Here is a 72,089-nt window from a genome sequence, read left to right on the forward strand (position 1 = left end):
AATCAACCCGATTTGCATGAGGCTCACGATCACGACCCCGACAACATGCGTACCGAACAAGGATAAGCTTTCTACGCTTGGTACAAGGCTCACGCCTCAGACCCTTCCGACTTTCAGGAAGAAATGTTAAAGTATTGTCGTTCCGACGTGGACATTTTACGGCGTTGCTGTGGACAATTTTGAGAACTGTTCGTGGAACACGGAGGGGTCGATCCTTTGAAAGAAGCTTGCACCATTGCCAAAGCGTGTTCCTTAGTGTACAGACAACGATTCATTCCTGAAAACACCCTGGCTGTCACCAGTCCTCAAACGACCAACTTTGTCAAACGTCAATACTCGGTCAAAGCCCTACGCTGGTTACATTACTTGTGCGACAAGGAAGACAAATGGATTCAGCATGCCCGCAACGGAGGCGGAGAAAAGACCCTCAGAACGTATTCGGTGGATGGCTGCGACTTAGAAAACCCCAAGATCGTGTACGAGTTTAACGGTTGCTTATTTCACAGATGTCCCGTCTGCTACCATGAACGTGGCACTAACATCAGTTTTTTACAATGAACCATGGAAGACTTGTACCAGGCCACTTGTCAGCGACGCTTGAAGTTAGAACAGCAAGGATACCAATTGGTGGAAATGTGGGAACACGAGTACGATCACCGTTTGAAAACCGATCCCGAGTTTAAACGCATCGTAGAAAGTTAGAAGTTGATGGACCCCCTGAATCCGACGGTCAGTTTGTACGGATGAAGGACAAATGCCACCTGTTTGTTGTACCTAGCCGACGAGGAGAACGGTGAAGAAATCAAATACTTGGACGGGTGCTCACTGTATCCTTACGTGTGCAAATATTGTCGCTTTCCTGCAGGGTACTCGCAATTGTTGACGGAGCACATTGACCTGGGCCACATTCGACAATACGAAGGCTTCATCAAGTGCAAAGTTTTGCCTCTCACGACTTGTACAATCCCGTGTTACCTCACCATTGCGAAGGCAAGCTGATGTTTCCTTTGTGTCGTACTTGTGCCGAAACGTGCAATCAAGATCGGCCTTGTCAACACACCCAGGAAGAACGCGCCTTGACGGGGACGTGGGTTAGCGTGGAATTGTTCAAAGCTCTAGACCTGGGATACCAACTGTTAGAAGCATACAAAATTTACCACTTTCACAAGACACAACAATACCACAAGGGTGACCCAACTCAGAAAGGTATATTCGCAGACTAGGTGGATGCCTTTTTGAAACTGAAACAAGAAACCAGTGGCTATCATTCCTGGTGTCACACTCCCGAAGATGAAAAGACATTCAAAGAGAAATATTGGGAACAAGAAGGCATTACTTTAGACCACATCGATAAAAACGAAGGCAGGCGATCGTTTGCCAAAGTGATGTTAAATTGCTTGTGGGGTAAAATGGCACAACGACCGTGTTTACCCAAGACGGAATATTTGACAGAACCTTCCCGCTACTTCCAGATGATTCACGACAAAACCAAATGCATGAAACACGTGGACCTCGTTCGTGAGGATTTGATCTTAGTCAATTACGAAGAAGATCTGGACTTTGTACAAGCCGACGAATTTGGAAATGTCATCATTGCGGCTTACGTGACAGCCCATGCTCGCTTAAAATTGTACGAAGCTTTAGATCCGTTAGGGGATAGCGTCCTGTACTTTGACACAGACAGTTGCATATACATCGATAGCCCTGGTCAACATCACCCTGACATCGAAGAAGATCGTTTAGGAGCCTGGACAGACGAGCACGCCGACGAGAAGATTTTAAGTCTCTTTAGTGGCAGTCCTAAAAATTACGGCTACGTATACCGAGACAAACAAGAAGTGCACACCAAGTGTAAAGTGAAAGGATTGGCTCGCAGTTGTCGCACCAGTCGAGTGGTGAACTTTGGGGTATTGAAAGAAGCTTTGCAGTCTGGAGAGGATGGGAACCTTAAAGTGACCATCTAAACACCGCACAAGATTGTACGTTTACCCACTCACCAAACTGTCAGTCGACTCTTGGAAAAAGTCTATCGAATTGTGTACCAGAAGCTAGTGCGACTTCTCAACCACTTCACTTTGCCGTACGGTCAGATTGATATTGGTCAGCATATAAAAAGGGACAATATGCAAGATTGATAGTTCGTTGTGACTACCAAGACCAAGCGAATAAGATGAATACTTTCAGAGAAACACAAAATAAGTTCAGACAGGCACAATTCAAGTTTGGGGTCTCTGAAGTGGAGTGCGATGCTGAGCCTTGCGATGTGAGCGATGCAGTAAAGCATCATGGGAACTTTGTTCTCACTACTACTACCACTACACCTATCATGGAAAGTGATGCTGTACGTGTCAAACCTGACGGATGCGAAAGCGATGCCGCTCGTCATCGTGGACACTTTACTGGGTTTCATTGTGATTGTGGATGTCAACCTTCACGTCTACCACGCTACGGATGTTATCCAACCCTGAGCAAACTCCTGTCGATGTCACCCTACACTCATCGAAAAGAACCTATGAAAGACGAATATTCGTTCTCTGTGCGTTTGCCTGAATAATGCAACTTTGAAAATCGTTTTCAGTCGTTCAAAGGAAAATGGCCTAAGTATCTGGGAGGACCGACCCCCAAAGAATTATCCAGAGCCGGATTTTTCTACTTGGGCGAAAGGGATAAAGTGAAGTGCTTCATTTGCGGTGTGTCACTACACCAGTGTGTACAACAAGATGCGGCCTACTTGGAACATGCTCGATGGTCTCCGAATTGTCACTACCTACCCTTAGTGGGACCGAGTCATTGAAGTGATCTACCATGTCGTTGAAGAAACCAGATTGTTTTGGAGTCAAACGTTGGACACCACCGAGACCAGTAGTTAAACCCCATTTTAAAAATCTTATTGAATCATTACCAAACGAACTGCAAGAGTAGATCTAGAAGGAAGTTTGGCAGGGACTAGCTAAAGCAAAATCTCAATGGGTGACTGTGGAACTTTTGTGTCGAGAAATTCACAACGGGAAAGTGAAAGAAGTCAACAAATGTGTTAGATTTCTCTGGATCAAGGGTGCATTCATCCTATTATTCCGCTTTAGACCGTTTACATTAGAAGATTTCATTGACATTCTTGGACGTTACCCTGAATGGCAGTGGCCAGAAATTACTTACTGTTTATTACTTTCTCTCTAGGAGAAGATTGTAAATTCAATAATACTGACTAATATGATCATGGATAGTTTACATGAGAACATTCGTGGCTTGCCTGTGTAGTTGAGAGAAAGGATTTACCGAGAACTGGTCAAAATACAAGTGAAACGTAAAGAACTATTGCATCCGTTACGTCACCGATGTTTAAACCACTGGTACCTGAATGCAATAAGAGGACTGATTCATGAGAAAGTGTTCCAGTGGTCAGACCTTGTTAAACACTTCGAGAACGAGAAGGATCGGTATGTTCATGATTTTCGTTACTTCGAGATACACCTACTGCAACGAATTGAGGAAGAAGAGTTGGAGGATTACCGAAATCTTTTACGCAACGTCAACTTAGTGGAAGAGGAAACTTCTGAACGAACTGTGATCTGTAGGTTAGTGCTTGGAGCATTTAGATTCGCTACTGGAGTAAAATCATCTCTGGGCAGAAAGTACATTTAGTGCTTCCGAAAACAAGAGAGTATAAAAACAGGCTGCCATGCCAAGGCTTTTATCAAAAGTGATTCAACAGATACCGTGGAAGGAACTCAATGACACTATTTAAACCGTGGAAGATTACCAACACTTAGTACAACAACTGTATCCGTTGAATCTGGGTCGACGTGTGGTGTGTGTCTAAGTGACTTGTTTTCTGGGAATTCGTTTACCAGCCGATTCCTTGTGGACTCTTTACGAACAATACTTACCACCCAATCAAATATGAAAGCGGTACCTTTAAATGGTCACGAGAGACTAATTTTGCTGAAAGCTTTGCGTTTTCATCTAGATACTTCTCAACCTCGACAGGAAAAAAAGATTCGTCAAATTTTATGTACCGAAGACGTGTATAACGATGTGTGTGTAGCTTGTGACTTACACCCCCATTGGACAGATGTACATGACTGGAAAAAATGGGGTTTTGAGGCTTGGACCCAAGAAGTGGCCCAGTATGCTCAAGAGTTGTGATCCTTCCTTCCAACGTCCCAGGAAAAAAAATCACATTTCAACTTGTGTTAGTGACAGTACCAGAAGAACCCGTCACTGAAGACAGGACGCTCATGGACATTCCTGAGGACACTTGTGTGACATCACCCCCTGTAGAACCTGTCAGAACATTACACCCTGTCCCTAGGACATCTTGGTTATCCAAAACATGTTGTACAGAGACTTGTTTCTATTCCACTTTGATCGTTTTGATGTGCATTTTATTGTTGTACTTAAGCCTTTGGCTTTTATGTATTTTAGTCTTTCGTGTTTATTTTTGAAACATCAATAAACGTGTCCTGAAAAAGTATAAAAACTCTTGTCTTGTCTGTTTTTCGTGTCACAAGTGACATTCCTTGCACTATGGCTATCTCTGCTGTCTCTGCTCCCTCTTCCTCCACTTTCAAAGTCATCGACGAACACTTAGATCGTGCCAGTTGGGAGGCTTTGTATCTTCGTCATCCGTTTAACATGCTCATTGCTGGACCTAGCGGTTCAGGCAAAACCGAATTTGTCAAACGTTTGATCGAACATAAACATCATTTGATCGATCGTCCACCTCAACGAATCGTGTGGTGTTACAAAGAGTGGCAATCGGCGTACAGCCTCTTGCGAGAAAGTCAAGGCGATTCCATTGTTTTGTGGAAGGCATTCCTAACGAAAACGACGGAATCGTGTCTGACCCCCGTCAAACCCATTTGGTCATTTTTCGTCGACATGTTAAGAGAAGACGAAGAAGAAATTAAACTGTGGTTTACGCGCAAAGGGCATCACCGTAATGCCAGTGTCATTTACATCACTCAAAATTTGTTTCAACAAAGTAAAGCCCATCGCACCATCAGTCTCAATGCTCATTACTTGGTCTTCTTTAAAAGCCCTCGAGATAAATCGCAAGTACAAGTCTTAGCCGAACAGTTAGGAACGCCTTGGCTAACTCAGGCGTTCGACGATCTCACTCAAACTCCACACGCCTATTTACTCGTCGATTTGAAACCTACGACCCCCCGATGATTTGCGATTTCGTACCCACTTGTTTCACCACTGGTGCCAAGACGGAGGGCCTGTCCTGTACACGTCTCCGTCCTCGACTTAATTTCACTCCACAAAAAAAATCTATAAAAACCTCAGACCCTTTTCGTCTGTCTCACACACATTGTGAACATGACGTCCCTTCAGTCGCATCTTCCCATCAAATTGATTCGTTCCTTGTATGGCATCAGTCGCGAGAAAAATCCACAAATACGTGCTCGTTTTCTTAGAAGCCAGTCTCAAAGAAGTCTTAATATGGTTTACGGTGACAGCACGTCAATTACTGCAAGGTATCATTCAGATTCCTCATCAAACCAAAAGCTGTTTTGATAGAAACAAAGTAGCTTTGACCCAACTGGCCAATCCCCGCATCGACACTCAAACCAAAGAGCAAATCATTTTGAAACCTGGAGGGAGCGGTACTCTATGAGGTGTCATAATTCGCTGCCTCTTAAGATGGGATCCTAATGCTCCTAAAGTTCTCCCCAAGAAAAAAGCCACTCCCAAAAAAGCCAAACGAAACCCCAAGAAGAAAAAGAGCAACGGTGTCAAGACCAGGTCACAACCCCAGAAAAAGAAAAGCCACAGAAAACAGCTTCTACTCGCAAGAGAGGCACTTCGGCCAGGACGCAACCTTACATTCGGAATCCACGACCTGCAACGACGGTGACCGCATCTCCGGTAGCCTCAGGTTCATCCACTTCTCCGTTGCTGACGATGCCTGCCCATTTCACACCCGTTCGTCCTCAGTTGATGACACCATGGAAACCCGTGTCTCCAAGAACGTCTCCTCCAGCGGTGACACCCTCCTCCTCTTTAACTGCAGTGGCACCTGCTCACAAAGTACCTGCTCCCAAAATCAATGTCCAAGAGAGATCAGGCATGTTACATAGTTTACTGGATTTGTCCAAGCAAGAACTGGCTCGATTTAGTCCGTTGAGAACCCCTTCACGACGTGTGATGCCTGTCCTCAAGTTGATAAGACGTAAAGACAATCAGTGGCGACGCATTCCAGTATAAAAAAGGCCTCAGACAAAATATGGGTATCAGTGTTTTTGTGCTCCTGAAGACCCAAAGATGTCACCCCCCAGAAAACATACCTTTTCTAAACCGAAAGGAAAGAAAAGGAAAGGACTGCCTCCTCGTTTAGTCAAACATGGGGACATGTTGTCTGTCCTGTCCAAAGCTTCTCCACCCATGAGAAAAAAACTCATTTAAACGGCCTCCAAAGAGGTCATCGATACCGTGTGCGAATGTTGTTTGAACGTCTTGAAAGGCACGATCCCTTTGTCGAAACACCAGAAACAATGCTTAGGCAAACATCGTCACGTTCTTCGCCAAATGGTTCAAAAGAAAATTCCCATTCGTCAAAAGAAGAAGATGTTGGTCCAACGTGGAGGAATTTTGCCACTATTGTTAGGACCTTTGCTGAAAGGAGTCTTGGGAACCATGTTGGGAGGACTCGTGGGAGCCAGATAAAAAGGACCTCTGGAGTCCCAAAATCTCAGACGTGACCCTTGACATCGAATGGAAGGACGAAAACTAGCTTTAGTGCCTTACAAACGATGGATGGAATATCATCGTTGGCAATAACAACGAACCCCGCATTTGCCTCCCAATCCCAATTTGAGCGAGATGTCCCAGTTACAACAAGAAATGCAGTCGTTGATGGATCGCCAAGATTTGTCCGAAACAGAAAAATCGCAAAAGTACGGTCAACTCTTGCAACGACTGCAACTCTTTCACGAGAAAGCGTTAGACGAAGCAGCTCTACCCACATTGAAAGATTTTGAGACCTTGATGAAAAGTCCATCCCCCACACCGCCACCACTACCATCCCCAGGGGTCATGAGAGACGCTACCCCACGAAAGCCCGAGGAAGAAGAGATACGAGAAATTTTTAAAACACCGTCAGCAACTCCCATTTCTAGTAAGATTGCAGCGTCCTTGTTGACCCTTCCCCCACGCCCCAACGAGAAGAAATGAAAGCTTGGGTAAAAACGATGATGTCCACTAATCCTTCGACATAAGTGAAAAAGAAAGAAGGGAAGCCAGAAGTGAAAAAAGAAAAGAAGACCAAAGCCATTCCATTACCACCTTCACCACTAGCTTCGACTTCTACTCCCGTGGCCCATCGGACACGTAAATCCGTTTCCAAACCACCCTTTCGCCCCGTCCAATGTAGCATCAGGAAAGAGTGGGTAACTTATTAACAAACAAAAAAATGGAGAAGGTGTTAGCCACGATTTATTACGATCCATCCCATCCTGCAGGTTACGGAGGAGTTCAAAAATTGTATCGTGCTGCCAAAACCCGACTGAAAAGTCTCCGTTTACCTCAAGTGCAACGATGGTTACAAGAACAAGCTACCTACACTTTACACAAACCTATTCGACGCAAGTTTTCCAGAAGTCGCACCCGAGTGGAAGGCATCAATCATCAATGGCAAGCCGATTTAGCCGATGTCTCTCATTTGGCCACCTACGATCGCGGCTACAAATATTTGTTTTGTGTCATCGACGTCTTTTCCAAATTTGCCTGGGTCGTACCCTTGACTTCCAAATCGAGCAGTGAGTTAGTGCGAGCCCTGCAACGAGTGTTGAAACAAAGTGGTCGTCACCCTCTTCGATGGCAAACGGACAAAGGTACCGAATTTCTGAACCAATCTATCCAAAAAGAATTAAAGAAACGTGACATTCATTTTTTTCACCACCAAGAACCTGAAACCAAGGCCACCATCGTGGAACGTTTTCAACGCACTTTGAAAGAACGCATGTGGAAATATTTTACGCATCACCACACTCTCAAGTCCATCGACATCTTACAGTACCTGGTTCAAGCGTACAACCAATCTTACCATCGAAGCATTGGACGTTCCCCGCAAGATGTGACTCCCGACAACTAAGTGCTGGTTTGTGATCGCCAGTTTGGTACGTCCCCGACGGTGGCTGTCCCCAAGAAAGGTGAAGTGTTGGCCGTAGGAGATTGGGTGCGCATTGGCAAAACCAATCGCACTTTCGACAAAGGTTACTTACCTAACTGGACCACCGAATTGTTTCGCCTCACTGGACGAGTGAATGGTCGTCATCCTGCCATGTATAAATTGGAAGACATGAACGGAGAAGTGTTAAAAGGAACGTTTTACTTGCCTGAGTTACAACGTGTCACCAAGAAAGAAGACGACGTGTACGACATCGAAAGCATTCTCGAACGCAGAACCCGTAAAGTGGTTAAACGACGTGTCAAAGAAGTCAAAGTACGTTGGAAAGGATATCCACCCAGTTTTTATTCTTGGATCGACGCTTCGCAAGTCATCGACTATAAAAAGAAGTGACCATCATGCCCTTTCACACAGACTCAGCCACTGTTGCCACTACAGTGATCACTCCTTCCCCCAGTTCTTTTCTGCAAGATCTACAAAAACAACCCTTGTTGATCTGGTGTGGAGAACGTGTGCCTAAAACGGAAATCGTCTTTTTCTGCCAAATCTTTTTGGTATATTGTGTCACCGGTGCAGCTATTGCCAATCTGAGTTTGCAACAAGGAGACAAACAATTGTGGACCATTTTATTGAGCAGTTGCATCGGTTACCTTCTTCCCAATCCATCCCTGAAATTCTCCTCGAACGGGAACAACGGGAATCTTGTGTCCAGTAGCAGTAACCACTCCAACAACAACAACCCCATTTTGGGCGGAGACACTCATCTGACTTCCAGTAACCCCTCGGACAGCCATAGAACTCTGGAATTATGAGTCACCATAACCACTTTTAGTTAACCTTACCCAGTGACAGTTCCATGGAGGTGTTTCCCAACAACACTTTGTGCTGTTTTCAGTCAAATTACCTCAGGCCATTGAATTAGATCACAAAGCCTATTGGGAAGTGGCTTTGGTGGAAATCATTCACCCGACCCAAGTCCTCAATGTCATTCCAAATCAATTTTTTTTTACGGTCGAAGTTCATGATGAGCAAATGCAAAAGTACTTGAATAATTTAAAATATGACAATAAAACATATAATGAACAAACTCAGAAGTGGACCTATCACTTGATCATTACCCCAGGCTATTATTTTAGTGTTCAGCATTTAGTGAGCACCATTGCCTCCAGGTTTAATGTCGTGTTTCTTAAAGCTTTGGAGAGTGTCAGAAAAAGTGTCACCCTTGAGTACCACAAAGTAGCTCGACTCTTCCAGATGAAATATGAGGGGGGTAAAATAATGTTCATTTTATTTTGTCCTGAATTGTTTGACATCTTGGGCGGGGACATGGAGATGAGAAAGAAAGTAGAGGAAAAAGGCGAATTAGCAGTAATTTCCGACAACGATTCTTTTACCAAGTTATTTCGTTCCCCAGTAGAAATGAACCAAGGACTGAATTTGATCTTTGTGTACTCCGATGTGGTGGAGTACAATGTGGTGGGACACACCTCCGTACCGTTACTGCGTGTCATTCCTTTCAAAGTGGATTCTGCCACGGTCACTGACGAGGAAGGTGGAAACACCTATCACGTTCACCGCAAATTTGTACATCCTCATTATTTGCTCGTCAGTAAATCGTAATTTTGACACTGTCAACATTGCTATAAAAGGAGATCTTGGACAAAATATTGCATTCACCAAAGGAAAAGTCACTGTGAAACTCCATTTTCGAAAACGGTTCTCTAACGAGTTGTAAGTCATGTATCCAGTGTACCGAGGTGTCGAGGACATGGTTTAGGAGATATGTTAAATTCGGCCTTTCGTTCGGTGGCTCCAGTGTTGAAACCAATGGTGACAGAGCATTGCACGCCTTGAAAGATGCCGCACTGACGCAAGGCAAAGAATTTCTCCAAAATGTCATCATCGACAAACAAAACCCTAAAGAAGCTTTCTTGAGAGCAGGCGAAAATGTCTTGTTGCAAACGGCTAGAGACATTTTGGGCCGAGGAGAAACAGAAAGAGACGAAGAAGAAAACACCCTTTCACAAGACTTCACACTTCTAAAGCTAAAAAGACAAAGAAAAGAAGAACTGCTCGAGACTTAGACGTTTTCGATTATTAAATTATTGAGAAACAGAAAAATGATGCACTGAGAGTCTTGCGCCTGTTCCAAGACGGAACTGGATCTGTTTGCCATGCCACCCACCATAATGACGATGCAAGAATCCCAATGGGTCTAATTTTAATCTCGTCTTCTCTTTGACAGATTCAGCTCCCATTGAGTTTGATATCAAAGGTCAGCCCGAAGATTACATTGATCTGGATAGCAGTTACCTGTACTTGAAAGTGAAAGTGATCAAAACGGACAACACTGCTCCAGGAGCAGACGCTAGAGTAGCTCCTGTCATCAATTTCATGCATTCCTTGTTGAGCGAAGTGGACTTGTACTTGAATAACAAACTGGTCAGCAGCAGCATGGATACTTACCCTTATCGAGCGTACCTGGAAAATCTCTTGACGTACGGAAAAGAAGCCAAGAATACTCATCTGGATGCTTGCGTGGTATGGAAACCTGACACCATGGGTGAGAACACGTTTAACGACACAGTCCTGACAGCCGATGACGATCCTCACAATGTGGGGTTTAATGACCGTCGTAAGAAAATTCTGCAAGGGCGTAGTTTAGAACTGTTTGACCGTTTGCATTTGGACATGTGGTTACAAGAAAAGTATTTGCTGAACGGAGTGGATATCCGCCTGAGACTGAATCGTAGCAGTGCCGCTTTCCATTTGATGGCATTACCAACGAATACAAAACTATCATCCAAGAAGCCAGGCTCTACTTGCGTCGTGTGGAAGTGTTACCTAAAGTGGGAAATGACATCAGTCACACCTTGAGCAGAACGACCGCCAAGTATCTGATACGAAGAGTGGAAGTGAAAAAGTTCACTATTCCTCCTGGACAGCGATCCATGATCGAAGATCATCTATTCCAAGGACAATTACCCAAACGTTTGATCACTGACATCGTCAAGAATTCAGCCTTCAATGGACTTCACAACGAACCCCTTTCCAGTTTCAACATTACAACGTAGCCAAAATCGAAGTCAGTCGCGATGGCAAAACACTGTGTACCAGACCCTTCGAGCCTATGTTTGGTGACAGGAATTATTTGAGATCGTACTTGTCCCTGTACGAAGCCACCAGACAGTTAGGAGCACCAGTCACGGTATTTCGTACGACGATTACGCAGGAGGCTATGCTTTGTGGGCTTTTGATTTCACTCCTGACCAAGGCAGCGACGAGGTGAAGAAACGGTTACTTGTCAGACATTTTCAAGCAAAAAGTCAGGATTGAATTGATCACTTATTATCACCTGTGAAGAAAAACAAGAAAAAGAAAAACAACACAAACATGTATACCTGGGAACTTTATTACCTTTTGAACCACTGTTCGTACACTGCTTCGTGGAATCCTGTCGTATGTGCTAAAGATGAACTACCTCATCGCAAACTTCAAGACCATCAAGTTTATGTGATCAACGCGGACGACAGTCATCTCCCAGGAACCCACTGGATAGCCGTCTACTTTCTTCAAGAAGGATGTGTGGAATATTTCGATTCGTATGGATTGCCCCCTTGGAAGACGATATCATTGACTTTATGAGAAGAAATGCTCAGACCACCCGATTCAATAATGTGAAATTACAAAGCACAGATTCATTGGTGTGTGGACAAATATTGTATGTATTTTCTACATCAACGCAGTCTGGGACATTCTTTAGAACATTTAGTAACTTATTTTGATCGTCATTCTTCTAGAAACGATGAGAAAGTAGATCGATGGTTTTGTGACCATTATGGTTATCATTTGTCTCTAGCTAGGAAACGTAGTGTACATCAATGGCCCAATGACTTCCAACAGTGGAAATCTCAATTTCATTCACAACGTTGTCAACCTTGTCCAAAATAGATAGTTTGTTGAAAAAAATGTTTATTGTTGAATTGAATGGTTAATTTTTTAAAAATTGTTAATTGTTAGTTGTAAGTTATTTGAATAAAATGTTGTGTTTTGAAAAAAAATGCGTTTGTCGTTTGTTTTACCATGGATATCATGAACCATGCTCTTTGACTTCTCTCTATCCCTCACATCACACTATTTTAGCGTTCAGACTCGAAACCGTGTAGGGATGTTTTTCTTCGCCACCGCGCTTTTACCATAAAAGCAGGCTAGTCTCCAGTCTTACCACCCATTGTTGACTTATCCTCCTACGAAGATGTGCTCAAGATTAGCCAAACTGAACGAAGCCTATGTGAATTTGCATCGTGACACCAAAGAGTTCTCCTTATCTTTCCGAAGAAGCAGACCTTATCCTGTGAGAAAGTCTGTCACCAGAGGAGGTCGCAATCTTAGACCATAAAAGATTGCCGTAGCTCCTCGTTCACACAAAAAACATCCCTTTTCAGGGCTACCCTACATTCTAGAAAAGAAATAATCATTCCATTGCCTATGATATGTTAGTCAGTTAGAAAAAATTAGAAGTGCGTCTATAAGCACATGAATTCTTTATCTTGATTAGAATGTGCGTGCATAAGCATTTTCTTTAAGCTGCTTGTCAAACATTTTAAAATATGTATTGTCAGTAGAAAAAAGTGAATGAGAGTTTCTTTTAGGTCCGCGCGTTTTTGGTGATAATATGGATAATGTAAGATTTGGGACGTTCATTCCATTCAGCCAGAGAACGTCGACCGGTGAACATCGTGAGCAGTGCATGGCAGCCGACCACGTGCTACGAGGCAGTGCAGTGCAGCCTACCGCCAGCTGATTAGCGAAGTTTCAACTGGACGACTATGATACAGAGAACATCGTGAGCAGTCCATTGCAGCCAACCACGTGCTACGAAGCAGTGCAGTGCAGCCTACCGCCAGCTGATTAGCGAAGTTACACTGGAAGACTGAACGCCACAGAGAATTATCCCGGACAGCAAGATTCTAGGGAATAGAGTTATGGAGGGAGCGAGGAGTGGACATAGCTGCGGCATGTGGGCAGTGACCAACCAGCAAAACAAAGCAACAAAGGGGGCGCGGCCTTAACATGGAGCATGCAGCCCACGGAAACCTAGCTACCCAGCCTTCTCAACCGCTGAAACAGTGGAGTACCAGTGACTTGCGGGATATTAGCATAGAATGAATCCCCTATGCCGAAAAGTCGTCATGACTGATAACCTATCAGTGGAGACCAATCCGGACCTGTCGGTGACGTTCCCGAGCTCGATTTGAAAAGGTCGAGCAAAGTAACAAATTGCCTGGTTGAATGGTTGGTTCTCATTTTGGCTAGAGAACCTATTTGATAATATCTATTTTTACAATTTACCAAATTTGAGCTGTTTTGGTACCGCCGTTTAAATTTTTATACCTATTCTTTACCATGCGTGACTCACTGTTATAAGTCGTTTAGACTTGATCGATTGGTTTACATTTTAATATTTTATGTACACTATGTACACTAAATTCAAACTTGTACGTAAATATTTATTCAAAATTTATAACTCATATAATTTGATTAATTGCAGAGGTGGCTTACACACTATTGGTATATTTTTGTCCATTAGCAAAACTGGAATCGATTTGAAATAAGTACAGGCTGGCGTTTTGGGGAGTACTTGACGTCCATGGCTGGCTTTCCGAGCACCTTTTCCTCCTTTACCACGCTCGGATAACGTACACGTGGCAGTATGTGGAACGATTTCCACCTACCACAAGACCAGGTGTCCTAATGTGACGTCATCGCTGCAGACCAATCGTAGCGGGCGTCACATACTGCTTGGGTTGACACCTGGGGCATTTCAATCCAACTAAGAAACATGAGTGTGTGGTGTGACTATTCCCACTCATGTTTAAAGCCTTTCAGTCAGGTTGTTAGGGACTTGTTAGTCCTACACTTGAGTGGCTAAATTTAAAAGTAATCTGTGAGTGCATAAAAGCCTGGGGGATGAGGCTCTCATTCCTTCCCCCAGGAGTAATTAAAAATCACGCGGTGCGTGAATAAAACAGTGATGCATGGTCTAGGGAGCGAAATATCACTTTAATTCAACTAAGCAAGCAAGCAAGCAAGATTTGGGTGTCAGGGATGTTTTCCTTCACGCCCGTGCCTAAAGTATTTATAGGAAGCACTCGTCAGTCTGGCCACCCATTGTCATCGAGACAACATTAAAATGAGCAATAGAGTCGCCAGACTGTTGGAACTCCAGATGCACCTGGAATACGCCAGGCGCCTCCTGCATGAGCTGGCAGCGGAGGCCATTGTAGAAGAAGGTATGATGAAAGAGAAGGAGGAGTAGAGAAGGAAGAAAGAAGAGGAAGAAAAGAATAGAGGGATCCTGTCTCACCCCATGCTGAGAAAAAGTTGTGAGGTGAAGCCTGTGGTGAGGGCACCTGCACAGGCAATAAGAGCACCACAGCCAGTAGCTGAACCACAGCCACAACGTACACAGGAGGCAAGGAGACCAATTCACCCTCGAATGAGACACGTAAGAGAGAGGGAACAACGGCAACAAGTGTTCACTATCCCTCAAACGTAGGAGTGGGATAGTGAAGCCACTCAACCCCGTCTGCTCTTCCAACCACAAGAGTGAATTGGAACAATGATTGGAGTCGGCGTTGTGTCTGTGGTGCCAGACCCGGAAGGTGCAACTGTTAGCCAGGTGCATCTGGAGTTCCAGAAAAACAGCCCTTTTCAGGGCTACCCAAAGCTCTAGAAAAGAAACTATTCAATTTGCCAATTGTGTGAGTGTGGAGTAGTGTGATTATAAACTCTCACTCTTTTCCTAGTGTAACTGTGTGTGTGATTGTATGAGCTCAAGTACGTTTGTGTGGATAGTAGATTATTGGGTTTTGTAAGCGCTCACGTACGTTTGTGTAAATAGTAGAGTGTGTGGTTTTTTAGCCTTCCCTTCTGTGTGGATGGTATGTTTGGGTTTTGATTTTGCTTCTTCGTGTATGAAGACAGTATAATTGGGTTTGATTTTATGGTTTCTTCGCGTGTGTGGATAGCATATTTGTTATGTTTTTGCTGTTTCGCGTGTGTGGATAGTAGATTTTGAGTTTGATTTTGCTGCTTCGCATGTGTGGATAGTATTTTTTGGTTATGTTTTTTGCTGCTTCTCGTGTGTGGATAGTAAATTTGAGTTTGATTTTGCTGCTTCGCGTGTGTGGATAGTATATTATGGTTATGTTTTTTGCTGCTTCGCGTATGTGAATAGTATATTTTGAGTTTGATTTTGCTGCTTCGCGTGTGTGGATAGTATATTATGGTTATGTATTTTTGCTGATTCGCGTGTGTGAATAGTATATTTTGAGTTTGATTTTGCTGCTTCGCGTGTGTGGATAGTATATTTTGGTTATGATTTTGCTGCTTCGCGTGTGTGGATAGTATATTTGTGGTTAGTTATTTGTCTCCTCACCTATGTGTGGATAGTAGATAATATGAGAAGAGAAAAATAGGGGATGTTTTGCTTCACGTCCGTGCTTTAGATATAAAAGGCAAAGCATTCGTCATTCGCGCCATTCTATGGAATAAAGGAAAGACGATGGTAGCAGTAACGGAGTTGTTTAACAAGTTCAGAGATAGCTATTTCTGGATAATAGATGAAATATACGTGATGGAAAAGTTAGAAAAGGAATTAAAGTATGATGGAAGTCAAGATTATGTGACAAGTTTGAAAATAGCTAGAGACCTGGTACAAGGAATGATTGAGGAAGAAGTGGAAAGAATAAGAGGATTGATTGACCCACCTTATGTGAGAGTGGGAAGTTTAAAGGAAGCACTTGAGAGTGTCATCCAAGTCAGGTGCTTCCTAGAAGACAGCTTTTATTGGACTAACTGGTGGTACGTAAAGTGGGGTCTAAACCAGCTGATAAAAGCAGAAGAACTCATCAGAAAGGTAATGAAGGTAGAAGTGAACAAGATAAAAGAAAAATGGAGTAAAGAAAGAAAGGAAGAAGAGAATATGAAGAGGAAAGGGGAGTTTGAAAGATTGAATAATAATTGGATGAAAATACAAGACAAGTTTAGAGTAATGGGTCATCCAGACTGGATGCCGGACAAGGAAATGAAGAAGAAAGGAATCATTGAAAAAGTCAGGCAATGGCTAAAGAGTTGGAAGAAGAAGAAGAAGAAGAAGAAGAAGAAGAAGAAGAAGAAGAAGAAGAAGAAGAAGAAGAAGAAGAACCCAAAGGCCATTTCATGGCCCCTCATTTGCCTCGAAAAGAAATTTACTTTCTTGCCTAACCCTCAGAATCAGTGTCTGTCTATTGTCTGTGTTATCTCTGTACACCCCCTGCTCTTTGCTCAGTAATGTGACGTCAACTCCCCTTAGTTGCTACAGTGTTACCAATCTCCCCTACCGTGACGTCAGATGCTATCTTTCCCTTTGTCGCTATACAAACCCAATAGTCCCATGTTCCACTTCCCTTGACTCTATACAGACCCAGAGTGTACTTTAACGTACATGTCGCTATACAGGCCCAAGGTGTCTGGTAATGCTCATTCCATTGTCGCTATACAGGCCCAGGGGGTGGTTCGTAATGTTAATTCCCATTGTCGCCAGGGTGGCACACTACACTACTTGCACCTATTGACAGAAGAAAGGAAGAAAGAGCACATTAGTTCTGATTGCTACAAATTGAAAAATAAGCAACATAATCAAGACAGACCTATTCCAAATGATCTTATTTCTTGGAAGTTATGGTCACCATCATGTACTGAAAGCAATCCATATGTTACTCAAACAAACCACAGTCTGACTTTATTATGGAGAATTATGAAGCATTCATAACTAAAGAACTTATGTCACTCATTAGTGATTCTGCCAATCCTATCCTTTTTCAAATTTTAAGGGACACTGAAGCTTCTCGGAGTTTTATTATCAGGTACTTTTTTCTGAGAAGTCTTTTTCTAATGAAAGTGTTCTTATTGAGGCACTAAAATGTGGCTTTTTTATTGTTTCTTTCCATTGTGTTGATTTGTCATCCGACGTATTCTCAGGACCCGTGACAGTTGCCACAGTGTCGTCTTTACCTATTGAGGGTATGCATTTATTACTAGTATTATGTATATTTGATTTAATTATATCTTATTTAATATATATTTATTTCAGTTTAATTGCTTGTCAGTTTTATGTTTTTATATTTTTCATTACATGATATTTATTCACTAGAGATGATACTTTTTTAGAAATCAGGTGTTGATCTAAATCCTGACCTTGTTTCAGAATTTGTAGCAACCATGGTAAACAAGTTCTATTTTATTTTAAAATTAATAGTTGTTTTCAAGGTCATGACAGGACTTTGTCTTTAAGATATAAACAATTTGCTTTTATTTCTTATTTCTTAAAAAATGATTGGTTTTCGTCAGGGTCACACTGGGTAAACGTGATCTGTAACAAGTACTTACTTCTGTAAACTTCCAGAAGATGATCACATGAAGCCCATTTAACCCACCTTTTGGAGAATTAATCTCAGTAGAAGTTGGGCTGTTAAACTGTTAGTTGTATGTTGTGCTGTTTGGAGTTATTTCAAGTTACTTGGTTTGGAGTTATTTCAAATTACTTGGATTCAAAAGGATTAATTCCATTATTTTTCTGAAAAATACGTGTGCTCATGTTATATTGTGGAACGAGAACAGTTTTTTTTATATAAAAAAATTCTTCAGCTATCATAAACCTGAGTGATAATTCTTGTTTCTACAAGGAACTGTAGACTTCAACACTACAGATTGCAGCATACGTCATCGTCTTCCATCTTGGATTCGAACGTGAAATCAGTAGAACATTTTGCTATTAGGACTACTAAATTTGTATTATCGGATTATTTTTGGATTATATTTGGATTTGATTCTATACAACCGTATGTTCATATTTTGTTTTCATTTTTACAGAATGTTTTCTAGGGGAATATACTCTTGTATTTTCAATGCTTGTTGTTTGCACTCTTTCTTGTGTTACTGTTTATTCGAGCCTAAACAAGTGACATAAGACTAGGCAATGACCTAGCTGGAGATACGGTTGTTGCTATTGTTTGAAAAATGGGGTCCTTATGAGAAAATGGAGACCACCTGATGTATCGCTGATTATGAGTGGTCAGTGAGCTATCACGGTAGGATAAGTCATATAGATAAATCCCATCAAAAGATCTAACATAATTTTATGGACCAAAATTTAAGAGTAATGTTTGTAAATACTGTAGATCTTGTAACACTTGTAAAATGGTAGGAAAATGTAACCAAAAGATACCTAAAGCTCATTTACTACAAATTCCTGCATTTGACGAACTATTTAGTAGAATAATGGTAGACTGCGTAGTTCCATTACCTAAGACCAGGTCAAGCAACCGATACTTGTTGACCCGAATATGCTCGTCAACAAGGTGTCCAGAGGACATTCCTTTACGGAACATTAAGACTAAAACTATAGTCAATGCTTTAAAAATGTATTTACACTTTTTTAAGGTATATCCTTACTTAGGTGTCGCCAACGTGACAACAGTCTGTAAAGCTTGTAAAATTACAAAGGATCTATATAAATATGATCTAAAATAGATGCTGACTTATGCGATAACAATTATTAATAATAATCTTAATAATACGACTTAATGGCACCCTTGGATTAATTTCTCATTAGCTGATGGGTTTGGACTGTTCTATAAAAATTAAATAACTTCGCATCGGTTGGGCCAAGTCATGAATAGACAGTCCCGGGCATAACGAGTAGTAAGATTCGTTACGTGGGACATATTGTAAAATATAGTCGCAGTAGAAGGTGTATCTAAGGAAGGAGCTCAGCAAACAGATTCATTCCTATTTTGGACTTGTCCTTATTTCTTGTCTTCCTTTTCTAAGTCTGCAGACGTATTTTATGTTGTACTTTGATATTATTCGAGAGGTAAAAACATTTGCTTGGACTGTTCAGTGGAAATACAAAGTGCTGATTATTTGGACTATACTATTATTCTGGAACCGTTGTGAATTGTTCAAAGAAATTCTGGACTAATCAACCTTCACAACGTTACAGTTCTTGGCAGATCAGTATATTTCCGGTTTTGATACTGTAAGTTCCTCACTCATTTTCATTCATAACTTTTATAATTAAATTTTTTGTTAAGTTTTACTTATTCTGTCGCCATAACATCGTAACGATGTACGTACGTATGTATGTATGTATGTATGTATGTATGTATGTATGTATGTATGTATGTATGTATGTATGTATGTATGTATGCATGCATGTATGTATGTATGTATGTATGTATGTATGTATGTATGTATGTATGTATGTATGTATGTGTGTATGTGTGTGCATGTATATATGTGTGTTTGTGTGTGTATGTATATATGTGTATGTATGTATATGTGTGTGTATGTATATGTGTGTGTATGTATATGTGTGTATGTATATGTGTATGCATGTGTGTACGTATGTATGTGTATGCATGTGTGTGTATGTGTGTGTGTGTGTATGTATGTATACACGCAATTCCATCCATCTTTCTGCAGAATATATTTCAGAAAAATATTTTGCATAGCGACGAAAACTTTAAAATATTCAGTTCAGAAACGTACCTTCTTGTACATTAAGTTATGTAAATTAAATTTTGCATCATGAAACTGCATCTATTAATGATCTCGATAATTGCCATTTCGCTATGTTTCAATAATTGACATTTTATTATGATCTTGATAATGCCATTTTATTATGATGTCGATAATTGCCATTTTGTTTTGATGTCGATAATTGCCATTTTATTATGATGTCGATGATTGCCATTTCATTATGATCTCGATAATTGCACAAAAGATGGGGTAGGTGTAAAACCATGAACACACTCACACTCGCGTGAACTGAGACGCATGAAAAACGATCAATTGTGTGTTTGACTATATTTAATCAACATGTCAACGTATCTGATATTCATTTAATGTCGACGTAAGTGATCTTCTTTTCAGCTTTTCGCGCCAACTTGAATTCAAATTTTAGAAATATACTTGCCTATCTGAAAATTAAAATTTCTTAAAGGAAAGGAGATTTAATTCAAACACAACCTAGAAAGGTCTTACGTATTAAAACATACTTTCCGTCTTATTTTTCAATATAACCATAAGACAGCGAAGGCACATTTAAAATCCTGACGGTTAGGTCACATGCACCATGATGCAAATATGACGTAATAGCCTTCCTACGGCACGTGACATGCCAACTGAAAAACCTAAACTCCCTCATTCGCAGAAAGTCTATTGACTTGATTTCTCTCTCTGCGCGCGTGCGCGCGCGCGCGCACACACACACACACACACACACACGCACACATACATACATACATACATACATACATGCATACATGCATACATACATATATACATACATACATACATTGACATCTTAAATTGAGTAGCATTGAATGCAGGCAAAACAAAGCATATCGACTCGATGAATCTGTTAAAGTTCTTATAACTTTAGCAAAGGAAGTTTTTATTTCTGGAAAAATGTTTGAATCTTCTTACTTAAATAATAGAAAATAATGTATTGATCTGATGAAATATGCGAAATTAGCTTGTTAACATCATATTATGATACAGACTGCTGCTAAGATTCATTGATGTTAGAAATGTTTCAATGTACATAATACGAACTGCTAGAAAGATTTAACAATATAAGCGTTTGAGTGATTATGATAGAGGCGGCTGCAAAGATTCGTCCATATAAGAAGTATTTAAATCTGAGAAGTTCTAAATTGTTTCTTACAAGAAAGGCTGCTAACATTCATCTATATACGAAGTGTTCATATGTTTCGTACTAGGCATGTTTATATCTCTGCTTTTAAATATGTTTTACAACCATTTGAAATCATTGGTTCATGAGTCCAGTCCTAAGCATTGATACATTGGTACCACACTGAGGGACATATTTCCGGCATGCATTGTTGCTACGCTCGGCTTTTCAAAGAATTCATCTCTTATGCGATCAAAACTTTACTCGGAGAACTTTTGTACTGTACGTGCCTTGGGTTTGAAACTACTATCTGCACCAGTGCGACTTCTGCCTTGATTTGCAACCTTATTGCCTCTTAATCATAATACAATACGTGAGATTACAATGCAAGTAGAATTAAAAAGAATTCAGGACCAAATCTTCCTTGTTTCTGTAACGTGTATTAATCACATTATAACTGTCGTTAGGCTATTCACATGGATTTTAAAGAAAAAGAGTAAAATTATAAAAATTCAATTTACTATAAATAGACAAACTATCTATTTTGATGCCTTTGAACAATTCATTATCCACAGACAGGTAAAAATAGGATTCATTAATGAACCCGTAACCAATGGAAATGCGCGACATCCTAATACTTATGAAGCTCTAATGAAGTTATCCTGTATTTCATGACATATATATTCAAAACAAAGTGCTGTACGCACTTGATAGCATCAATACAGAGAAGCGACCGTTGTGCTTTTGGCAACGCGTGTCATCTGCAGAGTGGTTCTACAATAAACCTACTTTTCTGGTCTTCAATTTCCGGATTCTTTAATGATTTACTAAGTAGAGTACATCCGCAGAGAAAACCAATTTCAGAAGAAATCACAGATTTGAAAATAGTTTTAAACTGTCTTTTAAATAATTCATGAATATATAGAGGATATATTGCATCGTGTGATTCCAAAAACATCATATTTTAACGAGTGGCTAAGCCACGAGTTAAAATATATAGTTTTTATTACAACAAGATGAAATATATCCAATATTAACGAAGTAAAAGAAACTTCGCTTTTTATTTTATACCATACTTGCTCCAGATCAAACTCACTGTTTGGCACAAGAGCCTCACCCCACCCTCTTTTCGTCAATTCTTCTCACTTGCTTATACTGATCGTGTAATTATGCGTTACTTAAATAACCAGTACGATTTGGTTGACCTAATCTGTCCCATTAAATTACATTTTTGTCATTTTATATACTATTTGACCCTATCTGAAAACATTTCAAGTCCGATTCAGCAATGCATCACAGCGGTTTTGTGTTCGTGTTATCAACGAATTAAAGGCAAATAACTTCAGAAAGACGCTAAAGGCGTTTGGTCAAATTTCTTTCTCAAACGTTAATTTCCTTATCTGAACTGAGACAATTTCTATTTATTTGTTCTAGCTCACAGGTTACTTTTTATGGTGTTGCGGGGACAACTTTTGTAGGCACACACTATCAAGCGTCGCACGGCATGATGGGAAATCTTATATTTTCACACGTGAGGGTATATGTTTCACATGTGAAAATATAGAAATGAAAAATATACGAAAATTATTTTGCAAATAAGTCTATATTTCACACTTAGGTATATAATAAAATACATTTTTAATATTCATGGAAGAAAGCAATATTTCACGCAACGCAGACACGTCCTTTGCGCAGGCGTAAACTTTTCATGACGTCATGCAATATTATTATTGCCAACTGCTCGCCACCTAAAAATAACGCCACTTCCAGCATAAACCGTTACGAAACGTCATTTCCTTTATTGTAGCGACAATGTTATGATGAAAAGGTCGATAAATTTACTATGTCAACGCTGCATGCGGTAGCTAAAACATTACGTTTCCTATTTCATCCGTTAACTTCGGTCCATTCTTTCAAAAGCCAGGTTATTGTGTCGTACCAAAGACATTATGGCAGTGTTCTAGCCGATTTCAACCTGGGTTGGCAGTTGTGTTACATGATCTGTAAGCGGAGGTAATCCACTGTAAGAAGTATTGCTTTTGTTCTTGTGTATTTCTCCACTTTAATTTTGAGACTCGCACAGTCATTATATGCAATATTTCTATCATTAAACACACACTTAAAGCTGATCTCATTCTAATCGATTTTGCCTATTACAAATTTGTATTTGAAATTCTTGCATAATTAGACAAGATTTTTGCTGGTTGACCTGCTCCTTCAAGTAACGTAAAATGTATCCACTGATAGGAAATTTGATTGCTGCGCGAGTACTGTTTTTGTTTTACTTATGCTGACTCCGGGACATTTACGAGTGTTGCAGACGACAAGACGGTAAGCTATGGAGTCATTTACATTTTTTACGAAGTGGGTGAATGTCCGATTTTGTTGTCAGGGGGGCAAGAGTATGAGATACATGAAAAGGGCAAACTATTCCTGCCACATTTCCATTCATCGCAGGCTTTAGTGAACTTATTCTTTTGGCAACAGAATGGAGTTTGGGTTTTTTGTTGTTAAACGTTACTTCTTTGAACATCAATTTCAATATCAATTAATCATACACAATTACTTATTGTGATTAATGTTTATGTACAGATATCAACCGGTTGATTTATCTATGTAACAGTAATAATCAGTTTTATACTATTTTCCTAGAGTACTCGTTTAAAAATATAAATCGATCATACACGGTTTGCCTGGAGTATTATTGTAAGAATATCAGTCAATTATACACTCTTTGCCTGGAGTATTAATGTAAGAATATCAATCAGTCGTACACGGTTCGCCAAGAGTACTGATATAAGAATATCAATCATACAGTTTGCCTGGAGTACTAATGCAAGAATATCAATCAATAGTACACCATTTGCCTCGAATACTAATGCAAGAATATCAATTATACACCATTTGCCTCGAGTACTAATGTAAGAGTATCAATCATACACCATTTGCCTAGAGTACTAATGTAAGAATACCAATCATACACGGTTTGCCTGGAGTACGGATGTAAGAATATCAATCAATCATACACCATTTGCCTAGAGTACTAATGTAAGAATACCAATCATACACGGTTTGCCTGGAGTACGGATGTAAGAATATCAATCAATCATACACCATTTGCCTAGAGTACTAATGTAAGAATACCAATCATACACGGTTTGCCTGGAGTACGGATGTAAGAATATCAATCAATCATACACCATTTGCCTAGAGTACTAATGTAAGAATACCAATCATACACGGTTTGCCTGGAGTACGGATGTAAGAATATCAATCAATCATACACCATTTGCCTAGAGTACTAATGTAAGAATACCAATCATACACGGTTTGCCTGGAGTACGGATGTAAGAATATCAATCAATCATACACCATTTGCCTAGAGTACTAATGTAAGAATACCAATCATACACGGTTTGCCTGGAGTACGGATGTAAGAATATCAATCAATCATACACCATTTGCCTAGAGTACTAATGTAAGAATACCAATCATACACGGTTTGCCTGGAGTACGGATGTAAGAATATCAATCAATCATACACCATTTGCCTAGAGTACTAATGTAAGAATACCAATCATACACGGTTTGCCTGGAGTACGGATGTAAGAATATCAATCAATCATACACCATTTGCCTAGAGTACTAATGTAAGAATACCAATCATACACGGTTTGCCTGGAGTACGGATGTAAGAATATCAATCAATCATACACCATTTGCCTAGAGTACTAATGTAAGAATACCAATCATACACGGTTTGCCTGGAGTTCGGATGTAAGAATATCAATCAATCATACACCATTTGCCTAGAGTACTAATGTAAGAATACCAATCATACACGGTTTGCCTGGAGTACGGATGTAAGAATATCAATCAATCATACACCATTTGCCTAGAGTACTAATGTAAGAATACCAATCATACACGGTTTGCCTGGAGTACGGATGTAAGAATATCAATCAATCATACACCATTTGCCTAGAGTACTAATGTAAGAATACCAATCATACACGGTTTGCCTGGAGTACGGATGTAAGAATATCAATCAATCATACACCATTTGCCTAGAGTACTAATGTAAGAATACCAATCATACACGGTTTGCCTGGAGTACGGATGTAAGAATATCAATCAATCATACACCATTTGCCTAGAGTACTAATGTAAGAATACCAATCATACACGGTTTGCCTGGAGTTCGGATGTAAGAATATCAATCAATAGTACACCATTTGCCTGTAGTACTCAAACGTGGCCTTAAATCCTTACTTACAACATAGGATTGAAAGTATCTCCAGAAATCATTCAGTCATATACGGTTTGCTATATAATCAACTACCACTAGAACAAATATCTTTGTTGTTTCCCCCTAAAATTTCACAAAAAATTACTACGTCCAAAACAGTATTGACTTGACCCATTTAAACATACAGTTGTAAAGTTGAAGTTGCTCAGGGACCACTATTGTTTAAATACATGACTGCTATGGTCTGAAGACACCGTGCACGTTCCTCATATGCATTAATGAGGTTTAGACGTGGCCAATTTTTAGTTAAGTTTTAGAAACTTAACAAGAATCGACTAGTTATTTCATGTGGCATTTACTAAAGAATATTTACCTTTCTGTAATTCCAGTAATGAAATATAAGTACTCCTACAAGTTAGAAATACTTGTAATCTATATGTGCTCATTTGAAGTCATGTGGTCAACATACATGTTTGTAATGACCAAAACGAGAACATTAATCTCGACGGGAAAATGACTGTCACGTGTTCGAATACTCTGGGGGCAATATTAATGGTCTACTCTGAGATAGACCATAAAGTTAGATAACTATTATGTGGAGTCCCGAGTGGCGCTCATCGTTACAGATCACTGCTATCTCACCTCTGTTTACGTGGGTTCGAGTCTCGGGTTCGACCAATGTGGGTATGTGAAAAATCTTGCCAGTAGCTTCTCGTGGGTCGGTGGTTCTTTCTGGGGTTTTCCCAGGTTTTTCTTATACTGAAAAATGGCGTTAAGCCATACAGCTACAACAATTATTCTGTAGAGCAGTGATTAACATATTTAACTACAGAAACTGTATTTTCTAAGCTGCAACATATGTTTTATAAGGACCAAAATATGATCACAGAGACGTAAACGTAGATCTAAAAAGAGCACACACACACACACACACACACACTATACGAAAAACAAAACGTTGAAAATAGCGAGTGTTAAGAATTATATCACGTGTTACGAATTGTCAAGAAAATAGTGTATTGTTACTTTCAAAGCGCAATGAGCTGCCCAGTTTGTGTCAAAGATTTCTCGTCTTTCAACTTTTGAAGGTACCAGGAGTTCTTTTAAAGAAACATTATACACAGAAAAGTACTTCAAAGACAAGAACGTGGGTCCTTACATGTTGCAAATGTTGCTTTGTAGAATATTTTCTGTATGGTTTTTGTGCACAATTTGTTTGCAAACAATCAGCTAGAAACGATGTAAATTTATTCAGTAAGCGAAGCCACTCATGATGGTGAGAAATTTGTGACTGACTAATCTTCATCTAAAAACAAATAGGAAAAGAGAATGATTGTACATCATTTAATTCACATGACACTATGATTACAAAGTCCGTTTTACGTATTGATGTAATTTTTTTTGTTTTATTTCCTTGATACTAATACTCGCATGTATTTGAAGAAAGTGAACTTGTTACCGAAACAAATACATGACTTCTTGCCTAACATTCTCGGCTATGCAACATTTCCCCAACTTTATTTTATAACCCATCGGATATCCATTCTCTTCCTTATGACCCATCGGATATCCATACTCTTTTTAATGACCCATCGGGTATCCATTTTTTAATGATCTATCGGATATCCATTCTCTTTTTAATGACTCCTCGGATAGACCCTATCAAAAGGTATTACAATCCCTATTCAGTCATCTGTATTTGTGACGGAATGAAACAAAAAGTATCATATTGCACATGGTATACGTACAGATATTAAAATAATTTCTTCAACGTTTAGAAGGTAGTGAAATAAACGAGGTAAAAACACTCGCACATATACAGAGACGGACAGAAATACTTCCTTCATGCATGTACTTCGAAAAATCATAGGGACGATGAAGTTATTCAAATCGCTTTAACAGGTCACATAGTTGTCTCATTTGGGCCGTACTCTGAGTCACTCGGGGCGACCAGCATGATTGGCCCTGTTTCAACTTCCGGTTCTGCCATTTCGGTCTGCAAAACTGTATGTTGGGTGTAGTCCGAAGTATGCACCTTTTTGTTACAAAATACCCTTAAGATCACATGCATAAACTCATCACGGAACAGTTTCTCTGCAGAAAGAAAGATATAGAATTTACAAGCAAAGTGTGTCATTCCTAACTCCTCAATGATGGTTTTTGCCAACTGGAACTTGTGGTATTTGGATTTTAAATCTGTGGAATATGTTGTCTGCTCTGAAGGAAGAAACTCGTATCGAATAGCGTAGACAACAGACACTGGGACTGACGTAATGATATAGTAAAATGACACAAGGAGTAGCGTAAAGGTCGTTGTCACCGTTTGAAAATGGATCATTTTGCTTTCGTTACATCTCGCCAGACGCCTGATCTCTCGTATAATAATAACGTTGAGGAGCAGTATACACAGAGGAACGAAAAGGAACACGAGCATTTCTGTAACCCACGTCCAAATCGACCACAATGACTTGTTTCCTCCAGTAACAGCCTCTGTACGCAGGTGACAGTAGCCCAGCTGTGTGTCATAATGATAGAAGTAGCCCTGCATGCAACCCAGGACCAGGGCCAGTAGAGATAGACATACCGTGACGATCATAGCTTTCTTGGTGGTGCAGAATTGTTGTCTCCTTAATGGAAAGCAAACCGCAATATATCGCTCCACAGTGAATGCTAACACTAGCAGCGGGGATAGATACTGGAAAGCCATATGCATGATGGGAAGTGCTTCACAAACGACCGGATGTTCGAGTAAATTCACTTCCCAGACTTTGTACAACTCAAAGAGCACGTGGTTGACAAGAAACAGGAAATCTGTCAAAGCCAGCGCCGCCAAGTAGTACCCGGATGAATGTCGTAGTCTGGGTCTCTGCCACAGATAAAAAGACATGGCGTTGCCAGGGAAGCCAAAAATATATAAAATGGGGGATATGGATTTGTCTATGACGTGTGTAGCCGCCAAAATGTCAGGATCGTCATAGGGATTTTGGAAGCTGCTGTTACTCCGTAACATCCAGTACAGCTCACTTGTTGTCTTGTTCATCTGAAAGCAAATATTAATAGTTGTAATCGTAGTAAGTAAAATAATTAATTGAATACTATGTACTAGTGTTTACAATATGTTACATTCAAACATTTGACTGCAAACACCAGAGGTGAAGCAATCGGATTTAAATTCTTTCCAAAATGTTCAGGCAAATGTTCAGATGAGTTAACGAAGGACTTGGTGATCAACAGTGGTTTATTGTACGGTATGATTCTGTCCTCGTACATTTTGCAAGTCTTGTGTACTATAATATGGGACTCTCATTTTGTAATAATCGTTAATTTTAGAATATGATCATGTGGGAGAAACGAGAACACCGCTAGGCCACCCATGATCTTGAAATCGCAGCATTGTGTGATGGCAAGTTCAATTTTGCTGCTATTGTTTTGTTTAATTGAACGTTTAAATTGGGCAGTAATAATGATTGCTATTTCATGGTTGTGTAGCAGAAATGAAAGTGCTGCGACCTCTTTCAAAGTTTGAGCTTAGTCTATTTCCTCTGAGCCACTTTGAAAATGTAAAACTTTGTCAAAATGATAACATTGGCCTGCAGATACATATTTCTAGACTACAACAACTGAGTATAATATCTTTGTGCATTTGGAAGAAACCAAAATTTTGGTTGATAATCCCCATATTTCTCGAGAAATTCGCCAAGTGCCATTTTTGCCGCAAAGTCCGTGAAAACAATTAGAAACCGTAATTTAATTGTGGGAATAATCTGCAAGAGTCATGCGATATTTTATGTTATTGTTGCAATTATAACCTTCCCTGCGTAAACTTGCGTTTTTCACATTTTCGTATTTGCTCTGTAATTATTTGTTAAAGAATTATATACACATAGAAAGCGCATGTAACATAGGGATGAGTTATTAACAATCTCTGTTTTACTCCCGAAACGTGAGAATTTCTTCTGATCATTGGACTTAAAGGACCCATCTGACCATTGTGACATAGGCAACATGTTTAATCTATATATATGACCTTCAACGAATATTAGGATCACATCAATCGCCTCCACAAGTGGTAGTTTTGACAAAACATTCCTTTTTTTTGGGGGGGGGAAGGCACTTGACAGCACCTGTATTCAGTTTCAGATATTGGAAAACTAGAAACATGCTAATGTCAGGAATGTTCATCATTATCTAATTTCTCATTTCATTCTTACATAGTTTCCAACTATCCGAATTATATTTGGATTGTTTTGAGAAAAAGAAAGACACAAGTTGTTATCGTTTATAAATCGGTATCCTATAGGGCATACCTTTGATTAGATCCCCTCCACCCCACCCCCCACCGTTTGCGGGATTTTATTATTAGATCTCAAAACTTCACAGATCTAGGCGCCCACGGATATGTTCAGTTTGCTGAGGGGTAAAATCAGGCAAGGAGGTGATAAATTTACTGCATTTATCTTGGCATTATATGAAAACTGGTGGCTTCGAGAGACTGGGGCTATTAAATTGCTCTTTAGCCCTGGCAGCTATCCAAAGGAATGACAGTTTGATAAACCATAACTCATTCCTGCCAATGTTGACGCCTAAGTTTGGACAAAATGTTTTTTTTTTTTTAGTTTGGTATCTTCCAGTGTGACAGGAGGTAAACTTTGTTTTCATACAATTACAAAATATTTAATCTAAATTGTAATATTTTACAAATAAACAAATACTAGCATGGCGTCAAGTGCTTTAATGAGATTTCAATTACTTTTAACAACGAATCAAGTTTCGCACTTAATTTTCCCTTGAAAACGTTCCGATAATTTGACGACATAAAATGTTACTATTGACCTGTTTATAAACAGCATCTTTACATCACAATCGCATTAATGACACCCTTGCTGAATTGCAGTCAGTAATTACATGTTTGATTGTATTAACATCCAGTAATTACATGTTTGATTGTATTAGCAGCCAGTAATTACATGTTTGATTGTATTAGCAGTCAGTAATTACATGTTTGTATTAGCAGCCAGTAATTACATGTTTGATTGTAATAGTAATCATTAATTACATCCTTGTTTTTGTGGTTGTCAACAAGAAATCAATATCAAATTATTGCTTTCTGCGTTGTGCTTGCAAAATTCAAAGAATTGTATGTATGAACACACGCATACCTATATGCATGAAGATATACATTCACATAGATCCGAATCTCAGCATCTCACATGACTAATATTTGGATAATTTTTGGGTATTAACTTTAAATCTCAGCTGAGATAAACAGTTAGTGAAAACGTTACGAATAATTATAACCTATCAGAGACAAAAAACTAGCCGAGCTAAATAGCCGTAGCTTAATTGTCTTTCGTGTACTACATCGTTTACAAGCAACAGTTGCGAAAAAAATACCATTTTTTTGTTGTCAAATTATTAGAACGTTTTCATCCTCTTTACGCAGTGTGGTAAAACTGAGACTTAAAGGGTCTATTCTATTGCTTGAACGTCTTGGCGTCGGTATGAATGTTGCGTGTTCAATGAACGCACCTTTCCTAGATACCTGGAATATAAAGACTATACTTTTTGAAAATATTTTACTGTTTAAACAAGCAATTTGTGTGCACTTTAAAGTAAAAGGTGTATATGATGTGAACGAGTAATTCGTGTGGACCTTAAAGTAAGGAGTGTTTCCAGTGTGAACAATTCGTGTGGATCCTTTCATCCCGTGTGAACAAGCAGTTCGTTTGGACCTTTAAGTAAGGGGTGTATACGGTGTGAACAATCAATCCCCCCCCCAAAACAAAAAACAACAAAAAATACAAAAAACACCTCCACCACCAAAAAATCCACCCAAAGTAACAAAAGACCCCACCAGTTGGTAGACTGCGTGGTAAACTTCCCTCCACAAGCCAATCAACAATGACTAGTTGGTGTTAAGCTTAAACCGCCAATTTTTATGACAGTTTCCAATGTTCGATAGCTAATCATTGTGCCAGTTGACCGCTCCAGTGGCCTAGGGGTTAGAGCGTCCGCCTCTGATGCGGGAGGTCGTGGGTTTGATCCCCGACCAAGCCATAACAAAGACTTACAAAAATGGTACTAACAGCTGCCTCGCTTGGCGCTCAGCATTATGTGGTTAGTATTAGGACTGGTCGGCCTGGTGTCAAGATAATGTGACTGGGTGGGACATCAAGCTACACGTCTGTGGCATGATGCCTCAGTGCTAGACATCACAATAAACTGCCACATTGCAGACATCATAGCGATGTGACTGAAATTTTTTAAAATCTATGTTAAAAATCCAAATCACGTCACACATTGTGCCAGTTAGCTTCCAATGTTAGATAGTTAATCTGTGTGCCAGTTAGTTTCCAATGTTTGACAGCCAATCATTACATAGTTTGTTTCCAATGTTTGGCAGCAAATCATTACATCAGTTAGTTTCAAAAGTGTGGTAGCCATTCATTACATCATTTAGTTTCCAATATTTGGCAGCCAATCATTACATCAGTTAGTTTCCAATGTTCGACAGCCAATCATTACATGAGTTAGTTTCCAATGTTTGACAGCCAATCATTTCGATACAAACATTGTTTATACAACATCCATATCAAGACTGAAGAAAAGGGCCAATATAATCCACTTCCTTTAATATGAGGCCGCATCCTTTAACATACTTTTAGTGGGAGTAGCTATATTTGCATTATGAGATACCGAAATGGTCATTTGTATTCCGGTACAAACCTCAATACAACATGCTGGTGGTCATTCCGTGCTAAATACAACTCATAAACAACGTAAAATGAGGGGCTTCTAAGAACGCACACACGCACGCACACACAAACACAATTTCTTACCATGATATATTATCACCGGACTTTTCTTCTTCACGTTCTCACTGCCGATGGATTTATTACAGTCAAATGAGTATTCCATTATTACATTATATATTACTACAGATACAAATACAACATTGTACCTTCATGATTAAATGTTAGCATTCTATTTTTTTAAAACTTATGCTTTACATGTAGTAGGTGTATTTATGCAGTCATAAATCGAATGACTTGATTATAGTAGATTTGACTGTGTTTGAATGTCATCAAATCACCATATATGGACTCGACGCCTGTGCTCAGGGTGGTCCTTCGCCGCCAAAATGAGCATCATTCACTGGAGGCTTTAAATTTGATCTTCATATGATAACTAAGCTGGGTCACAGCTGGAGTCAGCTCCAGGCGATGAACCAGATAACTCCAATCAAATTATCAATCAGATGCAGTGACAAGTCGAGCCTCTTGTATCTGACATAGAAAGACAGGTTATATATGCTCCTCAGATGCGTCTGTTTTAAGAACTTAAGAGTTAAGTTGCCATATAAAAGCAATACGTACCAGTTTACAATCTAAACAATCCCAGAAGACTCTAAAGGTCAGTATTCTCTTGTTATTAAATCTATCCCTTCAGTTTCAAACAAAATGTTCTATTCTATGTACTGTCATCCAGATGGAGTCCTATATGCCATTCTATCTACTGTCATCCAGTAGTTCTACATGCCATTCTATTAACTGTCCTCTCAGAGCAGCTCTATGCCATTTTATATATTATTTTTATGTGGCTCTGTATGCCATTCTGTTTACTGTCCTCTCTGTGTAAGTTCAATATGATATTCTATTTTGTATCCTCTCGATGGATCTAGTCCAAATTGTATGATATATAAAAAGCTGCACTGAGTAAAGGAATGTTTGTTTTGGTACACACTGATATATAAGTTGGGACTTTATTTAAATGAAATAAGTACCAACTGCAACCCAAAAGTAAACGTTTGCAAACAAATAGAAAACAAAACATTTGCTTGCAAATGACTTTACGATGCAAATGCTGCAAATCTGACATTGACACACATGTCTGGATTAGTTGATTAAATTGGTCTGATGCACGGACAGACTTTGAAACAAAATGTCACTTTGGTATATTATTTAGGTTGTACCACCTCAGTGTTAGTACAGTTAAAGAAAGAGACACTAAACAACGACTTCTTATTCAACGATATTAAAGTATGCCTTTCGGAAACAAAACCAGATATGTAGCTTCTGAAACACGATATTTCTAAACGTTGACTCAACGAAGTCGCAACTTGAGTCGCATTACTGGAGTCGGATAGTCGTGCATGTGCCTAGTAACTCGAGTCGGATAGTCGTGCATGTACCTATTGAATGGAGTCGGATAGTCGTGCATGTACCTGTTATATAACAATGGGCATTTATTTTATTGAAACCCCAACTAGAGCCATGTCTGGAGTTGGATATTAGTTCTGATGCTTGCCTATTACATAAACTTGGAAAGCTAGTCATCAATTATCTACAAAGAATATAGGTGTATACGAAAGGATAAACGAGGAACATTCTGAAAAAAACAAACATAATTTCATTTTCAGCTGAATGACCTGAGATGCATAGATTTAGCTTAGCTCCGATTATTGTTAAATTTGAAATACCGTTCGTGTCGACCTCCCACCATGACAATAAACAGATTTTGACTGAAGTATGAGCTGAATTAGATGGAGCCACTGATGCCGTAGATAATCTGTGGTTACGTTAATCATTCCAGTAAGAAGGGAATAGATAATACATGCTTGGTGAGACATTTAAATTGAAATTTATTTTTTTCAAATTACACTGTCGATTGATTCTGATCAATTATGATTGTGTATTTTCAACTCTAAATTCACAGACATAAAAATTCAGATATTATTGTAACTACAAGGCTTAGTAATAAAATCTCAACCATGCTTTACACACCACACGTACTTCCTTCTTACGGCAGGAAAATCTCGACAATGTTTGAAGTAAGTATACCTATTTATACTTGTTTGTTGGTAATAAAATGTCAGTAATTATTTACACAAATACACGTACTTCTACCGTAGTGATAAAATCTCAAAATGCTTACACAAATACACGCACTTGTACGTTTTTTTAAAGGCATTAAATGTCAACAATGCTATACATAAATAAAAAATATTCTACTTTTGTAATATAAATGGGTCTAGACATTTATGGTAACAAAATATAAATAATGCTTTATAAAATACACATACTTTTAATTTTTGACTCTAATAAAATCTCAAAATGCTTTGCACAAATACACTTATTTATAAAATGTCAAAATGCTTTGCACAAATACACTTATTTATAAAATGTCAAAATGATTTACACAAATACACTTATTTATAAAATGTCAAAATGCTTTACACAAATACACTTATTTATAAAATGTCAAAAGCTTTACACAAATACAATTATTTGTAAATGTCAAAAATGCTTTACACAAATACACTTATTTATAAAATGTCAAAATGATTTACACAAATACACTTATTTATAAAATGTCAAAATGCTTTACACAAATACACTTATTTATAAAATGTCAAAAGCTTTACACAAATACAATTATTTTTAAATGTCAAAAATGCTTTACACAAATACACTTATTTGTAAAATGTAAAAACGCTTTACACAAATACACTATTTATAAAATGTAAAAACGCTTTACACAAATACACTTATTTATAAAATGTAAAAATGCTTTACACAAATACACTTATTTATAAAATGTAAAAAACGCTTTACACAAATACACTCGTTTCTACCTTTTGGGCGGTAATTTAATCACAGTGCTTTACAGAAATACACAAGTTTCTACCTCCTTTTCAACGATGAAAATATTTTTTCTCCAAAAGACCTTGAGAATTTGGCTAAAATGATGAGAGAGAGAGAGAGAGAGAGGGGGGTATTCTTCATCCGATCCAGAACTCATTTCCGTCGAGTGATACATTAAACCAAGAGATGGGTGGATATACCAATTTAAATTGCTGTATGTACCATACCACGAAATGAAGACTGCACATACATATTTAGTGGTGAATCCAATCACAACCTCATTAGCAATACAATTTAGGTTCCATAACTTATTTCGTCTGAATAAGTGTTGCTTTACTTAGTATTTCTTGATGAATTATGTCACACGTAATATGGGATGTTCAGAAAATAGATAATGTTTTGTAATAAAACATATCCATATGTAGACAGATAAGTCATATAAAATACAAAAAAAAAAAAAAAACGCGTCAGAGATGCTTGTAAGTTTCAATATTAAAATCTTTCAAGTGCAGGTATGGCAGTGGAGATTTAGATTTAACATATTTCAAAAGTGAATATTTTAGGAGGCTTAAAACTATAATGAGCTTATTCATTGCATGAGAAACATTGAACAATGAACACACATTTAAAATCATTATCTAAAAGTCAAACGACATAGAAGGTACGCATTTCCATTCCTTATTCTATATATAAATCTATTTCACTTACCTTGGTCAACGATGAATGTGCAACCGATCATCAACAAGGCTTCATTTAGCAAACTACCAGCATCCCTCATCCATTTATATTTGGCTATATTTTGAGCTCTGTTCAGTTATTTTTAGTTCTGCATTCTATTTTATCTTTGCAAAATCTGAAACAAATATTACGTTTAAAGCAGAGCCAGATGATTGCAGACAACCCATCGACCGCCTCTGAAGAAAACTAGCTTCATGCAAGGTGATCTTAATATTTAACGCCCATTCATTTCCAGCTGTGATAATCTGTAATCGACGCCGTACATCCACTGTTGATCTTTTCGGAATGTATGCCATATGTATTGATTACAAATCTTGGTGCTCCACAGTTTCCTGTCGGCACAAACCTTTCAAAATTGCAGAATGGCACGAAGATAGCCCTAGCTACTTGATATTAAGGCAACCACGAGTGTTATTTCAAAACATAGATTTTGGTGATAAAACGTTCAAGGAACAATACATGTATTAAAGATACAACATATATGATAAACAATGTAAATCACGATAATGTAAAATATACTTTACCGATTGACTTAATACTTGTATTACTTTTATAATATAAAGAGACATTGTAAAGCACTTGTTAGAAAATTGTTAAGTAGTTAATTAGTGGCTCCAAGAACGTTTTTTATTTTGATTATATCATCTAGGCTAAATAATTTTTAATCATCCTCTACAGTAAGGGATAAAGTTTAAAAAAAAATCTAAATTCTCTAATCTGCATCACACACACACACACACACACACACACAGACAGATATATATATATATATATATATATATATATATATATATATATATATATATATATATATATATATATATATATATCGTTTTGCTGAGCATGGAAGAAGGAAGAATCCTCAACAGTTGTTTCATTCTGTTTAAAAAGCAGCTGCTTTCAATGTACATGGCACGCAAAGGGTGAAACATGCAGCTCTCATATGATAGTTTTATTTGTCCATTCGTCAATATGTAGGTCAAAAAAGATATTATCATCAGGCCCAAAGAAGATTTTGTAATGCTTTCTTTCATCTATATTGATTATCAACTACTTCGTGATCATTAAGTAGGAATACCAAATCATATTTGATAAAAGCGCGAAACTATAACGAACTGGGTAATGCAGCTCCTTTTGTTTGCTCCTAAATTTATTTGCAAGTTCTAGGGTTAATTGTTCTATATCTAATATGAGTAGCTGCGTACTCGCCAAGTATTTCTATGAAGTTAACATCGTATTACTATTTTATATTTCATCACGATTAGTTTTAAAAGAAACCCAACTCCCATCAGAGCAGTTCAACTTATTGGTATTTCCACAATTAAATCCAACGTTTCCTTATACTGCATGTATTAGTGAGTTCCTACCTTATTCCTGTTAATTCTTTCTGTAATATCTTTCTAGACGTTTTGAAACTGAATCATTTCTAACCATTTTAGCCGCAAGTGGTAAGACAGAGTTAATTCTTTGTTAGGAACGGCTCTTTGCTGCAAATCATATACTGGTTAAGAGTTCATATCTTTTTGGTAATAAAGGTTGCTAATTTTGCAACGGCTGTATCTATTATACCACGTAAATTAGGATTAGAAATATTGCACGTAGAATAGATTATTTTCTACGCGTTACGTATATTTTGCCTATCTGCAAAAAACGTTTCATTTTGTTAACTGCATTGTATCTTCCTGCTCTGTTGTATCTATGTAGTTTCTTGGAATTGAGTTGAAGGTGAATGCAGAAAAAGAAAAGATACATTTTTTTTTATATCTTTCATGCAACCTATGTTCAAAATTTTCTCGTATGTTTATCTTGTGTGTTCGTAGGATTGCAGAGTAACCGAATTATATTAGTTATTTAGTTCTTTTGTAAATACAGCAAGAGTGCGATATATGCCTAATTAATCTTCAAAGCTGCTCAACAAATGGTACTTTCCGTAAAGGTCCATAATTAATTCATGTCATTTTAACACTTTAAAGTTAGAAAGCGTTAAAATAATGTATAACCGTCTCTTCTAATCTTGCTTAACCGTTTTTCTCTGCTAAAAGGTTGTTGAATGAACCAGCCAATCTTTCCTGTTGGTATTCCAGAAAGTCGAAGATCTGAGTGCTGGTTTTTGTCTGGAGATATTAGGTATCATATAATTTTGAAAATGGCAGCCCTTATAAAACCAATTAATTCGATCTACACCGACTGTGTCGTCGTTCTCTATCATGAAAATGGTTGAGATGTTTACGTTCGTGTTAATCTTAGCAGAATTAGTTTTGCTATCTAGATGTAATATTATTTATATCTTGATTAAGTACATGCAAAATAACTTGAAATCCACAAAATCAATGTTCAGAATATGCAAAAGCAAATACAGATTTCTTGACCAAACGTTACTGTACCAATGAATATGAACGTGCTGAGAAAAACGCTTGAATTCTGATTTATGTTAGTGCTTAGGTATATTTATATGAATAGATTGGTGTTTAAAGAAAACCAGAAACTAATTATAGTGCTCAAATCAGTTTGTACAATGTAGTTCCAGGCTTTGTTTAATATCTTTACATTTTGTACAAATAAAAAACTTATACGCCATTAAATAGGCATATATTTGTACATTTCAAGAGACTATCTCGATTCTAATATCTAGACTAAAAATAGATAGGATGTGATTTACATGTCGATAATATTATAATATTACAATACTCAAAGTAAACGCCTTTTGTAGGATATGGAAAGGTTCAATCAGCAAAATGTTACAGATTAGTCAACTTCAGAAAGTTTAGAGTCTGTTCAAAGGGTCACAAATAGATAAAAATATATTGAAATTCACCTGTTACCAAGAAAATCATTTAATATGGTAAGGAACCGTAGAAAGTATTTCTCACTGCTGGCCAAGTTTTGATTTATAATAAAAATCTGCTATGAACAGAGAAAACTCGTGCAGTTCTTTCTGTAAAACTGACTGTACACACAGGATCATTTAGTTAAAATTGACGTAATCAATTAATCCAAAAAAATAAACAACAACAACACAACAGCTACATGTTTAAATGAAAGGCTTGCCACGTTATGATGAAGCTAATTTCGTGTAAATGTAGCTCTTATAGTCTTAAATGTGGCTGCAATCCACGATTCTATACCAATCATTCTATCCTTATTTCTGACAATGAGCACAGATGAAGCTCACACAAAATGAAGGAATAGAAGAAAAAGATCTAATTTAGAACAAAACCTAACGATTAAGTTTCTGGTTTCGATTTTGTATAGGTAAATCCATCATTAACTTCAGCAAATATTGAAACGCAACATCGATACATATAACTGAAGTAAATACTACTAGCTATTACAATTATAAAGGAGTCATCAAATCGAAAACTGCATTAAATTTGTTTAAAACACTTTAGGTCTATCTATTACGTATAAATGAAATGTTACTTTAAACAGCCTTCATTTCCATGTAGTTTTATAAGATAAAGGGAATAAAAGCATGTTTTGCCGCACACATGACTAAGAATCTGCACCAATAAAAGCAGCATTGTTTATGGTGATTCTTATGTTACTTGTTTGGCTCGAATAAACAGTAACAAAAGAAGGTGTGAGAACAACAACCGTTGACAAATTTTAACAAATAATTTATTTCCCTGGAAAAACACTATAAAAAACTTACGATTTTAAGAATCAAATCCAAAAATAATCCAAGAATAATCTACGAGTCAAATTTTAGAAATCCTAATCATGAAATGTTGTAATGAATTCAAGTTCGAGTCCCGAAGAAGAATCCAAAATGGAAGGCGATGACGTATACTGAAGTCAGTATTGTGCTGTTGTCTACAGTTCTTTGTTGATTCAGCCAGTAATATTTCATCGTTTGAATTTCAGAATAAAATTTAAATAAATGTCTCTGTCCAAGAATTTAGTACGAGCACTCAACTTTTTTCCAGGAGAAATAATTAATCTTTTACGATCCAAATAATTTGAACAAAAATTAAATTGTAACTCCAACTGACACAACATACACTTTCCAGTGTAAAGAAAAAGCCCAGACTGACGAAATATCTTTATAAACAAAGACTGTACAATAACATGAAACGCAAAACAGATTCCCTGATGAGGGTCAAATTTCTTGAATCTTCGATAAGTATTTACGTCTTAAAGCACGTATTCCCTGTATGAACTTGACAAAAACCAATCATTTTACTCTAAGAATAGGACGAAAATAATAAGTTGTGTACTTGTCTCAGTGATTTCTGAAATCAAGGTCGGGAACTAGGTCAGCTTTAGGTGTTTACAACTGAAGAGTCAAGGTGAAACTATTTTCTAAAACAATATCAAGTACCTAGTAAACAAAACTACATTCGTTTGACATGTAATGACGTTAAAAATAAAATAAATTTAAAACTTACAAACAATTAAGTTAAATCAAATATAAATTAAATGAAATATGCGTAACAATACTCCCTGTTAAATACTAAAATATTTGAAATATCATTCTTCCCAATTCTGTGTTTGCAAAATTGGTAAGTCTGGAGTTGATGTTTACTGAGGCTCAGAAAAATAAGAAAATACCAAGGGTCTCTATTTTATTATCTTTTCCGGTTTGCATATTTGAAACCGATATATTGGATTCTTGAATTGAATTTGGTGTCAATTTCATATTGCCATGCGGTGATTTATATCGTTTGACAATTTAATGAATATAACTTTTGGATATATTTGCTGGTAAGGCAGAGGTCAAGTCAAATATTAATCCACCTCCGTAGCAGCAACCAAACAAGAATCGCATATGAATAATTCGTCGGACTTGACAAGACACTGGCTGATGAAATTAGAGAACACTAATGTAAAAGGGCGGAATACCAGTTTCAATCAATATAAGTAAATGAATACAAACCAATATACGAAACGGAAGAAAACTGAAGACGGTATTAAGACAAGCTGCTTATCGATATTTAATAAGGCTCGATGACACGAAAGCATCATAGCCGGTTTAGAAAGTCTTCTACGTTATTGAAAAGTGTTTTATTGACTCCAACAAAACACTGAGTGACTGAACATGACAGGACCAAGCAATGTTTCATATATAGTGGGAAATATTACATTAGTTGTATGTATGCCCATATTATATGTGTTAATTTTTATGATTATAGAATGTGTTACAAACAGCAGAAAGGAACGAAAACAGTAAAGTTTTGTAAAATTCACCAGTTAATTTATTTATCTAGAAGACAAAGTGTGAAGGTAAAAGAACTTAAGGTATTGCGAATTTAATCCCAAATAATCATAAAATTATTAACGCAAGTCCTAATGAGAGAAGTCTGAAAAACTTTATTGGTATTCCAAAAAACCTTCAACACTGAAGGTACAGATGGGCCTGTATTGACCTGTAAAGTGGAGATGTGCCTACAGTCTTTTGTTGAAGGTTTCCTTGTTTGAATTCACAATAAGTCTCAGGGAATGCCTCTTTCCAAGAATATTATAAAAAGTACTATGAATTTCTATGGAACAATAATTGGAATTCAATAAATTAAATCAAACACTGAACACAATATTGATCCTGTTTCAGGATCTTACAGCACGAATACATAATTCTTCTAGTGAATAAGATTTTATTTCTCCTCCATCTGACCTGGGCCAAAGTTAGCAGTTTCTTAATAAATTATTATTGCAAATTTCATTCTAGAAGATTTCAAATGTCTACAATATAAAATCTGTTAGTAAAATTATAGTATAGAATGTAGAAAGCACAATAACCTTGACTCGTACCAAGAAAAATATGTTTACTTCTTGATAACGATCTTATTATTAAACCCATACTCATAGAGAAAATAGTAGATAGTTGCTTACAGAATAAAGGATTTTGGTCAGGTACACAATAAACTTGATTCAGGACAAGGCCGTTCTACAACACACACTTTTACATAACCAGGAAGATCTAGTTCCTGATTTGCTGACTGTTAAAGTACTTGGCCTTGTTAACAAGCTTGGTTTATCTAGGATGAATTAGATTAATTGCCCGTCCTAGGACGGAAATAAAGTATAATTTAAAAAAAAAGATTGAGATGAGCGAGTTTAAAAGAAAGTTTGAACAAAAAATTCAAAAATGTACATGAAATGATTTTGGATGCCGCAGCGAGCCTTGAACTAGCTACAGTTTGTTTGGCAGCCACAGAGAGAAATCCTCATCATCCGTTTCTGTTATTATTTCTTAGTATATATATATATATATATATATATATATATATATATATATATATATATATATATATATATATATATATATATATATATATATATATATATATATATATATATATATATATATATATATATATGTGTGTGTGTGTGTGTGTGTGTGTGTGTATGTGTTCATATATATAAATGCATTAACATAAATTTTAGAGGAGTAAGATAGATGTGTTCATTTAAGAGGAATTTACCTATTTCAATTATTAAGTGGAATTACGATGTGCTCAGACTTTACGGATTTATCAGCTTTATTGGAATTACTGACAATTCATTTAAGGGCATTTTGGATTATATCAATGAGATACACCAATACTATTGGTACATCAGCACAATATCATGAACTTCATTCCGAAAACTACTAGAAATCAATGGATTACTCCATACTATCTGACTTATGATAGAACGTTTAGGATTATTTAGGATTTCATTCGCCATTTTTAATTTTTCACTTTGTATTTTTCGGAAATAAATTATATTTTGAATTTACAAAACGTATTGGATTTTGCTGTTTCTGTTGTTTAGTTTAAGACCATGGAATATCTAATTAGTAAATACCTCTTGCCGTTGTATTTGCACTAGCTCTGAAAATGTGTTATGTATAGAAAGACTCAGAGATTATACGTACATTCAATACAATAGCTCTTGATGGAAAAAGAGGCATGATAAACCAATATTATTAAGAGAGTCATTGTAACTGTTTGTTAGCTGACTTTATGTAAACAACCTTATTTCGTGCAGTAGGAATAATTTTCTATATGTATTCTGCCTGCAAAGCAAAACGTTTATAACACATTGCATCCAATATCGAGATCAAACATCGAATATGTATGTATATATATATATATATATATATATATATATATATATATATATATATATATATATATATATATATATATATATATATCATGTAGCACGAACTTTTAATATTACATTTTACACTCAGATCATAGTAAAAGCGATGGCACAGTCAACAACTGTATACCATGTACGCTTTAAATAACTTGCATAATCAAGGTGGAATTGGATTGGATCCAGTATTGACAACTGAAGGGATATATCCTGGATGGATCTTATTGGCTTACGGTGTTACACATTTAATCTGAGAGTTTTACTGGTCCAAGCACAATGGTACTTTCGACATTTTATTATATGCAAGTTATTCTTCGCTAATATTCGTACATTCTAATATAAAATGAGTTTCAGTATTTCATGTCGGTTATCTTCACCATAAGATTTCACCCCCACCCCCACCCCACCTCCCTCTCGCAACACAGATTTTTGTTTGTGCTTAAAGAAATTACGTATTAATTCCTGCTCATATCCCTCCTTTGAAGCAAGTGCAAATATTTTTTCAGGGTCCGAGTGTTAATATAGAATTCTTGGAACAGAAACGAAAGATTCCTAAGGAAATATGTAATATGTCTGGAGCTGACGAATAATCGTTTTATAATATTATTGTTTTGGCAATGATTTCCCTGAGGTAACTTTAATTGAGTAGTGGGCGATTGAACGTAGATCTTTCACATAATTTCCTCGAATCTCTTGACGAAAGAATGGTTCATTTATGAGTCCATTAGCTGCAGTACTTCAGCTTTGAAACAACACGCCTTAAATTTTCCTCTAAGCAGATAAAAGGTTTGAAAGATTGCCTGGTGCTCTGTGTAGTATAACTCAGGCCGGTGCAATTTTACTAGCTTTATGTTTGAAACATAATTTGTAATCAAATTCCATAGCGAAACTTATATTAGAACACGTGCATGTTGATCGGATACTGTTAATTCAACAAAAATGCAGCGAAAGCGTAATTATTTCAAGCCTGATTTAACATCCCAATAAATGTAAAGCTATGTTGAAATGTGCTTTCTGTGTAGATTATAATATGTTTCCTCTGTCTGAGTTACAATTTCAATTATTAATTTAAATTTCACCTATAGAACAGTTCTAGAGGCATGCCGATTTAAATCTTTAAAAAAGTAACGAAACATGTTTCTTTCTATTCCAGAAAATGGAGTGTATCACGAGAGAGATACAACTGTTGTATCCACATACTTTTGAAAAATCAGTTGCTCGTTTTTCAATTACCGACTTGTGCAGATAATAATGCGGGTCGCTTTACTTGGCTTTCTGAAAGAAGTGTAGTTTTTGGAAAGACAAACATTCACATCATACACATATATTCGTACACAAATATAATTTTTGCAATCATGAGTGGTGTTTCTATTTCGAGAAATCTGGATGGCCATGAAAAGGGCAGTTAGTATGACCTTGAGAAGGACCTTCTAAGGAAGAGGGTTAGTGACTCTACCGCCTAGGCCAATATGTGCATGTCCTACGTCTATTAGAAAGGTAGTCTACACCACAAGAATTAGAGGAAAATGGAGAAGCTAGAATGAGGCTGGTTAGCGTAACCTTTCTAATTCGGTTTCACTAAGATCAGATTTTTCTGGTGGATGCTGCTGCTACTGCTGTTGTTGCAATAACAGCCACTTCTGAACAAGTTCCACTGTTTCCACGGATTTACTGGTGTACCCATTGCTGCTATTAGAGTTGTTCTTCAAATTCTAATTACTTTTTCTCCTTCTTCTTTTCTCTTTTCTTCCTCCAAGACATCCTGGATGATTTATTTTGCTATCCGGTAATAAACTGAACTTCTTATTAAATGAAACTCTGGCGGGAAAATACAATAAAATGTACGCACTATCTGACCAAACACGCATCGGTGCACATGGCAATGTTTACGCAGCCACGTGATGACAGCAGAACGCCCACGGACGAGGATTGACTGATTGATTGATTGATTTATTGATTACTTGGATTTACGTCGCGTGCGCCCTAAAGGGCATGTGTGAGCGACGGGTTTACTCCCGCACAGCGGGATGCTAAATGTTCATGGGGGAAAGAATTAGTGCCACATCCCCCAGGCGTTTATGTGCTCAAGGAGCACTGCTAATTTAGCCGTCAGGTCGTAGGACTATATGTCCCTAACGACCAAAATGAAGGGGTTCATGAGTGGGAATGGGCCTAACACACTATTCGTGTTAACAAAGAGTTGATTTCAGTCCGTTATTGAATGCACTAGGTGTCAACCCAAGCAGTATGTAACGCCCGTTGCGATTGGTCGCAACGATTACGTTACATGGGGCACCTAGCTTTAGGCGGGTGGAAATTCTTCCACATCTCCGCCGTCATACGATGTCCGAGAGAGGCAAGAGGGCAAGGAACTCGGCAAGCCAGCCATGGATGTCGTGCATTCCCAAGAACGCCAGCCCGTACTTAGTCAAATTTAGTCTAGTTGTACTAATGGACAATAAAAATGCCAATAACGTGTTAGCCACCTGTGCAATTGGGTCAAATCAAAACAAGTTGTAAAATTTTCTTGCGTCCTAACAATCGTAAAAATTCTAGTACATAGTGTACGTTGTAGACGCCCTACAAATTTTTAATACCTAATATGTCTGAGCGACATATAAAAAGTTTGGTCACTGTTAGGTCATAAAAGGTTTGAATTTTGAAACGGAAGAGGATGACACTCAGCACTTAACTAGATATAAAAGGCCACAAAGGCCGATGTAAAAAGGAATGTGGTCAAGTCCGTTACACGCAACGTGCGAAAACAACAATCGCATACGTGTTTGGAACAGTGTAGGATTGTTCAAATATAAATCTCACTCTAACTCTCAGTCGTTTGTCGCAAGATTTGACATCTGTGCTTTCTGTGAAACTTGGTTCAAGTCAGAAGTCAATTTGACGGTGATCAGAATAATACTTTACTTTGAATAAAATTAGGAAGAAAACAAAGATGTTCTGCTGATACTCAGAAGGCGTGACTGTATTTGTGAATTAAAACTTAGTAGAAGAAAATATCGTGAAAAGAATTTCCTTTGAACTTGAGGACTGTGTCTGTCTCCACTTTAAAGGAGACCATTTAGATTTAAATAATGATTTGAGATTTTGTTTTGCATATTTATCACCACAAGCGTCTCTGATATATGCTTCGATTAACACTGATGAGAACGGGGTCGAATTATTTCAAAAATAGTTATGTTAAAGATAGTAACTTCCTATCCTAATGCTTTGATCTAACTGTTGGGGACCTCAGCAGTAGAACTGGTAACCTTAATGATTATTTTAGAAAATGATACTACTGAATTTTTATTAGAAAAACATGCTTTCTATGAACCAGATGAATTTGATATGGAAAGAAAATCGAAAGATTCTGTTGAAACGCATTAGGTATCCAACTGATATAAATATAACACACTCTATACATATCCTAAATGGTGGAATGCACAAGATCGAGACTGAAATTTCACATGTATCGCAAATGATGGGGCAAGAGTAGTTGACTGTATTATTGCTTTAACCGGTTCTTGTTAAATATTGCTCAGATTTCAAAATTGGCTCAAGGAAGGAATCTGTCCACTTCATATGTGAGTTTACTTTTCCACTTGCCAACAGCAGAAACATGCACATATGTTAGGAAAGGTATACTTGTCAAAAAATTGACAGGTACAGATGGAATTAAAAAAGACTAACAAATTTTGTTAATTCATTTCAACGTGAAATTTCGGAATTTCGATATAATTTTAATCATTCTTTATCCCGTGGGATTATACAAACTGTGCAATGCATCATTAGCATATATTTATACAACGGGTGGTATATCATTGATAGAGCGTACATACTATGCATATATTTTATTTATATCACATACAAATACACATATTTACCTTTTGAACGGAGTTAAGATATACTCCGGGCAACTGTGTATTGACCGAGTAAATGAACTCCTCACATCCCTGCGAGTATGTAAGCTACAAAATGTAGTTCTATGCTTTTTCTTGTTGCTTACAACCACATTTGCAGATTGATAAGCTGATTGTTTTCATTTTAAGTTTCTATTTTGTTCACATTGATTAAATCAATATAAGACACACTTATCATTAAAGCATGAAAGATTGTTTTTATGAAGAAAGTAGAGCACTACGAACACGTTAGCGTTTTGTACACACTGAACTCTTAGACATTAATGTGCTGGCGCAAGGAAATTAGCGTGGAATAGAAACTAAGCGAAATGACGAACCTACAGCAGGTAATTAAAATATTTTAATATATTTAGAGTTGATCTAAGTTATTATTCTGCTTTAATTAACATTAGTACTGATTATAAAATTCTCTCTCTCCTCATTTTTCTTTGGACGGGTTGACTTAATTTTATCATCATTCATAGGTCAAGAGTCATCGTCGTATGACAAGAACGAAAATCCACACCGCTCGTCTTTTCATGTAATTTCGCCCGTATCTTGATACGATGGTCGAGAGAGAGAGAGAGAGAGAGAGGCGCCGTTTGGACATTTTCATATTTAATTATTAATAATCGAGTTTCAGAACTCGATAATAGCTTTAAGAAACAACAAAAACAACGGCATAGCATTAAATACGTTACAGTATGTGTGCCTCGTTACCGACAAATTTAACTGTAGTGTCGACAGACTATTGCAAATATTGATATATGAACGCTGTAGATAGATCCCAAGGACAGTGTAAACATACACCTACGACGAACCATGTTCTTGTAGGTTACTTGGTGCAAGTTCAGTTGCAAGGTTTTCATCGAACCAAAATCTCTCACTCCATATTTCTGCGGATGTTGCCCATATGCATGACAGGGGAAGGGAAAGAAAAAACAAAGGATTGCGATGAAATTGTGTATCATGTTAAATTCATTAAGAAAACGGGGACTATTAATTCCTTTTATCGTCATTTTCTTATTAATGATTAATGAGTGGAAACTCATCATTAATGCAAAGGCCTGCAGCTTAAAGAATGGTATATATATATATATATATATATATATATATATATATATATATATATATATATATATATATATATATATATATATATATATATATATGTTAGAAAAGTTTAAAAATGTGATTCGCGTGAAAATAGAGACCTATATGTATAAAAGAAAAAGATATTAACATAGCCAGGGTCAACTGTCTCAAAGTTTTGGAAGCATATCACACAAGCGTACACGCGCAAAGCATGCAGTAACTGCAGAGTTTTCGTGTCATCAATAACATGAATACTTCATAATGTTACCATATCGAAGTGACTCAGCAATTAACAATAGTGTTGAATTTTGTGAGTGAAATCAAAAGTATTATTAAATTTTGTGACTGAAACCTCTTCATATTGTTGAAACTCCTCTTTCCGATGATGAAGTCCTCAAACGTATCCGAACCCTAAAACCAGGAAAGTCTGGCGGACCGGACACAATAACAGCTGAAATAATACCCCCCCCCCCCACGCCCACACGACTCCAAATATATGTCCTTTTTAATCAAATTATATAACGCAATTATTGACACCTGATACTCCCCTAAACCATGGAGCGAAAGCATTATCATCTTATTTTATAAAAGAGGCTCTTCAGATGACCCTAATAATTACAGTGAAGTCTCTCACTGGTATCTTGAATAAAACATTTTTTTATCAGTAGAAGCTCGGGCAGGATTCTAGAAAGGCTACTCAGCAATAGATAACATTTTCTCTCTTCTAACAATGGTTCAGAAATACTTGAGTAAAAGAAGTTTTCGTTTTTATTCTCTTGTTGTAGACTTTCCAAAGCTTTTGACAATGTTATTGGTGGAAAACTATTTGAAGTTCTAGACTCTATTTACAAACATCTTCGTTGATGTGTGCAAATGAAAGGGTAGTATACATTATTCTTCACCTGTACTATTGGCACCAGGCAAGGCTGAGTATGAAGCCCTCTTCTGTTCAATCTATTTATAAATGATTTAGTGTCAGACATCAGTCAAAATTGTCAAAATGACAACTTTATCACTCAATAAATATCTGACATTACTGGTCCCTTGTTTGCTAATGGCTTTGTAAACTGTGTTGATACAGTCGGTTCTTTACAACGGCAAATTAAGACATTTTGTGACAACAGTGGAATGTGTGTTAATTTAGATAAAAATAAAATTATTGTATTCAGAAACGGTGGATTTTTGGGGGTAACGAAAAGTGGTATTATAAGGGTAAACAAATCCAAACGGTATATGAGTATAACTCCATGGGATTTTAATACACCCGGAAAATAATATGAGCGAAAGCAAAGCAAGAAAAAATTGTTAAAGCTACGTTAAAACTCCAAATCACACACAGACACACACACACACACACACGCACGCATGCACGCGCGCGCGCTCGAGCGCAGAGCAGGAACTCGCAGTTCAAGCAAACAAGTCCCTACATACAGTGAACATTATTAAAAATAAGTTAGCACATTTTCCATGACAGAAAGTTTCCAACTCTTCGATGCTATGATCACACCTGTATTAACATATGACGCTGAAGACTAAATGTATGAATATTCACATATAGTTGGAAAGGTAAATGACAGGTTCTACACAAGGCCTCTAAACCTTCCGAGACATTTACACTTTTCCACGAGGAGAATGTGCAAGACTACATCTTTGTTTTAACTATCATTGTAAATGTATTATGTATTGGATTAGGGTGATCAGAATGTGTGATAACTGATCTCCAAGAAAATGCTACATTATGCTGAAAGAAATGGATGAGTTGGGTAAAGTTACACGAGTTTCGAAAGTTAAAGACATAATGAATCAGCTATCATTGGTTGATACTAGAGATTAGCAATATTTTTGTTGAATTTCAGACAATGTCTTAAAGGCAGTTTAATTCAGGATTGGAATTCAGCCGTCAATAAGCCACATAATACATATCACGATAGTAAATCTTATGATACTTCTTCTGTTCAGTTTTTATACAGCCAATAATTTTGCATAGTCATGTACAAAATGCGTTAAACAAACTCCGTTCCCTCCCCCCCCCCTTAATTTAGCTATAGAGGAAGGACGGCATAATACCCCCTCCCCAACCAACGTATTTACATATGTGATTAAGGAAAATAGAAGATGACTTTCACTTTATTTACTATGTCTTTTTAAGTGCTTTGTTTGCTGAAATATCAAGCCAAATGCTACATGAGTTGACTTATTGTATTTACATAATTTGCTGTGATTTGACTCACCCGTATGTACATTATGTACACATGTGCTGTGATTTTGCTCATAGTATGTACATATTTGCTATGCTTTGACTTATATGTACATAATTTGATGTGCTTTGACGCATATGTACATAATTTGCTGTGATTTGACTCGTATTTACATAATGATTTGACTCATCTTTACACAATTTGCTGTGACATGACTCATATTTGCATAATTTGCTGTGATATGATTAATGTTCACGTAAGTTGCTGTGATTTGACTCATAGTTACATGCTTTTAATCATGTTTAAATAGTTTGCTGTGATATGACTCATGTTTACATCATTTGCTGTCATATGATTCATGTTTACATAATTAGCTCTGATCTGACTCATGTTTACATAATTTGCTGTGATATGACTCATGTTTACCTAACTTGCTGTGTGCGTGTGATTTGGATTTTTAACGTAGCTTTAACAATTTTTCAGTCAAATCGCTACGATGTCTGCAGTGTGGCAGTTTATAGTGATGTCTAGCACTGGGGCATCATGCCGCAGACATGTAGCATTATGCCCCACCCAGTCACATTATCCTGACACCAGGCCGACCAGTCCTAACACTAACCTATTAATGCTGAGCGCCAAGCGATGCAGCTGTTAGTATCAGCTTTGTAAGCCTTTGGTATGACTCAGCCGGGGATCGAACCCACGACCTCTCGCATCCGAGGCGGACGCTCTAACCACTAGGCCACCGGAGCTGTAGCCTAACTTGCTGTGATATGACTCATGTTTACATAATTTGCTTTGCTTTGACTCATTTACATAATGCTTTGTCTCATGTTTACATAATTTGCTGTGATATGACTCATGTTTACACAATATGCTGTTCCGGTGGCCTATGCGGTCAGAGCGTCCGCCTTGGATGCGGGATTGAATCCCGGCCATGTCATACCAGAGACTTATAAAACTGGTACTAGCAGCTACCTAGCTTGGCACTCAGCACTGAGAGTTTTGTGTTGCGACTGGTCGGCCTGGTGGCAAGATAATGTGATGGGTGGGACATGATGCTACATGCCTGCGACATGATGCTCGTTTGCTAGGAATCACTATAAACTGACACACTTCATACATTGTAACAATACGACTAAAATTGTTAAAACTATGTTACAAAAGCAACACACACACATGCACTTGCAATGCCCTTCTTTTGTAGATCTCAGAAACAGATTCACCCCAACAATGTTTAGCAAAAGAACACGCATGTGAAGAAATATTCTATTCGCCGATGAAGTCAAAGAACCATGTAATAATATCTCAATTTGCACAATACGTCTTTTCAGCATTCCACAGAAAATATCAAATATACACGTAACTAAATTAATATTTTATTCTGTTTATTTTTCTAGACCTGTATGGAAGATAACAACTATGTATTTATATAATACTAGTTCTGTATACTGCTTTGTATGTCACAATCTCAGACATGAAGGAAAATACCCCTAACATATGGTAGGCGGTCATGGAGGAAACCATCCTTGAGGAAACCTCATTGACACGACACACAGAAATGAATAAAAACATAACTCTTATAAGCTTAAAAGAGAGAAAGAAAGTATATCCCCCACCCCGACCCCAAACCCCAACAAAAAAGCAAAGAAACAGATAAACAAAAAATTAGCCATCAAATAACAAAGAATTACTGTTTTGAAATCAACATTGTTAATAAACCACACTTAGTCCATCGGGAACAAAACAAAAACGATGGAGGATAAGGGCAGACAATACATTCACTCTCAAATTGAATATAAATACACACACAAATGTTGAAATGTGAATGGATTTACAAGGCTGACCACGTTGGTGAGAGATACCAATGATATTGCCATCGTTGAACATTATGATTCTGAGCAAAGAAAAGAAATACCAATAATAACCACTAAACCAAGATTTAAAAAAAATGTCTAGGGCAAGTGAAGTTGTGTCTAAGAAAGTTAGCAAGCGTTCTTAAAAAAATCCGCGCTTTCTTTGATGATGACAATACATAGAATCAACTTATTATCGTTGTATGGTGTATAACATCTGGATGTAGAGTATTACATTGCATATTTTCTGTCCCACCATACCAGAACTAATGACGAGTGTTTACAAAATCCACAGACATTTTCAGATCAGACTGCTTCTGTATTGTAACTTTCAAAACCATTTGCCTATGATGACTCATTTAACTCGAATTGGAGCATTATCAAGTAATTAACTAGAATAGTAGCATCACCAAACATTTAACTCGAATATTCACATCATCATTCTCAAGAAATGTAAAATCTCTCCCAGTACGGACTGGAGATACATATGTGGAGGAACAGATTTCTGATTGATAACGGTACTGATGAAAACCCAACCTTATATCATGGATTTGGGGATCCCAAATTATTGCTAGCATACACTAACCTGACAAAGATAAATACTGAACAAGGAGAAACCCAGATGAAATGACTTCCATGTTTGCACTTGTTGGTGAATGAACCTAATTCTTTCTCCAGGATAGAAAAATCATAGAAAACGATGGAATACTTCGTCTAAACCAGAGTAACATAATATGTGATCAATACTTTGGGTGCCCATGTGTAGAATAGAATAACTATCAGATAGTCCATTTCTACTGTCAAAGACACAACACACTAATTGTTTGAAAGGATGATTTTGAGTGTGCAATTATATTATTCGAAAGAAAATATGGTAATACGATTCCAGCAGTGTATAAATACTCCTAATATGAAGAAGATGGACTATGCCATTGTTGGTGATGGTATCGTTTCTCTTACCTAGTGATAAGGTTATGCAGCATAAGTTGGAATGCAATAACACGTTTCAAAAGTCATCCATTAAGTTCACTATGGAAATAGATAATGTAAAAAGGATTTAAAAACAAGTTCTGAAAGAACTCTGTAACAATTCTTCGACGACAAGCACCGAATCAGTCAGAATAATTATTATACATGTATGCTGCATCTACAACTGCAAGTAGGTATACATTATTTCTATCCGTATAACGGATCATGTGTTTGAATGACTTGCAACTATTTCCCTAGCAGCTCTTATTTTATATCTTTTGTACAACAGTGGAATATATTGGACATTTAGGACGTGTCTCCTTTGTTTGCTATTAAATATTCTTTCTCGTAAAGGAAGTCTTTACAACCTGTTGAAGCTTTTATAGTGCATAATGTTAGAAATGTTGGTCTTATATTTACTTTTTTCGTCGTAACATGCATGCATTTCATTATTTATACCCATACTAATCCTTCATGTGAAAGCATTAATAAAGTCTTTGATAATTCTTACATTTGTTAACTCTGACAAACTATCTCTCACTATCTTCCGTACTTTCAATTCGTCTGATACCAATCTCCTGAACAGAAGATTGAAATCCATCATCAGTTAAAATCTCTAATATAATTAGACCTTCGTTCTCAGCCATTTGATCTTTTGTTAGTACACCAGTACTTTAGAGAACTTCATGTTACCTATTTTAAGATCGTTTAGTCGTAACAAAGAAAGTAAGTAGCGCATATGCCTATCAGATGTTATCATCGTGACTGTAACGCATGTACTGGGTAAATCTTTGCCAACTGACAATCTAGACCTTTTACAAAATGAACTCAGGAATGATTACATTACATATAATGGAATCAGATATTTCACAGGACTCTTTTCATTTACGCGAGGAATAACTTTGTCACCTCAAACTGCTAGTTTGCTAATTCTTAAAACGTAAAATTAGGTGATATAGCGAATCTAATATATATATATATATATATATATATATATATATATATATATATATATATATATATATATATATATATATATATATATATATATATATATATATATGCATGGTATGAATCAATTAGTATCTAACATGGTATCATTACCTTCAGGCTTAGTACCATGGCTAGAATCCAATTAATTTTTAAAAATCTGAAACCAGATTACAATCTAACGCCCTGATGAGTCTATTGCTTGTTTTTCGATTTTTCTCTGTAATGTTTGAAGTATTTGTTTACGTGAATTATATTTTTTACTTTCGACTGGTTTGCTATAATTTTTACTTTATGCAAACTCGTTAAGACCTTTCACAAGTTTTCATCTTGAACATCTTCTACCAACATAACATATATATTTCAGTCAAATTAAAGTAAACATATTCTAAAAGGGTCAAGATGTTTGAACCTTTTAATTTCTCTCTACCTATTTTTGCAAAGTTAGTGGAAGGTGACGTAAAGATGAAAAGAAGTTTTCTTCACCAAAGAATTAACATTCAGTTGAGCTGAACTTGGTTGGCCATTTAGTAAGCATTCACTGAATATAAAAGGCTCAACGCGCAAAGTACGGACTCTGTCGAAGAAGACATTAATACAAGTTGGCTGGTGGAGTAAATACAGTTGCCATTATATCATGTTTAAGGATGAGAAAGAGCTATCAAATCCATGCCATCCACAATACATCTCGATATTAATATATATATATATATATATATATATATATATATATATATATATATATATATATATATATATATATATATATATATATATATATATATATATATATATATATATATATATATATATATATATATATATGTGTGTGTGTGTGTGTGTGTGTGTGTGTGTGTGTGTGTGTTGTAATGTGTAATGAATTTGCATTGTGTGTAAGTTAGTTTTTTAATTTTTTGGACTTCATAATATTCTATTATAATGTATTATTATATGTTGATGTCGGAGTTAAACTTGTTCAAAGTCAAGTTTATTTTCTAATTGACCTGAATTATTTTTTTATCATCCTATAAACACCTAGCACATTTCTAAAATATTGTATATGTGTATAGATTTAATAGTATTATCATCATCAATAGAAGTAAACATGTTTATTTGGTCTCGGTCTCGGTAATTGCGATTTCCATTTGGTAACAGACTATCTAATTATAACTAACATTTCCTTTTGTAAACATAAAAGAAGTTTCTAGAAGGTTATTTTCCATTAGGTAATAATAGTTTGTATTTAGAAATATAATCTTGTCACTGGAAAAATGATTAATTCGTGCTTTAACATCCGCGCATAATCAAGTTATTGTTGTTTACAGTGTTTGATTTGTAATTATTCAAATCATTTCTTCTCTGGAAACACAAACGTGCTCTGATAACATTCTTAGAAACAGAGACTTAAATATATACTGAAATTTCAAAAAGGATGTCTTCTTGGATTGTATTATTGTGATCCCAAAAAACTGTTGTCACGTCAACACTTTACGAGCCATCACAAGCACATCGTCACTTTCAGCGATGGACTCAACGTTTGCTCAGAACTTTCATTATTAGGACTGTCTGTAATTCTATAATTAGTTTTGGATTTTATTCTCAATACCGTAAGTTTTCTTTTTTCATCTTCACTTCGTATTCTAGGGAAATAAGTGAATTGTTGAATTTTGCAAAGCTTGTTGCTTTTCACCGTTTCCTCTTACTTATGTTAAGAGCAAATATTCGTAACAAGATCTAATTCATATTAGACAGACATACCACAGCAGACTCCCACCAGGGCAGACACCCGTCACAGCAGACATACACCAAGGCAGACACCCATCACAGCAGATATAAATACTCATATGTATAAATGTGTTTGAAAGGAAGTAGAAATCATATGCTGTCTTTTCAATAACAGAATGCTTATCTAGATTTGTCTGGTTAACAAACATTCTTCTCTCAATCAATGATTCATGTTGTCCAACGTCTTAGCTCTATTTTCATTTTAGTCGGCTGTCTTTTTCTATAATACTTCAGTAGTTATATTTCCGCGTTAACCAATGCATTATCAGGATAAAATAACTCAAACAACTTATTGGCACTTCCTGCGAAAATTGCTGAGCACTAATGACTGCACCGGCTGTTACCACGGAAACCATACAGTGTTAGTAAATTAGGATGCTCCACTTAGAAATATACGGTCTGCAACTTCAGTTTGTCGCTTGTGTTTTGCTCAAATTCGCTATTCTAATGCAGATTCTATGGTTGTGTTGTTTCTTTCTGTAAAGACGTTCCATGATGAGTGAATATACCGATCAGTATCTACATAGAGTCCCGTGTAGAAATCGACGCTATTGATATCGATTTCCATAGTGTATTTAGGTATAAGTTCCATAATTAAACCTAGTTGGTTAACCGATTTCTTAGCTTGAATTGAATTCGATTGTCATCTTATAAATAGCGTAAGCTTCTCGGTTTGTTTATTTCGGTTTCTGGATTTTTTTTAAAAAAAGAGTTGCTTTCTCTGTTTTGCTATGAACGACAAATGCAATTTACCATGAACATATTCTCACCATATTCGGCGGTTATATAGAGGGTGTAGTTAGCATTGGGAGTTAGCATTAGTGGCTGTTATATAGAAGGTGCAATTACTGGGAGTTATCATTAGTGGCTGTTATGTAGAGGGTGTAATTACCATTGGGAGTTATCATTAGTGGCTGTTATATAGAGGGTGTAGTTACCATTGGGAGTTAGCATTAGTGGCTGTTATATAGAGGATGTAGTTACCATTGTGAGTTAGCATTAGTGGCTGTTATATAGAGGGTGTATTTACCATTGGGAGTTAGCATTAGTGGCTGTTATATAGAAGGTGTAATTACTGGGAGTTAGCATTAGTGGCTGTTATGTAAAGAATGTAATGACTAGGATGGTTAAATCACACCTTAGAATTTTGTTTCAGACACTTTTAATGTCAACGGTTTCTTTATCGACTCCATTGGCAGTCATTCGTTAAGTCGCTACATGTATAATTCTAGACTGAATTGACACTGAGACAGAGACAATATTGGTCTCATTCGTAGCATTAGCGTAGTAGATATGTTACTAAATATGAGGAGATATTGTAATACTCAATCTCAATATATATATATATATATATATATATATATATATATATATATATATATATATATATATATATACACATACATACATACATACATACATACATACACACACACACACACACACACACACACATACATACATACATACATACATACATACATACATACAGTTTGGTGTGGTGCTTTACAGCGCAGCGACACAAGTGGTTTTGTGTAGTGCCGAGGTGGGTGGAGTCAAGATGCTCTGCCCAAGGACACACCACAGCAGCTAACTCAGACTGGTCAGTTGGGAGACTTAGAACCCGGACCATCTCGGTCAGGAACTCTAACAACTGTGCCACCGCAGCTACCCTAAAATATGAAGTAAAGGGAATGAAGCTAATGAAGCATGAAACATACATTATGAATTGCTTTTAAGTTGTCTGTAGTCTCTAAATTAGACACACTGTGTCTAGCTGTGTGCTGGCTCCATATTTAGCTAAATCTTTTCGACATATTAGGCACATATACATCCGAACAAATGTAATACAACATGTGCAAATCCAAGATAATTTGGGGACCTAACAGAAAGCTATTATCGTACTTGATGACGAATAGCATGAGGCATGGACTAACTGACATAGGTATTGATTACAGAACCTGACTCATCCTTGACATCGATATTGATTTAAGAACCTGACTCTCTACAGTTAGGCATTAGAACATGTCTGTGATACTGGCGGCCAAAATATTTCGTCAGAGAGAAACGAGAACCTTTCAACCAAATTGAGAAAAAGACTTTATTTATCTAGAAAATAATGTGAATGAGCTGGAGGCAAATTACAATGGTTGACGATCTCTATACTACTGGTGAATCATCTGCCATCAGGGAATTTAAATAATTTAGTTGCTTTGATTTTTCAATCAATCTGCGATACTCATCCGTTCTAAGGAATTACGCTGACTATTCGTGGTACCATCGCTCTCGCTCTCTGTCTCTGTGTGTGTATATATATATATATATATATATATATATATATATATATATATATATATATATATATATATATATATATATATATATATATATATATATATATATATATATATTCGCTCTGTCGAATTAAAGGTGGCTTTTAGCCAATTATGTCTCAATCTCTAGCTGTGCAGAAGTCCATTTGCAGAACACTTCTCTTCACATGGCCACACATTCAGCGATGTAATACTTATTGCAATTGCTCACAACCCCACCTGGAATTTCTAAACCAGGAAAGAAAAGGTATCTTACTGGATTCGCTGCCTTAGAACACTGAAACCAAACAGTTTAAACCAAGAAGACTAGAAAGAGACAGCCACGCACAAATAAAATCATCTTTTTCAGCCGGCACATATTCATTTAAATAATTTTTTTCTTCAGTTTGCTTATTAATCACTCAATAACCTACAATTGCTACTAAATCAATGAAACATCCGGGATATAATTTGCGGTTACGAAAATTTGCATAAAAACAGCGATGTAGCTCATCGATTTCTAGGTGAGTATAAAATATTGTGCAGCATCAGCATTAAGTTGAAGCCAACTAGTTAAAACATGAATACTTTAAAGCGTTTATTCCTGTATAAATAGTCGTGTACAATTTTGTACTTTGTGTTTTATGTTTGTCTTTTCTGTGTTTTGTATTTGCTTTTGAAAAGAGTCATTTAGAGTCTAAATCGCTCAGGCTAGTAACAATCTAGTTTTGCACTGTTTGTTGTCAGTTTATTGCATTTATCTTAATCAATCCCTGACACACTCAATTTATCGTTGGATCAAGTTCACTTGAAAGGACTGTTATTTGCCGTATGATATATATATATCAATATTTGTATCTATCTATCTCATTTTTTTAAATAACTTAGATAATTAAATTGTTATCAAGTTTTACAAAACTTGTTGGTTTTGGTTCTTTCTGTTCCTTTGTTTAAGATCATAGGGTCGTTACAAAACACATTACAAAGATTCAGTTGGTCAAGTCTGCTCATTGTGAAGCAAACTGATTGCAACGATTATGGTCATGTCCAGTCATTTGTGATTCATTGTGATGGACAATGATTGCAACGATTATGGTCATGTCCAGCAATTTGTGATTCATCGTGATGGACCCTGATTGCAACGATTATGGTCATGTCCAGAAATGGTGATGGACACACATTACAAAGATTCAGATAGTTATGTCTACTCATTTATTATGATGGAAACATATTGCAAATGTTCGGATATTCGTGTCTACTGAATGTAATGGACACACTCTGAATTTAAACGGTCATCGTGATGGACACAGAATGCAGAGACTAATATTGGCATGCCAACCAATTGTGATTGACACACGTCAGAAAGATTCAGATGGTCCTGTCTATTGATTATAATGAACATACTGGAATTAGATATTCCTGTCTATTGATTATAATGGACATAGTGGAATTACATGGTCATGTCTATTGGTTATAATGGACATACTGGAATTAGATGGTCCTGTCTATTGATTTTAATGGACATACTGGAATTAGATGGTCATGTCTATTGATTATAATGGACATACTGGAATTAGATGGTCATGTCTATTGATTGTAATGGACATACTGGAATTAGATGGTCCTGTCTATTGGTTATTATGGACATACTGGAATTAGATGGTCATGTCTATTGATTATAATTTACATACTGGAATTAGATGGTCATGTCTATTGATTATAATGGACATACTGGAATTAGATGGTTCTGTCTATTAATTATAATGGACATACTGGAATTAGATGGTTATGTCTATTGATTATAATGGACATACTGTAATTAGATGGTCATGTCCATTTATTGTGATGGACACAGACTGCAAAAGTTCAGCTATTCATACCTATTGATTGTGACATCAGTAATGGATTTGAATGGTCGTGCACATAGTGTGATGAACAAAGATTGTATTTGGATGGTCATGTCTAGTAATTGTGATCTACACATTAAATCTGGATGGTCAAGTCTAGTAATTGTGATGGACACATTCAATTTGGATGGTCATGTCTAGTAATTCTGACTGACACATTAAATTTGGATGGTCAAGTCTAGTAATTGTGATGGACACATTCAATTTGGATGGTCATGTCTAGTAATTCTGACTGACACATTAAATTTGGATGATCATGTCTAGTAACTGTGATGGAATTGTGATGGACACATTAAATTTGGATGGTCATGTCTAGTAATTGTGATGGACAGATTAAATTTGGATGTTCATGTCTAGTAATTGTGATGGACACATTAAATTTGGATGGTCATGTCTAGTAATTGTGACGGACACATTCAATTTGAATGGTCATGTCTAGTAATTGTGATGGACATATTAAATCTGGATGGTCTTGTCTTGTAATTGTGATGGATACATTAAATTTGGATGGTCTTGTCTAGTAATTGTGATGGACACATTACATTTGGATGGTAATGTCTAGTAATTGTGATGGAATTGTGATGGACACATTCAATTATATGGTCATGTCTAGTAATTGTGATGGACACATTCAATTTGGATGGTCATGTCTAGTAATTGTGATGGACATATTAAATCTGGATGGTCTTGTCTAGTAATTGTGATGGATACATTAAATTTGGATGGTCTTGTCTAGTAACTGTGATGGACACATTACATTTGGATGGTCTTGTCTAGTAATTGTGATGGACACATTAAATTTGGATGGTCATGTCTAGTAATTCTGACTGACACATTAAATTTGGATGTTCATGTCTAGTAATTGTGATGGACACATTAAATTTGGATGGTCATGCCTAGTAATTGTGATGGAATTGTGATGGACACATTAAATTTGGATGGTCATGTCTAGTAATTGTGATGGACACATTAAATTTGGATGTCATGTCTAGTAATTGTGATGGACACATTAAATTTGGATGGTAATGTCTAGTAATTGTGATGGACACATTAAATTTGGATGGTCATTACATTTGGATGTTCATGTCTAGTAATTGTGACGGACACATTAAATTTGGATGGTCATGTCTAGTAATTGTGATGGACACATTAAATTTGGATGGTCATGTCTAGTAATTGTGATGGAATTGTGATGGACACATTAAATTTGGATGGTCATGTCTAGTAATTGTGATGGACACATTAAACTTGGATGGTCATGTCTAAGAATTGTGATGAACACATTCAGTTTGGATGGTCATGTCTATTCATTGCTATGGTTACAGATTGCAACGATTCAGCTTTGATTTGTAACTAACACTTTGTCTTCTAGAAAATATTTTGACCAACGTGTAACGAGCGGAGACTGAGCAATTAAATCTATTCAGTTGTTATAGTAGCATAGTTAACATTTAATGTTCACCGTTCTCTAAATTAACTCTTTTGTACAACCACCTTTAAAACTTAAATTGTTCTGATTAAATGAAAGCTAGAAGTAGACATTTGTGACTCTTAGGGTCGTGTCTTAATTATAGAGACGAACATAGAATTACACAGGAGCGGTACTTGGGAATCAAATATTCATTAGATAGGTGCCCACAGGTTTAACATAGTGCGGACCATGGGGACGAAAGTGTTTATGGCGTCTATAGGGTGGTCTAACGGGAATGGACAACATAGACAAACGTGTAAGTAGTTAATGGGGATCTTATAGGGTCTATGGGATTTATCATTACAAACACCCTTGGGAACATATAGGGTCTATGTAAATTTAACATGGAGAAAAATCGTGGGAACATATAGGGTCTATGGGAATTAACATGGCCAAAAACCCTGGGACAATATAGGGTCTATGTAAATTTAACATGGACATAAACCCTTGGGACTGTATAGGGTCTATGTAAAATTGAAACAGGGAGGGTCTCTATTTTTTTAAAAAAAAATAAAAAATAAAATAAAAAAATAAAATAAAAAATAAAATAAAAAAAAGGGGTAGGCAATTCAAAGACTATCTCTTTTCGAGAAATATGGCTGGCCCTGAAAAGGGCCTTTGGTTTATGTTAATATACCCTTAACATAAAGGGCATTTGCGACATCTTCTTGTCCTCAAACTTCGTCTTACAGCAGGGCCATACATCAGAGTCCTCTTGAGGCAACCTTGTCTCTCTATATAGACTCTTCTTATCCACAGGCTGCTGCTGGTCCTGTGGACAACGGTCCACTTGGATCGGACATACATGAGCATGTCCGTCCTGAACATCATTGTTGACACAAGGGTTGAAGATTCAACGTCGGTCCACATGTTGAGGCTCCTACAATAGGTGAATCAATGCAGTGAACTGCGCTTATTTATAGGGACAGAAAGGATTGAAACGGATTGAGTTCATTCACCAATCCGAACACGCGTTACAGAATTCAGTCAGCCCGCATCCAATCGGAAGAGAGCAGTCTGTGACGTCACGTAGTCTATATAGATTCGCTAGCGCTTGTGTGCAGTCAATCTATGCGACAGTGATTCAACATGACGGAAACTCAGAAAACGATCCAATGGGGTGCACCAGCAGGGGAGACCGCCCAAGGGAACCCGGACTTACTTTCAGAAGAGGTGAATTGGGATTTTGTCGATTTTCTCTCCTCGCAAGAATTTGTTCCGGAACCTTCGTTACCTTCTTCATTACCGCAAGTGGAGAATTTTAGACAGAGACAGAAAGAAGAATTGGAGAAATTTATACAACGACAAAAGGAAGCGGAACAGGCTTTTCTCTTACAGCAACAGCAACAAGAAGAAGAGGTAAGACAAAAACAACAGCAAGAAGAAGTAGCAGCAAAGAAACAAGAGGGTGAAAATCAAACGGTCACGGTACTGTTGGACATTTTAGCGGAGTTAAGAAGTCTGAAACAAATGTATCAGACTTCTTTATCACGACCGAAGAGAATACGACCTTCCCGAGCTAAACACGTCAACCCTGTGACTAAGCCTACCGTACCACCCTTAGTGATTTCAACCCAATCATTATCATCATTACGCAGTCCAGAAGTAGGCCTTGGCCGTGGCAAAGGCTTAAGGCAGTTAAAATTGATTGCTTAAACTCCCCCCTGCACCATAAAGAAAAAAGGCCCTTTTCAGGGCCACCCACATTTCTCGAAAAGAAATACAATTTCAATTTGCCAATAACTCAAAAATAAACCCCACCCATTTTACCCTTATAGTACGTGTCTGTGTATGAGTGCGTGAGTGTGGCTTCTTATTTTAAAATCAAAACTCAAAGACTCTTACCTTATATCATTCATTTATTCTTTTCTCCATTTTTTACAATCCAATTCACAATTCACAACACAACACTTTAATAAAAAGTTCATTGATTTCTTCTTTTCTCCTTGTTTAGTCTCTCTGTTTTTTGAATTTCTTCACCGTCACACTCTTTTCCTCTTCTTCCTCCTCGCTTTCTTCCCTTCTTTTTTTCTCCTGTTTCTTTTTCTTCACCTGTCTTCTTTCTTCCTCAGAAGAATCCCTCTCTTCCTCTGAAGAATCCTTCTTTTCTTCTGACTCCTCTTGTTTCTTTTTTGGGCAATCTGGAGACCAATGTCCTTTTTCTTTACAATAATAACAGGTATCTTTACTTTTGTCTTTTTTAGCTCCTGTTTTTTGACGGTCTGGACACTCTGAAGACCAATGCCCTTTCTTCTGACAGATATAGCAAGTATCTTGACTTTTATCTCGAAAGGAAGGAGAGTAGTCCGTAGGCTGGTCTGAAGAGAATTTTCTAATGACCCCTCGCAAAGCTCTGACGAAACGTTCCATCTGGTTAGTCTCTTCCATCGTTGTGCTCGGCTTGAGAGTGAAATGAATAGTGAAAGGACAAGACACACACCCTTTTATATACGCTGGTCTGCTATGACTATAAAGTAGTTCATGGTGTTTGAACTTGAGTCATTTGACTTTTTGCTTTCAAGATGAAACGATCCCATTCATTCGAGAAGAAAGAAGAAGAAAGTAAGAGGCAGAAACGTGATCTATCGCCTCGTACCAGGGCTGAAATATTGGCACAAATTCATGCCAGTGATTTTGAAGAGGACATGAGTGAACCAGAATCCGAACCCTCTAAACCAAGTCCACCACCCTTTGTCAACCCTGAAAAGTACTATTCCATTCGAGAGACGGAAAAGCGCTCCTCTAGAAAATTTAGAACCACGGCTTACAAATACACGGTGAAGTTTAAAGATTTCAAGTCCGAAGTACCGTTAGAGAAAGCAGAAGGGTTCATCACCGGAGTGTGGGATTCTCTGCTCACTGCACTCAAGCGACAATGTCAACCCAAAGAAGACGATCGCTTGAGACTTTCCATACAACACGACGGTTTGAAATCCCCTGTTTGGATCGAGTTTAGCACCCCTGCAGAATTGACCGCTTCCAAAGTCATGGACAAGATTCAACACGTGCAACAATCTAATGACCAGTTTGACATCACCGATGGAAAAGCCACATTGGACATGACCCACGTCTCTCCTCCTCAAGGGACCGGACGCAAAAAGATGTTATTGGTGAACGACCTTCGCAGCATTAAGCGTAGCCTTGTCCAAATTCACAGTTCTCATGACCAGATGTGTTTAGCCCGTGCCATCGTGGTGGGACGAACCTATGCCAACAAGAACGACACAGGTAGAATGGAAAAGAGACTGGGAGAACATTCGACAATCGGACCGAGCCAAACAACGAAGTGAAGCAGAACTCCTGTTACGAAAAGCTGGCATGTCCAAAGACACACCCTGTGGCATTCCTGAGATGCAAAAATTGCAAGATGCCCTAGCTCCACGATACACTTTGAAAGTGCACCCTCAAGAAGTGCGCGGGTCTCTGTTGTTTCGAGGGCAAGATTTTAAGGACGGAAAATACATTCATGTTTATCATCACGATGACCATTTCGATACCATTACCAGTATCACCGGATTCCTGGGATACGGTTATTACTGTGAGAAATGTGACCATGGTTATAATAATCGAGAGCAACACAAGCATTGTGGATCGAAATGCTCAGGATGTTTGGCCTCTTCACCCTGTCTGAGCGAAGAACCAGTGCCTTGTTCAACTTGTCTGCGCACGTTTGTCAGCCCTACCTGTTACCAACAACATCTGAAAACGCAAGGTTCACAGCAGAAATGTGCTTGTCAACTGCTGAGATTGTGCCCTACGTGTGGACAAGGCATACGTACCAATAGTACCAAGGCACACGTATGTTCAGGAAAAAAGAAATGTCACATTTGTCACCACATCGTGGACTTGGAACACCAATGTTACGTGCAAAAATACCAACCCCCACCAGAGAAAGAGGACGGTCACAAGAAGAAAGGCAATTTCATCTTTTTCGATTTCGAATGCATGCAAGAGACTGGCATTCACATTCCTAATTTCTGCGTGGCTCATCGAGCGTGCGAGAAGTGCATTCAAGAACCTATCTTCAGTCATTGCCCTCACTGCAGCAAGATTCCTGGAGGGCGTGAAAAAATCTTTCGGGGGCCAAACACGTTAGCCGATTTTGCCCAATGGGTCTTAGACCCCATCGACAAGACGTGGAGCCAAGAGGACATCGGACTTTACGGAGATTGTCATCGTCATGCCACGGTGATGGCTCACAATTTCTCCGGATACGATGGACAGTTTCTTCTCAGATACTATACGGAACATGGCACCGAACGTCCTAAAGTGACTTTGAACGGAGCCAAAATCATTTTCATGCAAGTGGGACAAGTACAGTTTAAAGATTCGATGAGCTATTTGGCCATGCCTTTGAGTCGAATGCCTAAAACGTTTGGAATGACAGAAATGGCTAAAGGGTACTTTCCACACTTTTTCAATACGGAAGCCAATCAACACGCCGTTCTACCCCATTTACCTGAGGCTCACTATTACGACACCGACAACATGCGTACCGAACAACGAGAAGCTTTCTACGCTTGGTACCAGGCTCATGCCTCTGACCCCTTCGACTTTCAGGAAGAAATGCTAAAGTATTGTCGTTCCGACGTGGACATTTTACGGCGTTGCTGTGGAAAATTTCGAGAACTGTTCATGGAACACGGAGGGGTCGATCCTTTGAAAGAAGCTTGCACCATTGCCAAAGCGTGTTCCTTAGTGTATCGACAACGATTCATGCCTGAAAACACCGTGGCTGTCATCAGTCCTCAAACGACCCACTATGTCAAGCGTCAATACTCGGTCAAAGCCCTACGTTGGTTACATTACTTGTGCGACAAGGAAGACAAGTGGATTCAGCATGCCCGCAACGGAGGGGGCGAAAAGACCATCGGAACGTATTCGGTCGATGGCTGGGACTTAGAAAACCCCAAGATCGTGTACGAGTTTAACGGTTGCTTATTTCACGGATGTCCCGTTTGTTATCCTGACCGTGGCACTAAAAATCAGTTTTTGCAACGAACCATGGAAGACTTGTACCAGGACACTTGTCAGCGACGCCTAAAGTTAGAACAGCAAGGATACCAAGTGGTGGAAATGTGGGAACACGAGTACGATCACCGTATGAAAACCGATCCCGAGTTTAAACGCCTCGTGGAAAGTTACCAGTTCATGGACCCGCTGAACCCGAGGGATAGTTTGTACGGAGGAAGGACCAATGCCACCTGTTTGCTGTACCAAGCCGACGAAGAGAACGGAGAAGAAATCAAATACTTGGACGTGTGTTCGCTGTATCCCTACGTGTGCAAATATTGTCGCTTTCCTGTAGGGCACCCGCAATTGTTCACGGAACACATCGACCTGGTCAACATTCGACAATACGAAGGCTTGATCAAGTGTAAAGTTTTGCCTCCCACGAACCTATACCATCCCGTCTTACCTCACCATTGTCAAGGCAAACTGATGTTTCCTTTGTGCCGTACTTGTGCCGAAACGTGCAACCAAGACCAGCCTTGTCATCACAGCCAGGAAGAACGGGCCTTGACGGGAACCTGGGTCAGCGTAGAATTGTTCAAAGCTATGGACATGGGATACCAACTGTTAGAAGTGTACGAAATTTGCCACTTTCCCAAGACACAACAATACCACAAGGGTGACCCTACTCAGAAAAGCATTTTCGCAGACTACGTGGATGCCTTTTTGAAACTGAAGCAAGAAGCCAGCGGCTATCCTTCCTGGTGTCACACTCCGGAAGACCAAATACAATTCAAAGAGAAATACTACGAACAAGAAGGCATCACTTTAGACCACATCGAGAAAAACGAAGGCAGGCGATCGTTTGCCAAAGTGATGTTAAATTGCTTGTGGGGTAAAATGGCACAACGCCCGTGTTTACCCAAGACGGAATATTTGACAGAACCTTCTCGCTACTTTCAGATGATTCACGACAAAACCAAATTCATGAAACACGTGGACGTCGTTCGCGAGGATTTGATCTTAGTCAATTACGAAGAAGATCTGGACTTTGTACAAGACGACCCCTTTGGAAATGTCATCATTGCGGCTTACGTGACAGCCCATGCTCGCTTAAAATTGTACGAAGCTTTAGAACTGTTAGAAGAACGCGTCCTGTACTTTGACACGGACAGTTGCATTTACATCCATCACCCGATTCAACATCACCCTGACATAGAAGGAGACCGTTTAGGAGCCTGGACAGACGAGCATCCCGACGACAAGATTCTAAGTTTCGTCAGTGGCGGTCCCAAAAATTACGGCTACGAATACCGGGACAAACAAGGAGAAGTGCACACGACGTGCAAAGTGAAAGGACTGACTCTGAATCATCGTACCAGTCGTGTGGTCAACTTTGGGGTATTGAAAGAAGCCTTGCAATCGGAAGAGGATGGAAACTTTAAAGTGACCACTTACCAACCGAACAAGATTGTACGTTTACCCACTCACCACATCGTCAGTCGACCTTTGGAAAAACTTTATCAAATCGTGTACCAGAAGCGAGTTCGACTTCCCAATCATTTCACCTTACCGTACGGTCACGTCGGTATTGGTCTGTATATAAAAAGGAACCCTAGGCAAGATCGATAGTTCATTGTGACTACCAAGACCGAGCAAACAAGATGAATACTTTGAAAGAGACATCGTTCCATTTTGGGGATTGTAAAAAAGTTGTATCTTCCTCTAGTGTGACTAATATTGGATGGATAAGACCCATGCATTGCGACGGAAAATGTCCGGAAGGAAACTGCGATTGTCCATGTGGTTACCACTGTAATTGCGTCACGGAGTTTGCAGACGAGTGCGATTGTGAGCCTTGCGATGGATACGATGCTGTACGTTGTGACCTGAGCGATGCCGTAAAGCATCATGGGAACTTTAGTGCCCCTACCCCTATCATGGAAAGTGATGCTGTGCGTGTCAAACCTGTCGGATGCGAAAGTGATGCCGCTCGTCCTCTTGGACATTTTACTGGGTTTCGTTTTAAAGGGGAATGTTCACCTTCACGTCTACCCCCCTACGGATGTCATCCAGCCTTGAGCAAACTCCTACCCATGTCACTCAACCCTCATCGAAACGAACCTGTGAAAAACGAATATTCGTTTCCTGTGCGTTTGTCGGAATACTGCGACTTTGAAAATCGTCTTCAATCGTTCAAAGGAAAATGGCCAAAGTATCTGGGAGGACCGACCCCCGAAGAATTAGCCAGAGCCGGATTTTTCTACTTGGGCGAAGGAGATAAAGTCAGGTGCTTCAGTTGCGATGTGACACTTCACCACTGGGAACCGCAAGATTCGGCCTACGTAGAACATGCTCGATGGTCACCGAATTGTCATTACTTACCCTTAGTGGGACCGAGACATTGAAGTAACTTCTTACCATAATAATCTGTTCATGGATACTTTACAAGAGAACATTCGTGCTTTGCCTGTGGAGTTGAGAGAACGCATTTACCGAGTGCTGGTCAAAATACAAGTGAAACGTAAAGAACAATTGCATCCGTTACGTCACCGGTGTTTGAACCACTGGTACCTGAAGGCTATACAAGGATTGATTCAATTGAAAGTGTTCCATCGGACAGACATTGATCAACGATCCTCTAGTTTTAAAAAGGATTGGTTTGGTATGGACGATTCTACCTACATCATTGTAAACGTACTGCATCGAATTCCAGAGGAAGAGTTAACGAATTACCAACATCTTGAACACAATGTCAACTTAGTGAAAGAGGAAACTTCTGAACGAATTGTAATGTGTAGATTAGTGACTCAACGATTTAAATTTGACACTGAAGTGAAACCATGTTTGTGCAAAGAGTACATTTATTGTGTCAGACCAAAGAGAATTTAGTATGACCTATTCATGGATACTTTACAAGAGAACATTCGTGCTTTGCCTGTGGAGTTGAGAGAACGCATTTACCGAGAGCTGGTCAAAATACAAGTGAAACGTAAAGAACAATTGCATCCGTTACGTCACCAGATCTTTAACCACTGGTACCTGAAGGGTATAAGAGAACTGATTCGTCAGAAATTGTTTCAGTGGTCAGACCTTGTTCAATACTTCCAGGCCCCCGATGATTCACGTGTTGATCATTTTGGTTACTTCGAGATTCACCTAGAGCAACCCATTGAGGAAGACGAGGTAAAGGATTACCAACATATTTTACGTGGAATCTACTTAGCGGAAGAGGAAACTTCTAATCGAACTCTGACGTTTCGGTTACAGTATGCAAGATTTACATTACCCACTGGAAAACGAAGATCACTGGCTAGAAAGTACATGTATTCTTTTCGAAACAAAGAGACTATAAAAACAGGCAGCTATGCCACGACTTATGTCGTATGTCATCCAACAGATTCCGTGGAAGGAACTCAATGACCATATTCAAACTGTGGATCATTACCATCGATTATTACAAGAACTGTATCCATTCAATTTGGGACGACAAGTGGTGTGTGTCTTAGTGACTTGTTTTCTGGGATTTCGTTTACCAGCCGATTCTTTGTGGACTCTTTACGATCAGTACTTACCACCTCCATGGCCTTCAATGGTCACGAAAAACTCCTTTTGCTCAAAGCCTTGCGGTTTCATCTGGATACTTCTCGACCTCTACGGGAAAAAAAGATTCGTCAACTTTTAGCTACCCAAGACGTGTATGACGATGTGTGTGTAGCTTGTGACTTACATCCCCATTGGACAGATGTCCGTGCCTGGAAAGAATGGGATTTTGAGGCTTGGACCCAAGAAGTGGCCCAGTATGCACGAGAGTTGTTCAAGGAAAAAAGTTACTTTTCAACCCGTGTTAGTGACGGTGCCAGAAGAACCCGTCACCCAGGACAGGACTGTCGTGGACAGACCTGAAAGACCCTTTCGGGAGGACACTTGTGTGACCTTACCCTCTGTTGAACTGGTTAGAACATTACCCAAAAGATGTGATTGTTGTACAGACACTTGTGTTTATTCCACGTTCATCGTTATCATGTGCCTTTTATCCTTGTACTTAAGCCTTTGGCTTTTATGTATTTTTGTCTTTCGTATTCATGTTTGATAAAAAAACATTCAATAAACGTGTTCTGAAAAAGTATATAAACTCTTGTCTTGTTCGTTTTCGTGTCACAAGTGACATTTCTCACACCATGGCTACCTCTGCTGTCTCTGCTCCCTCTTCCTCTACTGTCAAAGTCATCGACGAACACTTAGATCGTGCCAGTTGGGAGGCTTTGTATCTTCGCCATCCCTTTAACATGCTCATTGCTGGACCTAGCGGTTCAGCAAAACCGAATTCGTCAAACGTTTGATCGAACATAAACATCATTTGATCGATCGGCCACCTCAACGGATCGTGTGGTGTTACAAAGAGTGGCAATCGGCGTACAGCCTCTTGCGAGAAAGTCAAGGCGATTCCATCGTGTTTGTGGAAGGCATTCCTAAAGAAGACGACGGCATCGTCTCTGACTCCCGTCAAACCCATTTGGTCATTTTCGACGACATGTTAGGAGAAGACGAAGAAGAAATTAAATTGTGGTTCACGCGCAAAGGGCATCACCGTAATGCCAGTGTCATTTACATCACCCAAAATTTGTTTCAACAAAGTAAAGCCCATCGCACCATCAGTCTCAATGCGCATTACGTGGTCTTGTTTAAAAGCCCTCGAGATAAATCGCAAGTGCAAGTCTTAGCCAAACAGTTAGGAACGCCTTGGCTGACTCAGGCGTACGACGATGCCACTCAAACGCCACACGCCTATTTACTCGTCGATTTGAAACCTACGACCCCCGAGGATTTGCGATTTCGTACCCACTTGTTTCACCACTGGTGCCAAGACGGAGGGCCTGTCCTGTACACGTCTCCGTCCTCGACTTCATTTCACTCCCCATCAAAAAATCTATAAAAACCTCAGACCCTTTTTCGTCTGTCTCACACAGTGTGAACATGACGTCCCTTCAGTCGCATCTTCCCGTCAAATTGATTCGTGCCTTGTATGGCATCAGTCGAGAAAAAGATCCACAAACACGAGCCCGTGTCTTAGAAGCTAGTCTCAAAGAAGTCTTACGATGGTTCACGGTGACGGCACGTCAATTACTCCAAGGAATCATTCAGATTCCTCATCAAACCAAACGCTTTTTCGATCGAAACAAAGTCGCTTTGGTCCAACTGGCCGATCCCCGCATCGACACTCAAACCAAAAAACAAATCATTTTGAAACCTGGAGGGAGCGGTACTCTAGGAGGGGTCATCATTCGCTCACTCTTAAGATGGGATCCTAATGCCCCCAAAGTTATCCCCAAGACAAAAGTCCAACGAAGCCCCAAGAAGAAAAAGAAAAAGACCAGGTCCCCAAGAAGAATAACTTCTCCAGTGGCAGGACCCTCCTCTTACCAGACACCACCACCCCGGAAAAAGAAAAGAAGCCCCCAGAAAAAGAAACAGAGAAAAAGTCCCCAGAAAAAGAAAAGTCCACAGAAGAAAACTAGTCGCAAGAGAGGCACTTCGGCCAGGACGCAACCTTACACTCGCAAACCACGACCTGCCACGGCAGTGACTGCGTCTCCGGCATCCTCACGTTCATCCACTTCTCCGTTGATGACACCCAGAACTGAAGAGTACTTGGAGACGTTGATCACACCAAGAACATCTCCGTTGATGACCCCCAAAAGAACTTCCCCAGTGGCAGGACCCTCCAATTTAGTGGCAGTGGCTGCTGCTCACAAAGTACCTTCTCCCAAAATCAAAGTCCAAGAAAGATCGGGCATGTTACAAAGTTTACTGGATTTGTCCAAGCAAGAACTGGCTCGATTTAGTCCGTTGCGTACCCCTGCACGACGTGTCATGCCTGTCCTCAAACTGATAAAACGTAAAGACAATCAGTGGCGACGCGTTCCAGTATAAAAAGAGCCTGTGACCAAGTCGGGGTATCAGTGAACTTGTAAAAAAGATGTCACCTCCAAGAAGCCACAAAAGAAAGAGACAAAGGCAGACGCGTCATCTGACAAAGCGCTTAGCCAAGCATCGACATTACCCT

At 38.0% G+C, this 72,089-nt stretch overlaps 1 protein-coding gene across 1 annotated transcript; it reads right to left on the reverse strand.

Moving 5' to 3' along the window:
* Nucleotides 1-26,455: 26,455 nt before the first annotated feature.
* On the reverse strand, nt 26,456-35,697 carry LOC149800619 (G protein-coupled receptor daf-37-like). Its single transcript, XM_089954210.1, has 2 exons — nt 35,478-35,697; nt 26,456-28,165 (listed from the first exon to the last, which is right to left on the reverse strand). Exon 2 carries the CDS (start codon nt 28,163-28,165, stop codon nt 27,029-27,031), a length of 1,137 nt encoding a protein of 378 aa, XP_089810336.1. The 5' UTR covers nt 35,478-35,697; the 3' UTR covers nt 26,456-27,028.
* Between the last annotated feature and the right edge of the window lie 36,392 nt (nt 35,698-72,089).

The sequence above is a fragment of the Sinohyriopsis cumingii genome, chromosome 4 (genome assembly GCF_028554795.1).
Source record: "Sinohyriopsis cumingii isolate HCF-2022 chromosome 4, ASM2855479v2, whole genome shotgun sequence".
Classification (NCBI taxonomy): Eukaryota; Metazoa; Mollusca; class Bivalvia; order Unionida; family Unionidae; genus Sinohyriopsis; species Sinohyriopsis cumingii.

Excerpts from the sequence above, each read along its gene's own strand:
- LOC149800619 (XM_089954210.1), bottom strand. The coding sequence starts at position 28,165 with ATGAACAAGACAACAAGTGAGCTGTACTGGATGTTACGGAGTAACAGC.